General features: G+C 44.2%; 2 protein-coding genes across 2 annotated transcripts; one reads left to right on the top strand and one right to left on the bottom strand.

Moving 5' to 3' along the window:
- The first annotated feature begins 8475 nt into the window (after positions 1–8475).
- PHLDA2 (pleckstrin homology like domain family A member 2) lies at positions 8476–10273 on the top strand. Its single transcript, XM_069738511.1, has 2 exons — positions 8476–9043; positions 10138–10273. The coding sequence occupies exon 1, from the start codon at positions 8620–8622 to the stop codon at positions 9001–9003; it is 384 nt and encodes a 127-aa protein (XP_069594612.1). The 5' UTR covers positions 8476–8619; the 3' UTR covers positions 9004–9043; positions 10138–10273.
- Positions 10274–14710: 4437 nt separating this feature from the next.
- SLC22A18 (solute carrier family 22 member 18) lies at positions 14711–66534 on the bottom strand. The gene is made up of 10 exons (XM_069740205.1): positions 66352–66534; positions 60837–60934; positions 58130–58275; positions 53264–53396; positions 32375–32490; positions 32199–32300; positions 31294–31394; positions 24433–24534; positions 17242–17362; positions 14711–15363 (listed from the first exon to the last, which is right to left on the bottom strand). Exons 1-10 carry the CDS (start codon positions 66460–66462, stop codon positions 15176–15178), a joined length of 1218 nt encoding a protein of 405 aa, XP_069596306.1. The 5' UTR covers positions 66463–66534; the 3' UTR covers positions 14711–15175.
- Positions 66535–72089: the final 5555 nt, after the last annotated feature.

Here is a 72089-nt window from a genome sequence, read left to right as displayed (position 1 = left end):
ACCCCCATAAACTAACCATGGCCAGAAGTAAAGACCTCAAAACCAGACCTCAAAATAAAAAGCAGACCCCCTGAACAAATACAGACTCCAACCCATACCAGGTACTAAAACAGACACCAGCCTGGACCCCAAAATAAAATTAGCCCCCCACACCAGACCCCCATAAACTAGCAATGGCCAGAAATAAAGACCCCAGACCAGACCTCAAAATAAAAAGCAGACCCCCTAAACAGACTCCAGCCCATACCAGGCACTAAAACAGACACTAGACTGGACCCCAAAATAAAAACAGACCCCCACACCAGACCCCCATAAACTAACAATGGCCACAAATGAAGACTCCAGACCAGACCTCAAAATAAAAAGCAGACCCCCTGAACAAATACAGACTCCAACCCATGCCAGGTACTAAAAAGGACACCAGCCTGGACCCCAAAATAAAAATAGACCCCTGAGTCTCCTAAAAAAAAATGACCCCTTAACTCAAGACAATTGCCAAATCAGACCCTATAAATGAATACAGCCCCCAAGTCAGTCCCCCAAACCAATCTAGACCTCAATCAACTAAACAGATACTAACCCTAGACCAGATCATCTAAATAAATAGATACTCCTGACCCCCTAAATACACACGGCACATTGAATTTCCTAAATATAGGTCAATCCCCAAAAATAAATACTGAATTGAGACGCCCTAAACTGATACAGATTCCAGACCCCAAAATAAAACAAAATAAAAAATCAGGTACACTAAACAAATGCAGATCACAGACTAGACCCCCTAAACAATACATACCCCAAACCACCTCCTTAAACTAATACACCCCAGACCAGCCCCACCTAAACAAATTCAGATTACACGGACGATCCCTTAAACAAATGCCCTAAGGGCAAAGACCCCCAAACTCCTAAATGCAGACCAAACCCATAAAATTAATTCAGATCCCAGACCGGACTTTGCAGATTTTCAGAATGAATGAGACACAGGATAAACCTAGGGTGGGGTACATTTGTGCGGGAGACATGCCGAAGTGGATTTCAGAAGTCGGACCCCCTCTAGATCATGTTTTGGCATAAGATTTTCCATATTACAAAATATTAATATCCCTTTAAATATTGGATCACATTCAGGACACTTCTATGTTGTAGATGCAGCATTGCTCCTGATCCTCATCAGTTCCCAGCTCTGAACCATTCCTATAGCTTTGTTCATCCTGAATCTCCTGGTTCATGAATATTTTAATAACTACATGTAAAGGACAGGGGACACGGAGGAGCAATGTGTCTATGTCCCATTCACTGCACCTTGGATCGCGATAATGGCTGCCATCAGTAATGCCATGTAGGATCTACTGTAGTACTTGTAATACTTTCCTGATGCTCTGTTTCTATGGATGGTCCTTATCCATTGCAGCTTTCTTTCAGTCTTCCAGCTTTATGGATGTGATCACCGTCCCCGGCCAGATGCGCACGTCATTCATGCACAGAGATCTGATAGAGGCAGTGACTCATCTGTATAATGGCCTCCAGATAAGGACGACCATTGACCTTGACCGAACAAAGATATGCACTTGGAAACCATAACTTACGAGGGAGTGGACAGGTAACATGATGTCCGTGATGGAAGAGTCAGACCCAATGTCTCCATCTGTGTCGGGAACAGTTTTGGTCAGGTGTTTGCCACCTGTCTAGGTCTTCACCCATGCCATGCACTAGACATGTTCACTGCCGCTCCCCTAACAAGCGCCATAATACATGTCATCCAGCTGGGTAAAAGAAGTCTCCTCCATCTTCCTGCTTCTACCAACAAAGACTCAAAAACTGCATCCTGAAGAACATTATGGTTTCCGGAACTTGGTGAAGGACCCTCAAGCAATGTCCGAGTATCAACCACAGCCATTATGTGTGAGAATGAACCTTATATACCCATGAACCCCTTCTAATACTTCCCTTTTTATATGGCCGTCCATTCATGGGTCTGGTCTTCTTATCGCCAGCCTTATGGCCGCCCACAGGTTTGTACGCTCCAAGTAGACATTACTCACATCTTCCAACCCGATCTAAATCCAAGAAGAAAACAACAAGGTTGGAAAGTAACAGATGTAAGAAATTTCAGACTGAAGATGGAATTCTTCTTTAGGTCTGGGCTCCAGATGTTATAATCGAGGACTTATTTACCATAGAGGCAAATCCTTCCCAACTGAGGCTTGCGGGGAAAAAACACTGGAAGACCTCAATTACTTTTGGAGAAGTGGGCATAGAAACCTTCTGGAAATGATTGCTTCCTAAAGTCTTTTTTTGTGGGCACAACATGGAGATATTCCATCATTAAATGGAGCCCCGGTATTTAACTGCATACTTAGGGGGCTTGAAAGGGGAGTAAGGGAAGTTTGGAGAACATGTGGTCCAGCACAGAGGGGACAAGGCTGGGAAAGGTCTCCAGAAAAGTTTGCACCAGGTGGACAAACTGTGCAGATGCCATGGAGCTCCAAGATAAAGATGGTCTGGACCATTTTGAAGTCATCACTAATGGGTGGTGGGATGGAGACTCCATGGATTGTCACTCTACTCAGCCCTTGTGCTCAAGTGCCCAGAGACCCCTCTGCTACAAAAAAAGGCAAAATGTTTGTCTTCATAAGCTTTAGTTTTTGTGTCTTTGGTGTGGTTGTCTTTTTTTAACCATCCAGAGGGGTCACCATAGATGGAAAGGGCACATACCCCTAGGTGTGGGGGCACCATAGATGAAGAGGGCACATACCCGCCACTTGATGTGGGGACATAATAGATGGAGAGGGCACATATCCCCTTGGAGTGAAGGCACCAAATATGGAGAGGGAACATGCTCCCTTGTTGTGAGGGCACCATAGATGGAGAGGGCACATACCCACTTGGTGTGGGGGCACCATAGATGGAGAGGGCACATACCTCTTGTGAGTGGGTACCATAGATGGAGAGGGCACATACCCCTTGGAGTGAAGGCACCAAATATGGAGGAGGAACATGCTCCCTTGTTGTGAGGGCACCATAGATGGAGAGGGCACATACCCACTTGGTGTGGGGGCACCATAGATGGAGAGGGCACATACCTCTTGTGAGTGGGTACCATAGATGGAGAGGGCACATACCCCTTGGAGTGAAGGCACCAAATATGGAGGAGGAACATGCTCCCTTGTTGTGAGGGCACCATAGATGGAGAGGGCACATACCCACTTGGTGTGGGGGCACCATAGATGGAGAGGGCACATACCCCCTTGGTGTTTGGATATCATAGATGAAGAGGGCACATATATATATATGTATAGTCTCTAACTGGGTCGCTGTGACCAGTGGGGTACCGCAGGGGTCAGTATTGGGACCTGTTCTCTTCAACATATTCATTAATGATCTGGTAGAAGGTTTACACAGTAAAATATCGATATTTGCAGATGATACAAAACTATGTAAAGCAGTTAATACAAGAGAAGATAGTATTCTGCTACAGATGGATCTGGATAAGTTGGAAACTTGGGCTGAAAGGTGGCAGATGAGGTTTAACAATGATAAATGTAAGGTTATACACATGGGAAGAGGGAATCAATATCACCATTACACACTGAACGGGAAACCACTGGGTAAATCTGACAGGGAGAAGGACTTGGGGATCCTAGTTAATGATAAACTTACCTGGAGCAGCCAGTGCCAGGCAGCAGCTGCCAAGGCAAACAGGATCATGGGGTGCATTAAAAGAGGTCTGGATACACATGATGAGAGCATTATACTGCCTCTGTACAAATCCCTAGTTAGACCGCACATGGAGTACTGTGTCCAGTTTTGGGCACCGGTGCTCAGGAAGGATATAATGGAACTAGAGAGAGTACAAAGGAGGGCAACAAAATTAATAAAGGGGATGGGAGAACTACAATACCCATATAGATTAGCGAAATTAGGATTATTTAGTCTAGAAAAAAGACGACTGAGGGGCGATCTAATAACCATGTATAAGTATATAAGGGGACAATACAAATATCTCGCTGAGGATCTGTTTATACCAAGGAAGGTGACGGGCACAAGGGGGCATTCTTTGCGTCTGGAGGAGAGAAGGTTTTTCCACCAACATAGAAGAGGATTCTTTACTGTTAGGGCAGTGAGAATCTGGAATTGCTTGCCTGAGGAGGTGGTGATGGCGAACTCAGTCGAGGGGTTCAAGAGAGGCCTGGATGTCTTCCTGGAGCAGAACAATATTGTATCATACAATTATTAGGTTCTGTAGAAGGACGTAGATCTGGGGATTTATTATGATGGAATATAGGCTGAACTGGATGGACAAATGTCTTTTTTCGGCCTTACTAACTATGTTACTATGTTACTATGTTATGTTACATACCCCCTTGGTTTGAGGGCACCATAGATGAAGAGGGCACATACCCCCTTGGTGTGGGGGCATCATACATAGAGAAGGCACTTAACCCCTTGGTGTGGGGCACCATAGATGGAGAGGGCACATACCCCCTTGGTGTGGGGCACCATAGATGGAGAGGGCACATACCACCTTGGTGTGGGGGCATCATACATAGAGAGGGCACATACCCCCTTGGTGTGGGGCACCATAGATGGAGAGGGCACATACCACCTTGGTGTTTGGGTATCATGGATGGAGAGGCCACATAACCCATTGGTGTTTGGGTATCATAGATGGAGAGGGCACATACCACCTTGGTGTTTGGGTATCATATATGGAGAGGGCACATACCCGATTGATGTGGCAGGGCCATACATGGAGCTTCTACCTACATGCACCCTCCATCTATGTAACTTTTCTGCCCATTCCCAGCTTGTTCCGCTATTACGATCTCTCAGAAAGGGAATTAAAGGGTGTGTGGGAACAATTGGCCCTGAGTCAATTATTTTTTCTGTAAACGCCCAGAATATCGAGAATGAGCTCTCCTGGGCGTCCTTGCAGCTTCGCCAGATATCAGATTTCATCTGGGAGCGAGTGAGGCGTAGGAGGAACATTTATTTACAGAAGAGAAGGCAAATTCCAGCATTGAGACATGTCCTTACATGTTCACAGCCCCGTGTCCCCTATAGAATGCGCGTCACAAGCCCCCATTGTTTAGCTCTGAGGACCAGTTTATAAGAAATTGACGAAACACCATAGACATGACATCGGAAGTGTGACACCAGCCGCGGTCATTGCGCACACATTAATGGGTTATATGTAAACACCAAAGAGCTGTGCGGAGTATTTCTCCTAAACGTGGGCCCCATGTTTATAGTGTATTTATGGGATCCTCGTCAGGACGGCCGCACTTACTGTAAGCTCGCATACTATTCACTGCCACGTAACCGCCAGAAGTGGCCAACACAAGGCGAAACGTCACATCAAGAATTCTCCAGTAAATATAAACTTCATCCTCAGAGTTTATGGGGCTTCTGGATGTCATAGATGGGGGTCCCTTACCCAAATCCCCCCTCTACACCCTAATATGCACACAGTCTGTCTCCATGAAGGGGAAGCCATGCTTCCATAGTGGCCCCTTATTCTGCCCAATTTTTGTCCTGCAGGTCGCCCTATGACCGTACTGGACTCATCAGGTTCTGATCACTCATCTCTTCATCTCTTCTGTTTTGGATACAGACAGAATAAGTGATCTGTTGTATCCAATATCAGAGGGTCCCCATTGATTATTATGGGGTCTGTCTGGCTTTTTAGGGAATTTAGATTGCGAGCCCCATTGGGGACAGCGATCATCACGTATGCAAACTTTAAAGAGCTGTGGAATATGTTCGAGCTATATAAAAATTAAAATTATTATTATTATTTTTCTAGATCGGACATTGTGCATGCATGACTTTTTTTTCCCATGCTAAAAACCGGACCCCATAATAATCAATGGGGGTCCCTGTGCTTCTGTTAGCATCGGATTACTTATTCTGTCTGTTGCTGAATCTTACTGTCCGCACGGATCCTGACTTATCAATCAGCTTCAGACATAAGGGTCTCAAGCCCCAATCTATCCTGAAAATAAATATTCAAATCCCCCAAAAGTGGTCTAAGCCCCCCGCAGTATTAATCCGAATTGCCACTCAGGGCTCTCGGAAAGCAGGCTGACAACAGCTACAGAAGGGGTGACATTGTATCACTTTGTGGAGGTCACGGCATGAATTGTCAGGGACTTATCAGCAATGTATCACAATCTTTTGTATCCACCTCAGTCTGGTTTAGTTCTGCTTGTGTTGGGAGGTGCGACAAGGAGTGTCCCGAGAACAATGGGAGGCGCGTGGGAAACTTCAGTGTCAGTAACGGCTATAGGTGCATGTCACCCAAAAACGAGGCACGCACCGCCGCGCTTCAGAATTCTCTCCAAACACCAAGAAGTCTATAATGTGACAACTACAGAACCATCATACATGTCTGCACAGAGATTGTGTACCCCTTTAAAGGGATTTCCTCATGAAATAGCGCCACTTTGGTCTGCAGGTTGTAGCTGGTATTGCAGCTGAGCGCTAAATCGTTGCACACCAGTCACAACCCAAGGCACTATTAATGGGTTGTATAGCGCCATGCCGGTCCATGAGTTCTATCTGTGACTGGGTTAATGGGGCTCAGCTGCAATACCATGCACAACCTGAGGACATGGGTGATGCCGTTTTTAGACCTCGTCATAGGTCAGAGATTCATGGCAACTTTTTCTTACTCCAAAGTCATGGCTAAATTACACAGTAATAGAGGATGGAGTGGGGTCCCAGGATTATATCATGAAGCTTCTGTCCCGGACCCCAATGCAAACCCCATTTATAATTGCAGAGTGGGTCTTGTGTCAGCGGTGTACAGGCCATTAGTGCGGAGGGTGACGTGGACGCGCACATGTAACCGAGACGGTGGTGGACGGGAGACACAAAGCCTCAGGCCCCTCTGATGTTATCAGCCCAGAAGATGAAAGGACACAACCTGCACTCAGGAGATCACTGGTGCCGACAATGGGAGATGGTAGGAAATTACTAATGGCCGCTACAGGAAATTCCTTATACTCTAGGTGATGTGACAGGTCCGCCACCCGCAGAGAAAAAAGCAAAAGACGCAGAGTAGGTTCTGCATCCCACCCAACCGCAAGCGCAAATGCAGAACCACAGCGAGGGACCACTGTGAACCTCTTAAGAGTAGATATGTGGCTTCATCAGGGGTAATTGTAAATGGTGGCAAATTGGGCAATTTCCAGTGCTCCCATTTCCGAGAGGGGCCGAAGATATTGGAGAATACTGCAAAAACCGCATTCAGCTAGTTCCAATAATGTCATGCGGACACAGTATGGCAGCACTATGTGGCTATTGTTGGCTTGTGTAGATATTGCATAACTTGGCATTTTATGCCGGTATTAATGGACGACACTTTCAAGCCAAAAAAAAAGATTCAGTGTGTTGTTGGAATTCCCCTTTAAGCGCCTGCAGATATCAATCCATCATCTCTGCAACTTAACAAAACAGGGAAAACCTGCTCAGACTGTAAAAAAATGGCATTATCCCAGCAGGGGGTCAAGAAATGACATACCGCCATAGCGAGGACGCGTGTATCTGCCTAAGACCTGAAGAACCATAAGTCAACGGACGCAAAAATGCACAGGACGTTGTATCTACTGCAGAGCGCTCTTCTTGTAGAACCACAAGTATCAGCCTGCTTTGCAACTTTTAGGACTCCACGTCCCTTTGGGCGCCAGATCCATTGAAACCCCTGGATCCATTATAGTTACACCCCTGCTGCCAATGGTGCCACCAAAAAGCTACTCTGCCTTGGATACGGGTCAAGGTCGAGAACACCGATTCTGTTAATGTAGCAGACAAGGCAGCCTATGACCAGACGGGCCCTTCTGGCATTTGCCAGAATTGCCAGATGGCCAGTCCGGACCTGGTCAAAGAAGTGAACTGAATCTTTACCCCCCTGCAAATATTGTGTTGCCATCTATTGAGCACTACAAGTCTCAGCATGCCTTGCTGATCCAGCTCTTATAGAGCTGCAGGGATCAGACTATACAGGGTTTATTTGTACTCCAAAACTTCGGGAGATACATCGTTCTGCATGGGAACCGTATACACAAAACGCCATCAGATTTTGCAATAAAGACTATTTGCAAAATGTTTTTATGTTTTTATTTTTGATACATTGGATCAACGGAATAAAGTTGCAGCAAAAGTGCACATTCCATTTCAGACAAAAAAAAAATAAGCGATGGCGATTTATTTGGTAGAAATAGTTTGGACGTTGGATCGGTGGTTATGTGCGCAGCCATGTGATAGGAGCTGCAGTTATGAATGAAGCCAGGGTTAGCAGCGGTGGGTGTGCCAGTGGCCCGAGTTCAGTCCCAGACACTTCAGCAGACCAGTGACTAAGCTCTGGGCGGAACTGCATTCCAAAGCCCGTCACTGGGAAGGATGGGAGGGAGTGGTGAGCAGTGACATAAATTCTTACATAGCTCACTAGTCTTCTCATTCACAGACCCAGCCACAGCCAAAGGCACAACCTCCAGATCCTGAGCCTAGGACTATCTCCAGTGGCCAAAAAAGACCACTTTGGCCAACGTCAAGTTGAACCCAGTAGGACTTCTGCCCACATTGTCTTCCACCAGCCTTCCTACCCACCAAAGAATGAAAATGCAGGTCAACCCAGAGGTGATCATGGAAGGAGAACTGGAAAAAAGAAGCGACAATCTCCTACAGTTCTGGAGAAAGAAGCAATGTGTCTTGACCAAAGATAGCCTCAACATATTTGCTGATGGCCAGAAGAAGACCAAGTGCAAAGAACTCAAGTTCCAGTCCATCAAGAAGTTGGATTGTGTTGAACGGACTGGAAAATACATCTACTTCACCATTGTCACCACCGACAATAAGGAGATCGATTTCCGATGCCCGGAGGAAAGCTGTTGGAACGCGGCTATCACCATGGCTTTGATTGACTTCCAGAACAAGAAGGCCATCCAACATTTTAGGTCTCGCCAGAACAGCGAGAGAAGGGTGGCCCCGTGTGTGTGATCCAGAGACTGGATTCATGCAACAGAACCCCACCTTACAGGTGAGAACAGAAACTTGATAAGATCTTAGTCAAGAGAACATGCCGGCACTTGACCTTTCACAAAAATGCCACAAGCATGGGCTTTCCGGCTACCAGCTGGCATTGAGACGCAAACAGTTTGGTGCTTATATATCCAATTATATATGGAGTTTTTAAACAATTTGGTGAATCTTTTCGTAAATCTGCCAGCACGGAAGATGTCCACGTCTTTCCAAAATGGCTAAATATAAAAAGGTGATTAATTGAAAATTGAAAAATGCTAAATAACTATAGATTGTAATCATATATATTGTGCCGGGGAACATTTTATAAAGCGAATAGTAAATCTTCGACCTAAGAACATACATTCATAACGTGGGGCGATTCTTAAGAACGAGGTCGGTGAAATATGAGGAGTAACAGGAAGGAACTCCGGCTGCTGCCATGTGGCTGCGACAGGAAGCGACTCTTGTAGACCTTTGTAACATTTATTTTTTTGCCATGATCTACACCATTTTGGGTGTTTTTTTTTCTATTTTTAAGTGCTTTTTAAAAAAATATTATAGAATACATACAATTTTTTTTTCAATTATTTTAAGTTAATATTTTTTATTTCAAATTCAGATTCTAAGCATTGCATATGCTTATTTCTATATTTAAATAATATTTTAATCTCCAAATTCTCAATTTCCAAAAGTTACAATGGCTTTAACAAAATCCCCCAAAATCTCGTTTTCTATTAAAATATATTTTTAAAACTGATGATCCAAAATTTCTTTATTACTCGTTAACCAGTGATGCACCCAAAATTAACATGAAATATTAAAAAAAATAAAATAATGGCAGCGTTTTGATTTATTATATTTCGTACCTCTAGATGGCGATTTTATAATATCCTATTTATAATTTTATTCTAATAATAATAGCGATTTTATAATATTCTCCTATTTACAGTCACCAATTAAAGGGACAAACCCTAGCTATGCTGTGTAATGATAGGAGCGATCTGTATATAGGTGTAAACCAGTATGTGTCCTGTCAATATAGGGGATTGCACTAGTAGGACCCCCATAAGAATTATATTAATTTTGTTTTCCCCTTTTTGTTCCTTGCAGCGCCCATGAATTATGGACCAAATAAGAAAGCAGAGGCCAAAGCGCCGGCTCTGAAGACAAGGAAGTCACTTCCTTTGCGAGGACAAAGCAAGTTAAACAAGATTTGTTTGAGCATTGATCGTTGGAGCCTTAACCCGAGGAGCTGACGATTGAGCAACCATGATGATGATGATGGAAGATCATTAGTGTTATTTATTTATCCATGGGAAAAGCCTCATTTAATGTCAGACCGGGCTGAGACGGATAATTTATTTGATATTCTCATCTTGTATATGTATCTATTTATTTCCGCAGCTTTCCTTCTTAATATAAATATATATATATATTGTTTCATTTCAAGGAATGAATGGAATTTGAGATGTTAACTTATTATATTAAAAAAAAAAAAAGAATGTTTTTATACTTAATGAGTTTGTTTAATATTTTACATTTAAAAAAAGATAAAGGGTTCGATAACAAGAATAAAACGTACCCCTTATTATGGGCTGGGTAGTATGGAACTACAACTCCCAGCTTACAGCTGTAGTTCCATTGGCACAGGTTAGAGTCCATTATGTTTGGAACGTGGGATTAGAAAAATATGTGCCCCCCATAGACAACTACTTTATGTCACCAACCCCCAGATACGTTTCTCTCCATAGATGTGACGAAGACCTTATAACGCTCCGGTGCTATTATAACATGACGACTTTCCTGTATCCGCCCAAAGTTTGACCTTTTGATTTTTTTTTTTCACTCTTCGAAGTAGAATTTCCTACTGAACTTTGAGCCAGAATTTATTATCTGTACAAGTTTCCTTTTGAGATTTCGACCATCTCATCCCCTGACAATTATAGTTATACAGAGCAGGGGGGGCCCTATCAGGAAAACGTAGGGTTAATCCCGTATATAACTTGCTCCTAAGGGTTGAAACTAAATGGGTGGTCCAGGTTTAGAAAATCCCAAAATAAGCACCACCCTGACCTTCTGGTTATGTCTTGTATTGAAGTTAATGGAGCAGAGCTGCAATACCGCACACAACCTTCGGGCAGGGGTGGCGCTGTTTCTGGAAGAAGGAAGCTATGTTTTTCGAATATGTCGCCGACTTCTTTTTTTTTTTTTTAGGACAAAGTTATTATGCACAGTGTATGTGGGGGTAATTATCATATTGGTGGAGATGAGATGGGAATCATGCTTGTGTCACGTGAGGAGGAGGAGCGTATATACGTGACGTCACCGTGCAAAGTTCATCAAGAAGGGAAATTCCTTGATTGCATTCCACAAAGGCCCGAGGCGATAACGAATCACTTAATCATGCGCCATAAAATAGACGGCAAACACTATATTATACCGCTGTCATAAATCCATATGTTTCTGCATTTAAAGGGGAACACACACAGGTGCTGCGCCTCCCAACGTCACCTGCTTAAAGGTCCCCTGATAAGTTGATCACAGGTCGCCCTAATACTGGAGCCCCCAAGTGATCAGCTGTAACCTGCCGCTAAACCTGTTGACATTTCCTGCAGCACCCCCGCAGGAGAAAAAAGGTATTACATAGTCCTCACTGAGTTTCCATATCATGTACTGATTTACTGGGTGCTCTTTGTAGAAACTTTCCACGGGAGGGTCTTAAAAGAGAGACCCCCATCTAGTAACCCAGATTCTCCCCTTAGAGTATTGGAATATAAGCCACCTACTGAAAGACATGCTGGCACTTGTAGTTCTACAAAAGCTACGTTTCTCCCTTTTTGCCTTACTTATCCAGTGCAGATGTAGGAGAATACGGACGATCATCAGCAAACGACCGGCCGATGTAACCTATGACTGGTGTGATCACAAACCGATCAAGATGGTGCGTCACGCGCTGCAATAAGCGCTGCTTCATCTGCCGCCTCACAGATCCGTGTGCAATATGACGAGGAAACAGAATAAAAACCCTAGATAATTATCTGTAATACTTCGCTCACGTCCTAGAAAGTAATTACATGAATATAAGTCTTATGTAATCAGTCATTTCCAAGCAGCCATGGTCGTGGCCTAATGTCTGTGTATATTCACACTCCTAACAGGGCACTTATTACATTGTTCATCCTGAGCTACCTGTTTCATGATTGGAATCCCATCATTAAAAAAAAAAAAAACATAAGGGAGAGAGCTGACCATGCAAGACAGGGAAATTACATGCAGTATGTGCACGCATTTATTTCAAGAAATAGTGCAGTCTCTTAAAGGGAATGTCGACTTTTTTACTAAGACTTTGTTATTAAGTCTAATATTTAGCTCCGATTATTTCTCACCAACCGTTACACCGATGCCTCTACCTTGTGCCAGTCATTACACTGGCTACCCATCCACTCCAGAATCCAGTACAAAACTACTACCCTCATCCACAAAGCACTCCATGGCTCAGCACCACCCTACATCTCCTCCCTGGTATCAGTCTACCACCCTACCCGTGCCCTCCGCTCCGCTAATGACCTCAGGTTAGCATCCTCAATAATCAGAACCTCCCACTCCCGTCTCCAAGACTTTACACGTGCTGCGCCGATTCTTTGGAATGCACTACCTAGGTTAATACGATTAATCCCCAATCCCCACAGTTTTAAGCGTGCCCTAAAAACTCATTTGTTCAGACTGGCCTACCGCCTCAATGCATTAACCTAACGATCCCTGTGTGGCCTATTTATAATAAAAAAAAAAAAAGGTTCCTCGCATCATGTTCTCATACACTTTATGCAGTTAATAGCCCTCTGTGTCTGTACTGCTACATACTTAGGCAGGTAACTGGTTCATGCAGCTTTACATGAACACCTGAGCCTTACACTATAGCTGGTCCGAATAACTAAAGCAATTGTTACCATCCACCTCTCGTGTCTCCCCTTTTCCCCATAGTTTGTAAGCTTGCGAGCAGGGCCCTCACTCCTCCTGGTATCTGTTTTGAACTGTAGTTCTGTTATGCTGTAATGTCTATTGTCTGTACAAGTCCCCTCTATAATTTGTAAAGCGCTGCGGAATATGTTGGCGCTATATAAATAAAATTATTATTATTATTATTATTAATCCATACTTCCAGCGACTGACGTCCTATTTTTGGAATACAAAGAAGAAGGATTTAAAATATAGCATTATATCACCTTAAGCGTCTATTGCATAAATCAATATTAGAGCTGTGAGCAGCTCCCCCTAGTGGTGGCTCCAGGCGGGCTGAATTCTATCAAGTGTCTCTGTTTTTATGCAGAGGTTTAGGGGCTCGGTAATAAAAATGCAGGTTAAAATGGTATAAAAAATATAGTAGGAAATTAATTTGCACAAGTTTCTTCCAATATTTGACATTGAGCAGCTCATGGAAATCGCTGATCACTGAGGACCCTATTGCAAAAGTGTAAAAGTTGATTTTTTTCCAGCAGCACCCCTACAGGATAAATGATGCATTACAAGTGCTGACAGCCAGGGTAATTAAATGAAGGTTCCTCTCCTTTAGTGCATTTGTTTTTTTTTTCAACACTACAAGTGATTATCTATACCAGAGGACTTCTATATTATATGGGGGGATTAAATTTGCTTAATTCTTAAATGAATGTGCACCCCACCCTGTACATGGACAGCCCATACAGGGATCAGGGAGTTACAGGTTGTAGTTTCGGTGATTCACTTGTATTACATTGGTAACATGTTCCATAAATCCAGTTCTCAGCCCTTTATGCAGCGTTTACAGCAGATGAGCAACGGCAGAACCTGCAAACAATAAAACCTGTGCGACATTGTAAATATTCTTCACTCTGCAGAAAGTTGTCAGATATAGGTGAAAGTCTCTTCATTTTTCTCCAAGGTATAAAAAATCCTGGACCTCAATGCAAAATCTGTAAAAAAAAAACAAACAAAAAAAAAAAAAAAAACAACCCCACCTAGCATGTGCGAGTGTTGGAGTAAAAGGGCTTCAGTCGGTCCACTGTACCCCCTAGTGCTATGTCCCTATGTAATAGTTCTATTGTGTCCATTATAAAACTAGGGACTTGTTCACACGTTGCATTTTTTTTTTTTTAATGATTTTTTTTTTAATTTTTGTTCGCTTTAAAATTACAGCATTTTACAGTAACAGCAAATTTAATGAGATTTCTACAATCTGTCATTTTTTTCACGATTTTTGGCATAAAAAAAAACTTGCAGTGTATCAATTCTTTCAACACTTTCACTACAGTTTTTGCACATTGTGTTAAGAGCAAAAAAAACTACAATATGAAAAAAAAAAGCACCAAAAATGCATAAAAAAGTTTGAGCAAACCCTAAGGGTACCCGAATACCTAGCGGTTTGTGCCACATGGCCAAGAAAAAAATTGCAAAGCTGTCCCCGTTCAATAAACTTTTAGGGCCAACTCCAAAGGAAGTCAGTAAATGATTGGTGTAAGCTGTAAAATAAAGTTCTTCCACTTTCCAATACAATTTCGATCTCTGCTTGCTGTCGCTGAATGCGGCGGGACTTGTTTCTATCCAGATTCCCTGCACAAACCTGATACAATTGTAACAGTTGTGAGAAGTATCAAGCTGAGACAATCCGATGTCGCAAACCTCAATCTTCCCACAATCCACAGACGCGTTCTGTTATGTAAATATTTATTATTTACACATAAACACAGAAATATAAAAGATTACATCTAACGATTCTAACAATTGCATAAAAACGACCCCGATGGGCACTGACCGACTTGGTCACAGGTAGAGTTTAAATATAGAGGTAGATAATTAATTGCCCCCTTGCTGACTGTTTCCAATAGAGTCTTCTTCTGCTGCGAGCTGAGATTTTATAGGAACGTGAGTGCCGTAGCTTATGAGACTACTGACCTGTGGATGTCAGAGCATGTTGGGAGTTGTAGTTCTCCTAAAACTGGATAGTTACAGGGTCTTACCCTGATTTGTTTTGTTAGATGCTTTATGAAATATTCTGGATTTTCTGAAAAAATGAAGTTAATACTCTTTTTCACATCTGGGGGCTTCAGAGAATTTTCCTTCTAAAACTGTCTAGATTTGCAAAAATAAAATAAAAAATCCGTGTCTGCTTGTGCTACTTGTCCTTCCCTACATTTCGCCTCGGTTGACCAATTACAAGGTACATTAATAAACACAGACTAATAATAATGTTGAAAAGGCCAAAGGAGGGTACCCCATAGTGTTTATACAGATATCCCCCGATGGTGGGTCCTATGGTCCGTATGAGGGGCTGGATAGAGGCGCAGATCCCCAGCATCGCTCCTGCAACAAGAGAAAAGATATCGTCAGCGTGTTGTATCACCACCGCTATCAGACAGAACACCAGACCCGTAGAAGTCACCCAGCAGGTGAAGAGAAAAAAAAAAGAAAGATAACAGCAGGAGACGAGTGTGCTGACCATGTGGGGAAAGTGACCTGTCCACTTACAGTCATGGGAACAATGACATCATACACCCTCTATGGTTTTATGTTTCCGGACGTAATAAAAACCATTTGGCCCCCCCAGCAGCACAGAGTATTTTAAAAGAGGATTATCCATCTCTATAGCAGGAGACCAATGACTATCTCAGATGTACAGACACCTTTAAGGAGAAGAGTGTCATGGCAGGAGCAAGGGAAGGAGATAAGGTGGAAGGACCAGAGTGGTCCGGCAGGACAGAGTATTTCAGCAGAGGACTGTCTTTATACAGGGCAGTGATATGACGTGAGGAGGAGAATAGAGAGGTTTTCTGAACTTATCCATATGATAAACTTCTAAAAATTTCCATTTACATCTAACTTATTTGTATGTTGTGGGGTAAATAGTAACATAGTAACATAGTTAGTAAGGCCGAAAAAAGACATTTGTCCATCCAGTTCAGCCTATATTCCATCATAATAAATACCCAGATCTACGTCCTTCTACAGAACCTAATAATTGTATGATACAATATTGTTCTGCTCCAGGAAGACATCCAGGCCTCTCTTGAACCCCTCGACTGAGTTCGCCATCACCACCTCCTCAGGCAAGCAATTCCAGATTCTCACTGCCCTAACAGTAAAGAATCCTCTTCTATGTTGGTGGAAAAACCTTCTCTCCTCCAGACGCAAAGAATGCCCCCTTGTGCCCGTCACCTTCCTTGGTATAAACAGATCCTCAGCGAGATATTTGTATTGTCCCCTTATATACTTATACATGGTTATTAGATCGCCCCTCAGTCGTCTTTTTTCTAGACTAAATAATCCTAATTTCGCTAATCTATATGGGTATTGTAGTTCTCCCATCCCCTTTATTAATTTTGTTGCCCTCCTTTGTACTCTCTCTAGTTCCATTATATCCTTCCTGAGCACCGGTGCCCAAAACTGGACACAGTACTCCATGTGCGGTCTAACTAGGGATTTGTACAGAGGCAGTATAATGCTCTCATCATGTGTATCCACATCCACATCCACATAATCATAATTTAAAAAAATATTCAAATCTGAAATTTTCTATATTGTGGAAGGACTAAAGGTGGATTTTTTAATCTATTATAAACTGTAAATCTCATCCAGGTGCCGCGGCTTAGTCTCTGCTTCTTATATTCTGGGCATGGGAAGGTTTGGAATGTAAAACTCCTACAAAAAAAAGTAATAGAAAACCTGAACATAAAAGGCGAAGAATGTGCAGATTCACATCGGACACCCGAGACCCCTGTAATGAGATCTCCCATAGAGAAGAGGTATGTAGCCTGGAAAGATCCGGGTCTGTTCATGGCCATATTCAGACCCGCAACTCAGAAGAACTGTTCCATCCGGAATAAGGAGAGTTGAACATTTCAGTTTTCTAGATAAAGAGTTCAGTATCAAAAGTTCACATTCATTGTCAGCAAGCAGAGATACTGAGAAGTCTGGGCAATGTTGCCAAACGTTACATTATGTAACAATTAAGTCTTTGTTTACAAAATAAAATATTTATGGTCAGAGATACATGTGAAATAATGTGGAAGGGCGATGAAGATGAATAGGGGGGGTCTCAGGCTGATAGTCGCAAAGTGGGGTGGATAATGTCCCAAGCAGCACAGAGTATTTCAGGAAATGAATGATGAGCAGTCAGTGGACAAGCAATGTTGACGCCATCCCCAGTCCTGAGTGGTATCGTGGCCTATTCCCAGTACATACCAGTTTCTGATGGAGGCACGGCTTTCGTTAAGATACTGTCGGTGATGACTCCGGAGACGCACAGACTGAAAACCATCGGGAGGGCGATGATGCAGAAATGGAAGACATTACTCATTACTATCTAAAGGAGGAAAGGCAAAAAGTTGCGTCACATGAAGCCAAATGACTGCGCTTGAACTGAGAAAGTTTTACGTAACTTCTTTCTTCACGTCAGATCGTAGTGGCACTGATTGTAATAGCAGCGTCTGGAGGAAACATTTAAAGGGAAACTGTCAGCAGGATGTCACCCCCCCCCAAACTATCTATATGCACATGTAGCTCTTCCAAAGACAAATCCGGCAATATCTGTACATGGCAGGTCCGTTCCTCCATTACTGAGAAATCAGGGATTGATTGATGAGGGTGATGTGGGCAAATGAGGGTGTAGAGCTATGGTAGATCTGAAGCCTGTGCCACTCCAGCTCTATTTCTTGCCCAGCGCCGCCAGCTCCTGCTTCACTGACGGCTCCTTTCCCTGTAGTCCCACAGTATGGAGACTGTCAATCAATCAGGGGGAGGCGGGGAATAGAGCTGGAGTGACAAAGGCTTCAGATCTACCATAGCTCTTCAGCCTCATTTGCTTAGCAATTCAAACACTGATTTTTCAGGAATTGATGAACGGACCGGCCATGTAAAGGTATTGCTGGACTTGTCTTTGAAAGGGCTACATGAACATGGAAATAGTCTGGGGGGTGAAATCCTGCTGACAGAGTCCCCATAACAGGGTACGCTGTAATGGGGGCACAGCGGATGGATTTGTTATAGGGGAGCCCGGAAGACATTGCTATGGGACAAAGAACACTGGCACCGTTATATTGTGTCATAAGGAGTCTAATAACTGTACCTGGAAAACGGAAACATCTCCTTATAGCACATTACAGAACTACTTTCTTCATGATGACATCGGTCAAGTGTCGGCACAGATATAAAAGGACTAGAGGGAACTGTTAGGTAGTCACTACCGGCACTGCAACTGGCATATAGGGGAACCTGGGAGAAATAATTAAGAGGGAACTGCCACTTACTATGTGTGGTGCAGTTATTATTATTATCATTGTGTCAGGTTGGCTCTGCTATAGAGGCAGTATATCTGGGGCACTTATTAGGGCAGGTTGGCTCTGCTATTGAGGCAGTATATCTGGGGCACTTATTAGGTCAGGTTTGCTCTGCTATAGAGGCAGTATATCTGGGGCAGTTATTAGGGCAGGTTGGCTCTGCTATAGAGGCAGTATATCTGGGGCAGTTATTAGGGCAGGTTGGCTCTGCTATAGAGGTATTATATCTGGGGCAGTTATTAGGGCAGGTTGGCTCTGCTATAGAGGCAGTATATCTGGGGCAGTTATTAGGGCAGGTTGGCTCTGCTATAGAGGTATTATATCTGGGGCAGTTATTAGGGCAGGTTGGCTCTGCTATAGAGGCAGTATATCTGGGGCAGTTATTAGGGCAGGTTGGCTCTGCTATTGAGGCAGTATATCTGGGGCACTTATTAGGTCAGGTTAGCTCTGCTATAGAGGCAGTATATCTGGGGCAGTTATTAGGGCAGGTTGGCTCTGCTATAGAGGTATTATATCTGGGGCAGTTATTAGGGCAGGTTGGCTCTGCTATAGAGGCAGTATATCTGGGGCAGTTATTAGGGCAGGTTGGCTCTGCTATTGAGGCAGTATATCTGGGGCACTTATTAGGTCAGGTTAGCTCTGCTATAGAGGCAGTATATCTGGGGCAGTTATTAGGGCAGGTTGGCTCTGCTATAGAGGCAGTATATCTGGGGCAGTTATTAGGGCAGGTTGGCTCTGCTATAGAGGTATTATATCTGGGGCAGTTATTAGGGCAGGTTGGCTCTGCTATAGAGGCAGTATATCTGGGGCAGTTATTAGGGCAGGTTGGCTCTGCTATAGAGGCAGTATATCTGGGGCAGTTATTAGGGCAGGTTGGCTCTGCTATAGAGGCAGTATATCTGGGGCAGTTATTAGGGCAGGTTGGCTCTGCTATAGAGGTATTATATCTGGGGCAGTTATTAGGGCAGGTTGGCTCTGCTATTGAGGCAGTATATCTGGGGCACTTATTAGGGCAGGTTGGCTCTGCTATTGAGGCAGTATATCTGGGGCACTTATTAGGTCAGGTTTGCTCTGCTATAGAGGCAGTATATCTGGGGCATTTATTAGGGCAGGTTGGCTCTGCTATAGAGGCAGTATATCTGGGGCAGTTATTAGGGCAGGTTGGCTCTGCTATAGAGGTATTATATCTGGGGCAGTTATTAGGGCAGGTTCGCTCTGCTATAGAGGCAGTATATCTGGGGCAGTTATTAGGGCAGGTTGGCTCTGCTATAGAGGTATTATATCTGGGGCAGTTATTAGGTCAGGTTTGCTCTGCTATAGAGGCAGTATATCTGGGGCAGTTATTAGGGCAGGTTGGCTCTGCTATAGAGGTATTATATCTGGGGCAGTTATTAGGTCAGGTTTGCTCTGCTATAGAGGCAGTATATCTGGGGCAGTTATTAGGGCAGGTTGGCTCTGCTATAGAGGCAGTATATCTGGGGCAGTTATTAGGGCAGGTTGGCTCTGCTATAGAGGTATTATATCTGGGGCAGTTATTAGGGCAGGTTGGCTCTGCTATAGAGGCAGTATATCTGGGGCAGTTATTAGGGCAGTTTGGCTCTGCTATAGAGGAAGTATATCTGGGGCAGTTATTAGGGCAGGTTGGCTCTGCTATAGAGGCAGTATATCTGGGGCAGTTATTAGGGCAGGTTGGCTCTGCTATAGAGGTATTATATCTGGGGCAGTTATTAGGGCAGGTTGGCTCTGCTATAGAGGCAGTATATCTGGGGCAGTTATTAGGGCAGGTTGGCTCTGCTATAGAGGCACTATATCTGGGGTAGTTACTAGGGCAGGTTGGCTCTGCAATAAAGGCACTATATCTGGGGCAGTTATTAGGGCAGGTTGGCTCTGCTATTGAGGCACTATATCTGGGGCAGTTATTAGGTCAGGTTTGCTCTGCTATAGAGGCACTATATCTGGGGCAGTTATTAGGGCAGGTTGGCTCTGCTATAGAGGCAGTATATCTGGGGCACTTATTAAGGCAGGTTTGCTCTGCTATAGAGGCAGTATATCTGGGGCAATTATTAGGGCAGGTTGGCTCTGCCATAGAGGCAGTATATCTTTGGCAGTTATTAGGGCAGGTTGGCTCTGCCATAGAGGTATTATATCTGGGGCAGTTATTAGGGCAGGTTGGCTCTGCTATAGAAGCAGTATATCTGGGGCCGTTATTAGGGCAGGTTGGCTCTGCTATAGAGGCACTATATCTGGGACAGTTATTAGGGCAGGTTGGCTCTGCTATAGAGGCACCATATCTGGGGCAGTTATTAGGGCAGGTTGGCTCTGCTATAGAGTCACTATATCTGGGGCAGTTATTAGGGCAGGTTGGCTCTGCTATAGAGGCACTATATCTGGGACAGTTATTAGGGCAGGTTGGCTCTGCTATAGAAGCATTATATCTGGGACAGTTATTAGGGCAGGTTGGCTCTGCTATAGAGGCAGTATATCTTTGGCAGTTATTAGGGCAGGTTGGCTCTACTATAGAGGCAGTATATCTGGGACAGTTATTAGGGCAGGTTGGCTCTGCTATAGAGGCACTATATCTGGGGCAGTTATTAGGGCAGGTTGGCTCTGCTATAGAGGCACTATATCTGGGACAGTTATTAGGGCAGGTTGGCTCTGCTATAGAAGCATTATATCTGGGACAGTTATTAGGGCAGGTTGGCTCTGCTATAGAGGCAGTATATCTTTGGCAGTTATTAGGGCAGGTTGGCTCTACTATAGAGGCAGTATATCTGGGACAGTTATTAGGGCAGGTTGGCTCTGCTATAGAGGCACTATATCTGGGACAGTTATTAGGGCAGGTTGGCTCTGCTATAGAGGCAGTATATCTGGGGCAATTATTAGGGCGGTTTGGCTCTATTTTAATGTTATGTTGGCACTCTGTCTAGTGTTATTATGGGGGGACGGTGAAAAGTTTTGTTCAGGGGCACTGGGACTTGGTTGTTTTCTTGGCAGTATATCGGACACTATTATATTGTCCCCTGGACGGAGTTGTTATGGGGCATTATTAAGTATATACCATAGGTAGAAATGCTATGGGGGGCGCTGTTGCTGCCATTGATGTGAAATGATGGAAATTAGTAAGTTTTCCTATTAATGCTGAACTAACGTTCCCATTTTTTCCTGATTTATTGGCTTCTGACCCGCTAATGTGGGACAAGATTTGGCGAGGCCGATAATATAAATAGATAATAAAGTGAAATAAATAAACTTTTCTTTTGCTATTTTTTGTTTTGCTATGCTTCATTAGTCCGGACTTGTTGAGTCTCATTTTCAATAAAATGGTTTCCTAGACATTCCAGGAGAATAACGAGTGGGCGCATTGCTGATGGGGATGTGCCGGGTACACAGACATAGGAGGACACGGATAAAACACAACACTAAAATATGCCATAAAGACCTTATGTATTCAGCCGCCGGCACAAGAGACAGATCGGTTTGGTCCTGCGCCTTGTTATTACAGTGCAGGTATTCGGGCCCCGCACGGCGCGGCCGTCATAAAGGATGTTATTTCTAGGACTCTTTTCATAAGTGGCAGCAAAGAGCGAGATTCTTGTGTTTGTTAAATTGTTATTGTGGTATAATTAGTAACGTTTAGAGGAAGCGCAAATAAACAAGAAAGAAGAACAAACCAGGGGGAAATGAAAGGGGCTTTCAGACATCAAAAAAGGAGTCTCCGTTACTGGGGTTCTCCATCAGTATGGACAACATGTCACCAGTATGACCAGTGATATGGCCAACAGCTACAGTCACCTTTTGTTTCACCCTACTATCAACATTGAGGAGCAGAAGAAGAAAGTCTCTCCCGTGACGGGTGAACTGTAATGGTGACGCTAGATCTGGAGCTACTATGGGGGCACTGGTGAGATCTCTTCTAAAGGGGACCTGTATATTATAAAGAACACGTAGATAGAACGGTCATGACGACATTATACCTGGTGCTACTATGGGGGCACTGGTTAGATCTCTTCTGAAGGGTACCTGGATATTATAAAGAACACGTAGATAGAACGGTCATGATGACATTATACCTGGCACTACTATGGGGACACTGGTTAGATCTCTTCTAAAGGGTACCTGGATATTATAAAGAACACCTGGATAGAACGGTCATGATGACATTATACCTGGCGCTACTATGGGGGCACTGGTTAGATCTCTTCTGAAGGGTACCTGGATATTATAAAGAACACGTAGATAGAACAACATGACAACATTATACCTGGTGCTACTATGGGGGCACTGGTTAGATCTCTTCTGAAGGGTACCTGGATATTATAAAGAACACGTAGATAGAACGGTCATGATGACATTATACCTGGCACTACTATGGGGACACTGGTTAGATCTCTTCTAAAGGGTACCTGGATATTATAAAGAACACCTGGAAAGAACGGTCATGACGACATTATACCTGGCGCTACTATGGGGGCACTGGTTAGATCTCTTCTAAAGGGTACCTGGATATTATAAAGAACACCTGGAAAGAATGGTCATGACGACATTATACCTGGCGCTACTATGGGGGCACTGGTTAGATCTCTTCTAAAGGGTACCTGAATATTATAAAGAACACCTGGATAAAACGGTCATGACGACTTTATACCTGGTGCTACTATGGGGGCACTGGTGAGAACTCTTCTAAAGGATACCTGGATATTATAAAGAGCACCTGGATAGAACGGTCATGATGACATTATACCTGGCGCTACTATGGGGGCACTGGTTAGATCTCTTCTAAAGGGTACCTGGATATTATAAAGAACACCTGGATAGAACGGTCATGATGACATTATACCTGGCGCTACTATGGGGGCACTGGTTAGATCTCTTCTAAAGGGTACCTGGATATTATAAAGAACACCTGGATAGAACGTCCATGACGACGTTATACCTGGCGCTAGTATGGGGGCACTGGTTAGATCTCTTCTAAAGGGTACCTGGATATTATAAAGAACACCTGGGTAAAACAGTCATGACGACATTATACCTGGAGTCATTATGGGGGAGGGGATAACTGTGACTTCCTCTTTTATAAATGGCACTTGGATAAAATGGTCATGATGACATTATACTTGGCACTACTATGGGGGCACTGTAAGTGACTGATTTATAAAGGAGATAGAACTGCTACAGTGCCACTGTGCCACTATATCTGGAGCTAATATGGCGGCACCATGGCTGATTCTTTTGTGACGGCCACCTGGAGGGAACTGGGGACACAATATCTGGAGTGTTTATGGCAATATCAGAACCAGTCCTGGTTCCTCCATAACAGTGTTAGTTTCAGTGAACTTTTAGTTGCCTCCTCTCCAGGTAAAAATGAGTCAGGTATAGTGACCCCATAATAGTTACAAATGTAATGTCACCATAACAGTTATCTCCGGATGCCCCCATAATAGTCAGCCACAGACACCCGTAATATGGCCGTTCTATCAATGTGCCCTTATAGCACCTAAATGGAACTGTAATGGCGACAATGTATCTGTTGCTATTATGGGGGCACAGTGGTTGACTTTTTTTTTATAGCCTGCCTGGATGGAATCTTAGTATCAGGTATAATTGCATCATATTATTGTGGAACTCTAAATGCCTCTGTTTTCTGGGCAACCGTATGTAACTGCTAGGGGGGCACTGTGTCTATTATTGTTATGTGGGCACTGTGTCTACTATTGTTATGGGGGCACTGTGGTTAACTCTCAGAGGCACCTGGATAGAAAATTCCCCTCTTGATGGTTATTTCTAAGCCATCTTCCCAGTGGTCAGGACTAGATCCACCTGCCAGGGTATTCTGATGTCACCCACCTTTCCAAAAGCGCTGAACGGCAAATCTGCTGACTGCTTAGGATTTTTGTAAAAAATTGTTAAATTCTTACCAGGCCCTGTAGAGCCAAGATGTATAAATAACGCATGAATAATGTTTCTTAAGGTTGGGGGGTGGTGAGCTGTGTTTCTCCAGTGTTTGTCTGGTTGTTGTTGTTTTTCTCTTTGTGTTAATCTTTATCAAATTCAATTAAAAAAAAACAAAAAAAACATTTGATTTAAAAAAAATTCTTACCAGGCCCAGTCCAACGACCATAGAAACCACTATACTTAACAGAAGCATAGTATCATCCGAGAAGCGGCTGGTCAGGCGTCCAACCATGAGTCCCTGGACAACCTTGAAAATAATAATAATAATAATAATAATTTTTATTTATATAGCGCCAACATATTCCGCAACACTTTACAATTAAGCGGGGACATGTACAGACAATAAATTCAGTACAAGTTAAGACAATTTAAACATTAGGGGTGAAGTCCCTGCTCGCAAATGAGAAGGAACGAAAAGAAACAAACTAAAATTAGGAAGAATAAAGAAAGCAAGTAACTAAATGTCATTGAAGAAACTAAATAAATAATACAATTTGTAATATTTGAACCCCCATCATCTTGGACCTTCGACTATAACCCATCAAGGTAGGCATCAAGACTGGCTCATCTTATCGCCCAACATTTTAGATGTCATTTTAGTGTCTTTTTGGGGTTAATTGGGACTTTATAAAACTTTCCTCACTCTTTCACATACACGAGGATAAGTAGCAGCAATTATAAAGCTGAGGATTTACTCCTAGATGGGAGCGTAAGTCGATCTCATCTCTCTCCTCTACCAAGAAAATCAGGTCACACAATCGCTCCTCCATCATTACAGCAGACGCAATCCTAGAGATCAAGTTCCGAATAGGAAATGATAACCTTTTCTAAGAGTCTTCAATGTAAAAGCGTGAGAAAAAAAAAAAAGGGAAACAATAAGCGGCCGGGGAACCCCACCTCAGTGACAAGTCACAGCACATAAAACTTGCACTATGCGCAGGAGACAGCCGACACGCCGAGGAAACAAGACCTGTGCAATGCCACCCTCTGCTATAGAGGACAATAGGCCGCTCCTGTCACACAAAAGTCTGCAGGAAAGCCTGCGGCTGTAGAAATGCAAGGTGGTAACATAAGAGCACGCAACGCAGGACAGCATTCCAGTCCAGATTTCTCCGGTCAAAAATACCATGTCCAGATCATCAGTGAGGCTGAAACAGTCCTGAGAGCTCAGATTCTCATTAGCAAGGAAGACGCATCGTCCCTTTATAAGGGTACGTTCACATTAGCGTTGCGCCGCTGTTGCGTCGGCGACGCAGCGGCGACGCAGCGGCGACGCGCCCCTATGTTTAACATAGGGGACGCGTGCGTTTTTTGGGTGGCGTTTTTCGCCACGTGCGTCGTTTCCGACGCTAGCGTCGGACGCAAGAAAATGCAACAAGTTGCATTTTCTGTGCGTCCGATTTTTGTCAAAAACGACGCACGCGTCGCAAAACGCGCGCGTTTTTGCGCGCGTTTGCGCGCGTTTTAACATGCGTCGCGCGTTGCGTCGCCGACGCAGGGCGGCGCAACGCTAATGTGAACGTAGCCTAAGATGCAGTATTATAGGAGTTATATTCCTGTACATAGGAGCAGTATTATAGGAGTTATATTCTTGTACATAGGGAGCAGTATTATAGGAGTTATATTCTTGTACATAGGAGCAGTATTATAGGAGTTATATTCTTGTACATAGGGGCAGTATTATAGGAGTTATATTCTTGTACATAGGGGCAGTATTATAGGAGTTATATTCTTGTACATAGGGGCAGTATTATAGGAGTTATATTCTTGTACATAGGGGCAGTATTATAGGAGTTATATTCTTGTACATAGGAGCAGTATTATAGGAGTTATATTCTTGTACATAGGGGCAGTATTATAGGAGTTATATTCTTGTACATAGGGGCAGTATTATAGGAGTTATATTCTTGTACATAGGAGCAGTATTATAGGAGTTATATTCTTGTACATAGGGGCAGTATTATAGGAGTTATATTCTTGTACATAGGGGCAGTATTATAGGAGTTATATTCTTGTACATAGGGGCAGTATTATAGGAGTTATATTCTTGTACATAGGAGCAGTATTATAGGAGTTATATTCTTGTACATAGGGGCAGTATTATAGGAGTTATATTCTTGTACATAGGGGCAGTATTATAGTAGTTATATTCTTGTATATAGGGAGCAGTATTATAGGAGTTATATTCTTGTACATAGGAGCAGTATTATAGGAGTTATATTCTTGTACATAGGGGCAGTATTATAGGAGTTATATTCTTGTACATAGGAGCAGTATTATAGGAGTTATATTCTTGTACATAGGGGCAGTATTATAGGAGTTATATTCTTGTACATAGGGGCAGTATTATAGGAGTTATATTCTTGTACATAGGAGCAGTATTATAGGAGTTATATTCTTGTACATAGGGGCAGTATTATAGGAGTTATATTCTTGTACATAGGGGCAGTATTATAGTAGTTATATTCTTGTACATAGGGGCAGTATCATAGTAGTTATGTTCTTGTACATAGGGGCAGTATTATAGTAGTTATATTCTTCTACATAAGAGGCAGTATTATAGTAGTTATATTCTTGTACATAGGGGCAGTATTATAGTAGTTATATTCTTGCACATAGGAGCAGTATTATAGTAGTTATATTCCTGTACATAGGGGCAGTATTATAGTAGTTATATTCTTGTACATATGGGCAGTATTATAGTAGTTATATTCTTGTACATAGGGGCAGTATTATAGTAGTTATATTCTTGTACATAGGGGGCAGTATTATCGTAGTTATATTCTTGTACAGAGGGGCAGTATTATAGTAGTTATATTCTTGTACATATGGGCAGTATTATAGTAGTTATATTCTTGTACATAGGGAGCAGTATTATAGTAGTCATAATCTTGTACATAGGAGGCAGTATTATAGTAGTTACATTCTTGTACATAGGAGCAGTATTATAGTAGTTATATTCTTGTACATAGGGAGCAGTATTATAGGAGTTATATTCTGGTACATAGGAGCAGTATTATAGTAGTTATATTCTTGTACATAGGAGCAGTATTATAGTAGTTATATTCTTGTACATAGGAGCAGTATTATAGTAGTTATATTCTGGTACATAGGAGCAGTATTATAGTAGTTATATTCTTGTACATAGGAGCAGTATTATAGTAGTTATATTCTGGTACATAGGAGCAGTATTATAGTAGTTATATTCTGGTACATAGGAGCAGTATTATAGTAGTTATATTCTTGTACATAGGAGCAGTATTATAGTAGTTATATTCTGGTACATAGGGGCAGTATTATAGTAGTTATATTCTTGTACATAGGGGGCAGTATTATAGTAGTTATATTTCAAAAATTAAATAGCAAAGTTTTTAGGATTTATTTTAGGTGGAGTTGTTTTATGCTAAATGATGTGTTTCATTAGAAAACAATATATACTTCTATGATATCTAACTTGCTGTTTATGATTGACAACTCTATTATTACAATATTTATATTATAGGCAAGTCAGGGAAGAGCAATGACATCTTGTGTAGGAGGAGGAACGTGCTGGCCCCGTCCCTGGCCTACACAACTGCATGTAGGGCCGGTGCCGATAATGTCTGTAAAGTGCTTTATAATTAATGGTGCTATAGAAGTTATTAAAATAAATACAGTGCCTTGCAAAAGTATTTGGTCCCCTGGAACTTTTCAACCTTTTCCCACATATCAGGCTTCAAACATAAAGATACCAAATGTAAATTTTTGGTGAAGAATCAGCAACAAGTGGAACACAATTGTGAAGTTGAACAAAATTTATTGGTTATTTAAAATTTTTGTGTAAATTGAAAAACTGAAAAGTGGGGCGTGCGATATTATTCGGCCCCTGTAACTTAATACTTTGTTGCGCCACCTTTTGCTGCGATTACAAGTCTCTTGGGGTTTGTCTCTATCAGATTTGTACATGGAGAGACTGAAATTCTCGCCCATTCTTCCTTGGCAAACAGCTCGAGCTCAGTGAGGTTGATGGAGATCGTTTGTGAACAGCAGTTTTCAGCTCTTTCCACAGATTCTCGGTTGGATTGAGGTCTGGACTCTGACTTGGCCATTCTAACACCTGGATACGTTTATTTGTGAACCATTCCACTGTAGATTTTGCTTTATGTTTGGGATCATTGTCTTGTTGGAAGACAAATCTCCGTCCCAGTCTCAGGTCTTTTGCAGGTCCTGTATTTGGCTCCATCCATCTTCCCATCAATTGTAACCATTTTCCCTGTCCCTGCGGAAGACAAGCAGGCCCAAACCATGATGCTGCCACCACCATGTTTGACAGTGGGGATGGTGTGTTCAGGGTGATGAGCTGTGTTGCCAAAAAGTTCGATTTTGGTTTATTCTGACCAGAGCACCTTCTTCCACATGTTTGGTGTCTCCCAGGTGGCTTGTTACAAACTTTAAGCGACACTTTTTATGGATATCTTTGAGAAATGGCTTTCTTCTTGCTACTCTTCCATAAAGGCCAGATTTGTGCAGTGTACGACTGATTGTTGTCCTATGGACAGACTGTCCCACCTCAGCTGTAGATCTCTGCAGTTCATCCAGAGTGATCATGGGCCTCTTGGCTGCATCTCTGATCAGTCTTCTCCTTGTTTGAGATGAAAGTTTAGAGGGACGGCCGGGTCTTGGTAGATTTGCAGTGGTATAATACTCCTTGCATTTCAATATGATCGCTTGCACAGTGCTCCTTGGGATGTTTAAAGTTTTAGAAATCATTTTGTATCCAAATCCGGCTTTAAACTTCTCCACAACAGTATCCCGGACCTGCCTGTTGTGTTCCTTGGTCTTCATGATGCTCTCTGTGCTTCACACAGAACCCTGAGACTATCACAGAGCAGGTGCTTTTATACGGAGACTTGATCACACACAGGTGGATTATATTTATCATCATTAGGCATTTAGGACGACATTGGATCATTCAGAGATCCACAATGAACTTCTGGAGGGAGTTTGCTGCACTGAAAGTAAAGGGGCCGAATAATATTGCACGTCCCACTTATCAGTTTTTGAATTTCCACAAAAATGTAAAATAACCAATAAATTTCGTTCAACTTCACAATTGTGTTCCACTTGTTGTTGATTCTTCACCAAAAATTTACATTTTGTACCTTTATGTTTGAAGCCTGATATGTGGGAAAAGGTTGGAAAGTTCCAGGGAGCAGAATACTTTCGCAAGGCACTGTGTATATATATATATATATATATATATATATATATATATATATATATATATATATATATATATATATATAGTCAATGTACACTTCATAGCTTCAGAACAATCAGCTACACACAATGGTAAACTGAGCTTGTCTTGAAGTTTATCAAAGTGTTAATATTCCATAGAACACAGGCAACAAATCGCTCTCTCCAGAGCTGATGGTTTGTTACAAGGGATCAGTTCAGATGAGATGTATCCTGTCTGTTCAGTTCTCTAGGTTTGATACAACTGTAACAAACGGTTCATCATTAGGATTGTAAATAAGAATGATCCAATTCTTGACAGCAAGAAAAGATCTTGAAAAATATAAGGAACTGACCGAAAAAGTTTATTACCTAGTCCATGCCGTTAGCTATATTAGTTCAGTCCCGCATCCATTTATTTTTTCCCACCCCAAGCCCATATACACAGATACATTAGTGAGCGGTCTCTCGTCACGGTATAATGAGGTCACACAGCCTCCATCAGTGAGGTCTTTATATGTTGGGTCTAAACTCTGTAGTCTCATCGTCTTTGAAGATCAATACAAAGAAAACAGCAGCTGGAAGGAATCATTCATACACAACAGAGGAAGGAAATGGTTGTCAGGTGAAATAACAGCCACCCATGTGTGTGTTTATATGCCGGGGGGGGGGGGGGGGGGGGGGCACCATGGATCCACTCATAAATGATCTATTCAGGCGTAGAAAGGACACCCACAAGACATGAACAGCTCCTGGTGGCCCACCTACAGAGCCCACCATCCAAGACACATGGTGCAACAGAAGCATGGGCGGACATACCATTGGTGCAACCTGTGCGGCCGCACAGGGGCCCAAGAGGTAAGGGGGCCCATTTCTTGCTCCAAAGCAAGTGCAATTTTGCATTTTTAGGAGCTCTCGGGCTGCAAAGGGCCCATATATTGTTCTTGCACAGGGGCCCTTTTCTGACTGTGTCCGCCAGTGAACAGAAGAACTGGATAAACTTGCGGAAAATTAAAAAGGAATATTCCCGCTTTACCAAAAAAAGCTATATTTTGTAGAATAAAAAATTATACAATTTTCCGATATACATTCCGTTTTAAATTTTTTTAAATTTTTTGCTTTTTTATATTTTAACCTTTTTTTATTTTTTTTATTTTTTTTTTGTAATCTCAACATATTCCTCATATCCTAAGGATAAGCTATTGGTTTATATTCCTGAAATAAAGCCCCCTTGAATTTTTCAGTACACCACTAGCATAGGCCATCAATGTATATTCCTGGCAAATTCAAGCCCCTTATAAAAAAAGCAAAAAAAAACAAACAAATTTATCCACTGATGAATAATGTTTTTCCAGAAGAGCATTGCGCCCTCGGTCACTTCCGCTCTTCACAGACTTCAGTGTTTTATGTCCAAACACGGGCGAGTTTAAGGTAAACATAGATTATTTTTCTTCCATTTCCTACTCATTATTTCTAAAGGTAATAACATAAACAAAGAAGAGAAAGATCAAAAGTCCAAATATAGGTCCGTCTGCTTTGGGGAAAAAAAAGTTCAAAGCAAATAGTAGATGTCCCAGAGCAACAAACCCCAACATTCCAAAACTTTCCACAAGGCAAAAGCCCAAGGACCCGACATAAAAGAAGCTTGTGTTTGCATAGAGCAGCCAAGCAGAGCTGCAGTGTAAAGCATGGAAGAGCACAACAAAACTTTCATTTAACAATCTAGATTTATAGACTAGTGATACTATTCTAGTTTAGATTGTAGGACTTTTCATCAGGAGGGACTTACCAACTGGAGAATCCCAAAATACGACATTAAATATCCCGCCGTAGCCGCATTAAGGCCAAAAAAGTCGACAGAAACGATGGAAAACATGAGCATGAAAACACCTGAAGAGACACAAATGTGCATTGAAGAGAGTTATTTATCCTGAATGGAAGTTTCAAATACATTATTTATTAAATAGTGTAGAAATACATAATATTAATTTCATATCATAAATATAAAAATTCCAGGGAAGTAAGTAGTAGGTCCCCCTGAGGAAGCAACTGTGCGAAACGCGTGGTAGGGCACGGATATTCGGTGATTGTTTTGAGTAACTATTGGCTACAATAATAAAACTATTTAACTAATTTAAGAAAACTCTGTATTGAATATATTCCTTATTACATCCTAACACTTGCTATATTACTTCGGCAAGAGAAAATTGGTATAAATTATTAATTTCTCTTATCTGTTTAAAAATGATATTTATTATCTTATTATGGTCAGGGTATACCGGATGGTAAGTGTTAGGATTATCACCCTACATATCCCTTTTCCTTCCCCCTATACCCATTTATTGTGCTCACTACTGGCGCAGTAAATATTATGTAGTGCACGTTATACCCGGGGTTTATTTTCAGCAGGAGCAATATCTGATGCCTTTTTTATACCGATTCCCCTTATATCACACTTTAATAGTAAATCAATAAAATTGCATTATGGTTCTAAAGAAAAAAAAAAAAAATTCTGACTAACAAAAGACCCCATCAGACAATGCAGTGGAGCCAGAGCCATTGGATATAGCAGAGCCAAAGGGAACATCATGTTCTAATTTTTCATCTCTTCTTATATTTTGGATGAATGATGGACATATATGTGATCGTTGCCCCTTATCTGACACTTCCCGCATAAAACAAGAGGACTATTACCTATTGGAAACCCGGAGAGCACTTTAATAATAAAAATAGCCATGACGCCTGGGAACTGCAAGAGTCGGACTAATTCTCCAAAGTTGAAGACGCTGGGTTTACCTGGAAGATAATGGGAGTCAAGTTGAGACAATGATACATTGAAGCCTGCGGCAATTACCGGGATCCGCTCTTACTTCGTTCTTGGGCTCGGCTTTCTTGCTTTGCTTTGGTTTGTGCCGGGATGTAGATCATAACGATGACAGAGCTAACGAGGCTGGCGGCCAACGCCATGAAGGTGGGGGTGTAGAGTCTGCCAACACAAGAAGCCGGCATGAGCGCCAAGGCTAAATATTATTAGTAATAATATGAATAGGACCTAAACAGAACTCATTCTAAAGAATGTAGACAGTGCCAGCGTCGGACTGGAGCACCTGGGCCCACCAGAGAAAATCATTCTTGGGGCCCACTATGTAGCTACATAGAAATAGATACAAGACCACCAATTGTGCGGTAAAACACGCTAATATCAGGGCATAATATAAGGTATTACATGTCTTAATTATGTAGCAGGGGTTGGGGTAGCCCCCTCATAGAATATAAAGTAGCCTCCCACAGAATATAATGCAGCCCCCCATAGAATATAATGCAGATCCCTCATAGAATATAATGTAGCCTCCCTCATGGAATATAATGCAGCCCCCCTCATAGGGTATAATACAGCACCCCACAAAATATAATGCAACCCCCTCATAAGGTATAATGCAGCTCCCTCTTACGGCATAATGCAGCCCCTCCACAGAATATAATGTAGCCCCCTCATAGGGCATAATACAGCTCCCCTCATATAGTATGATGTAGCCACCTGAGAGAATAATGCAGCCCCCCATATAATATAATGCAACCCCTCCACAGAATATAATGTAGCCCCCTCAGAGTATAATGCCAACCCCTCATAAGGCAGCCCCCCGTAGAATATACTGTAGCCCCTCATAGGGCATAATGCAGCTCCCCTCATATAGTATGATGTAGCCCCCTCAGAGAATAATGCAGCCCCCACAGAATTATAATGTAGCCCCCTCATAGGGTATAATGCAGCCCCCCTGAAAGGGTATAATGCAGCCCCCTCCACCATCATCATTTTTCTCCCCCTCCCCATTGTACTCATTACCACCTCCATCATTGCCTCCTTCCCCACCACCATTGTCCTTTCCACCACTACCATCTTTGTCCTTTACACCACAACCATCATTGCTTTCTTCCCCACCATCATCATTGCCCCACCACCATCATCATCATTGCCTCCAGCACCATCATCATTGCCCCCACCACCATCATCATCATCATTGCCTCCAGCACCATCATCATTGCCTCCAGCACCATCATCATCATTGCCTCCAGCACCATCATCATTGCCTCCAGCACCATCATCATTGCCCCCACCACCATCATCAATGCCTCTAGCACCATCATCATTGCCTCCAGCACCATCATCATTGCCTCCAGCACCATCATCATTGCCTCCAGCACCATCATCATCATCATTGCCTCCAGCACCATCACCATCATCATTGCCTCCAGCACCATCATCATCATCATTGCCTCTAGCACCATCATCATCATCATTGCCTCCAGCACCATCATCATCATCATTGCCTCCAGCACCATCATCATCATCATTGCCTCCAGCACCATCATCATTGCCTCCAGCACCATCATCATCATCATTTCTTCCAGCACCATCATCATTGCCTCCAGCACCATCATCATCATCATTTCTTCCAGCACCATCATCATTGCCTCCAGCACCATCATCATCATCATTGCCTCCAGCACCATCATCATCATCATTGCCTCCAGCACCATCACCATCATCATTGCCTCTAGCACCATCATCATCATCATTGCCTCCAGCACCATCACCATCATCATTGCCTCCAGCACCATCATCATCATCATTGCCTCTAGCACCATCATCATCATCATTGCCTCCAGCACCATCATCATCGCCTCCAGCACCATCATCATCATCATTGCCTCCAGCACCATCATCATTGCCTCCAGCACCATCATCATCATCATTTCTTCCAGCACCATCATCATTGCCTCCAGCACCATCATCATTTCCTCCAGCACCACCATCATTGCCTCCGGTTCTCCGGTGGGCCAGTCCAACCCTGGACAGTGCTGACACGCAGAACTGAATGTAAGCCAGCGGCGCTGCAGTGTAAAGCATGGGGGAGAGAGAACAGGAAACTGAAGGTCTGATGGACAGTCAGGAAGTAGTTTTCAGACTGTTTAGGACTCCAATAGACAATGCAGCTAAGCTGGAGTCATGAACAGAGTAAGGATCTGATAACCGGGTATGAAAATCTCCAATACTGCAGGTCTTGTGGGGTCTTCCCAGTACACACAATGCCACCCTACCTAATAAACAGACCCCCATTCATGCCAGCGAGACCCCCTAATGGCACAGCCCTCTCTCTGCAGGATAACAGTTCTTCAGGAATGGTTCAGGGGACATGTCAAAGAATTCAGGTAACGACTAGTCTCCAAAATCACCAGATGTCAATTTGATAGCTCCTCAATGGGAGGTTCTGGAAAAGGTCCGGTCCATGGGGGCCGCACTTCACAACAACAAGAAGGGGTTGTTGTTTTTTTTGTTTGTTTGTTTGTTTTTTACTTAAATGCATGCTATTGGTGCTAAAAATCATTTTTGCAATTGGGTTTCATTAAAAATGTTGTACTGTTTGCCTTCTATAGTCACTGTGTTGTCTATTGGTGGCTGCAGAATGAGTTAACTGAGTATCCAGCAGTGAGCTCAGTATGACTTCTGCTGGGGAGTTTGTCACTTTTCTGTCTTTTTCTGATCTCCTCTCAGCTGATTTATGACCACATCAAAGCTGAATGTGCAGAAAAATCCTGTGAAAGCCAAACGGGGCATCATTTTTAATATAACCAAAATGCAAAAAATTGTTATTTACCCCCCAAAAATAAAAAATGTCCACAAAATGGTGGATTAATGGATCTGTAAGTAATACCACGGGACGATTTCAGAGGATGCATGGAGTCTATACCTTACTCTTAGGACCTGTTCTGCCGGTGCAAGGGGGAGTTCTTAAGGACAATTTTATTTTGGAGACATTTTCGGACTTCACTGGACTGGGCAAGGTTCATACAGATGAAAACCAAGGGGTCGGGATTGCGGACACAGGGTCACCGGAATACAAGAGGTCTAACTCTACGTTGCCGGCCTCCTGCAGGGCTCAGAACCAAGACCCCATTATGTGGTGGCCAGAACCTCGGCCCTGAGGCCAAACCGGCTGCTGGGACGGAAGTTATCTATTCCAGTTCTGCAATTATTGCCGCGCCCTGAAGAGCATTAATCCCATAGAGGTTCCCCCGCTGAGCGCTACTGATATCTTGGCATAGAACGTAGGTTTACCCCGCAAACCATTCCGCCGGGGACAAAGGGAGGATTGTGGACGATATTTGTGACGGACAAGAAGAAGCTTTGATTCTCAGAGACAGAAAGAGAACTTTGTGTCTCCTCCTGAACGATAATAAGACACTTACTGTAAAGGAAAGAAAAGGCCAAATTATAACTGCGGGGTCTGCGAAATCTCAGAGACTGACGAGACATGGCCGAAATATTTATACTGAATGTCACATAAAAAAGGGGAATAGCACGAATGGCCGTCTACCTGGGGGCAGTATTATAGTAGTTATATTCTTGTACATAGAGGGCAGTATTATAGTAGTTATATTCTTGTACATAGGGGCAGTATTATAGTAGTTATATTCTCACACATAGGGGCAGTATTATAGTAGTTATAGTCTTGTACATAGGAGCAGTATTATAGTAGTTATATTCTTGTACATAGGGGCAGTATTATAGTAGTTATTTTCTTGTACATAGGGGCAGTATTATAGTAGTTATATTCTTGTACATAGGGGCAGTATTATATTAGTTATATTCTTGTACATAGAGGCAGTATTATAGTAGTTATATTCTTGTATATAGTGAGCAGTATTATAGTAGTTATATTCTTGTATATAGGGCAGTATTATAGTAGTTATATTCTTGTACATAGGGGCAGTATTATAGTAGTTATATTCTTGTACATAGGGGCAGTATTATAGTAGTTATATTCTTGTATATAGTGAGCAGTATTATAGTAGTTATATTCTTGTATATAGGGCAGTATTATAGTAGTTATATTCTTGTACATAGGGGCAGTATTATAGTAGTTATTTTCTTGTACATAGGGGCAGTATTATAGTAGTTATATTCTTGTACATAGGGGCAGTATTATAGTAGTTATATTCTTGTACATAGGGGCAGTATTATAGTAGTTATATTCTTGTATATAGTGAGCAGTATTATAGTAGTTATATTCTTGTACATAGGGGCAGTATTATAGTAGTTATTTTCTTGTACATAGGAGCAGTATCATAGTAGTTATATTCTTGTACATAGAAGCAGTATTATAGCAGTTATATTCTTGTACATAGGAGCTGTATTATAGTAGTTATATTGTTGTACATAGGGGCAGTATTATTGTAGTTATATTCTTGTACATAGGGGCAGTATTATAGTAGTTATATTCTTGTACATAAGAGCAGTATTATAGTAGTTATATTCCTGTACATAGGAGCAGTATTATAGTAGTTATATTCTTGTACATAGGAGCAGTATTATAGTAGTTATATTCTTGTGCATAGGGGCAGTATTATATTAGTTATATTCTTGTACATAGGAGCAGTATTATATTAGTTATATTCTTGTACATAGGAGCAGTATTATATTAGTTATATTCTTATACATAGGGGCAGTATTATAATAGTTATATTCTTGTGCTTAGGGGCAGTATTATAGTAGTTATATTCTTGTACATAGGGGCAGTATTATATTAGTTATATTCTTGTACATAGGGGCAGTATTATAGTAGGATATTTTTTGTCTACTCTATGAAATGTCTATGATGTAATCTTCTCTACTGCATTAATAATGGTAAAAAATGCAGATATCCAAGGCCCCTAATTGTATTCAGCATAGGTCGGGGTTGGTCCATGAACCCGAGGTCTCGCCTTGTCCAATCACACAGTTACATTTATAAGTAAAGTCCGTTGCAGGGTAAAACTCTCCTAACTGTTACGTAGATCAAAACAGACGATTTGTGGAAGTGGGAACAATATGAGCCTCATGAATTAGTTATAGGGTCAGATTAGCACTGACGGGGGCGTCAGAGGTCTCTTCCTTTCAAGGATTCTCCCTCTGATCATTTTCAGGAAGTATTTCTTAATAATTTGGCAGATGTTGTCGCTGATTGTCTCCTCTGCTGATTATCCGGCATATGGTCGACCGCAGCCTCATAAGCTCATGTTATTGTGGTTAATTGTGGTAATTATTTTGTAGGGTGGTGTCGTGAAGCGGTGACCCCCACCGATCTCCTAAACAAGGGGACTCTCATCAAACAATGGATCCACTTGCAGACAAGAATTTTGGGGCCTTCTGCACCTTTGGGTCTACTGGACCTCTCACTCCTTGGAGGGTACAGCTCGTAGTCCCGCTATACAGCTGCCATGAGATTCCGGCTATCACGGTTATGGCGGACCTCTGGCTACCAGTATTACCAGCTTCTGGGCCAACTATGGGAGCAGACTGCAATTCCAGTTTCTTTAGCTGCTGTCACCCAACTTTCCCAAGAGCCTGAATGTCGAAGGGAGTTTTGTTCTTGGCAAGAAGACATAAGTGACTCTCAGGAGACTGGAAAGCTGAGTGACAAGTCTCCTAGGATCTGACATTACCTAGAAATAAGACATCTTAATCTATAGATGATGAGTAAACACGATGTCCCCGCAGTTTTATCAGTCCACAACCCAGTTAACAATAATGCGGCGTGGGTCGACCAGTGGAGTTACATTTTTCATGCATGACATCAGGAAATAAGCTCCTTATTCTTTGTGGAAATGGGAAGAAAATGCGATCGTGTTGGCCGCCGAATAATACGCCCTCTCATGTGCAGGGGGGTACAAGACGCCATTAACAATAGTGGACTGTACTGCTAAAAAAAGCTTCAGAATAAGGCTGCAGTCACACTATCAGTATTTGGTCAGTATTTTACATCAGTATTTCTAAGCCAAAACCAGGAGTGGGTGATAAATACAGAAGTGGTGCATATGTTTCTATTATACTTTTCCTCTAATTGTTCCACTCCTGGTTTTGGCTACAAATACTGATGTAAAATACTGACCAAATACTGAGCGTGTGATGGCAGCCTAAGCCGGGACCAGGGGCCAACAGCGCTCATCAGGACAGACAGACAGGGAGCGCGACAGACAGACAGGGAGCGCGACAGACGGACAGGGAGCGCGACAGACGGACAGGGAGCGCGACAGACGGACAGGGAGCGCGACAGACGGACAGGGAGCGCGACAGACGGACAGGGAGCACGACAGACAAGCAGGGAACGCGACAGACGGACAGGGAGCGCGCGACAGACGGACAGGGAGCACGACAGACGGACAGTGAGCACGACAGACAGAAAGGGAGCATGACAGGCAGACAGGGAGAGCAACAGACAGACAGGGAGCACGACAGACGGACAGGGAGCAAAACAGACGGACAGGGAGCACGACAGACGGACAGGGAACGCAACAGACGGACAGGGAGCGCGTGACAGACGGACAGGGAACGCGACAGACGGACAGGGAGCGCGACAGACAGACAGGGAGCGGACAGACGGACAGGGAGCGGACAGACGGACAGGGAACGCAACAGACGGACAGGGAGCGCGCGACAGACGGACAGGGAACGCGACAGACGGACAGGGAGCGCGACAGACGGACAGGGAGCGCGACAGACAGACAGGGAGCACGACAGAAGGACAGGGAGCGGACAGACGGACAGGGAGCACGACAGACTAACAGAGAGCGCGACAGACGGACAGGGAGCGTGACAGACGGACAGGGAGCGCGACAGACAGGGAGCACGACAGACAGACAAGGAGCACGACAGAAGGACAGGGAGCGCGACAGACGGACAGGGAGCGTGACAGACGGACAGGGAGCGTGACAGACGGACAGGGAGCGCGACAGACAGGGAGCACGACAGACAGACAAGGAGCACGACAGAAGGACAGGGAGCACGACAGACAGACAAGGAGCACGACAGACGGACAGGGAGCGCGACAGATGGACAGTGAGCGTGACAGACAGACAGTGAGCGTGACAGACGGACAGGAAGCGTGACAGACAGACAGGGAGCACGACAGACAGACAGGGAGCGCGACAGACGGACAGAGAGCGCGACAGACAGACAGAGAGCGTGACAGAGACAGAGAGCGTGACAGACGGACAGGGAGAGCGACAGACAGCACGACAGACAGACAGGGAGCACGACAGACGGACAGGGAGCGCGAGAGACGGACAGGGAGCGCGAGAGACGGACAGGGAGCGCGACAGACAGACAGGGAGCATGACAGACAGACAGGAAGCACGACAGACAGGAAGCACGACAGACGGACAGGGAGCACGACAGATGGACAGGGAGCGCGACAGGCAGACAGGGAGCACGACAGACAGACAGGGAGCACGACACACAGACAGGGAGCGTGACAGACAGACAGGGAGCACAACAGACAGACAGGGAGCACGACAGACAGACAGACAAGGACGTACGCGACAGACAGGGAGCGCTACAGACAGACAGGGAGCGCGACAGACGGACAAAGAGTGCCAGACGGAGAGGGAGCGCTACAGACAGACAGACAGGGAACACAACAGACAGATGAACAAGGAGCGCGACAGACGGACAGGGAGTGCCAGACAGACAGTGGGCGCGACAGATGGACAAGGAGCAACAGAGAGAGAAGGAGCGCGACAGATGGACAAGGAGTGCCAGACAGACAGGAAGCGCGACAGATGGACAAGGAGTGACAGATGGACAGGGAGTGCGACAGGGAGAGCAACAGACAGACAAGGAGCGCGACAGACGGACGGGGAGCGCGACAGCCGGACAAGGAGTGAGACAGACAGGGAGCACGACAGACGGACAGGGAGCACGACAGACGGACAAGGAGTGCCAGACAAGCAGGGAGCGCAACAGATGGATAGGGAGCACGACAGACAGACAGGGAGCACGACAGATGGACAAGGAGTGCCAGACAAGCAGGGAGCGCAACAGATGGATAGGGAGCACGACAGACAGACAGGGAGCACGACAGATGGACAAGGAGTGCCAGACAAGCAGGGAGCGCGACAGACAGACAGGGAGCGCGACAGACAGACAGGGAGCGCAACAGACGGACAAGGAGTGAGACAGACAGACAGGGAGCGCGACAGACAGACAGGGAGCGCAACAGACGGACAAGGAGTGAGACAGACAGACAGGGAGCGCGACAGACAGACAGGGAGCGCAACAGACGGACAAGGAGTGAGACAGACAGACAGGGAGCACGACAGACGGTCAAGGATATGCGCGACAGACAGGGAGCGAGACAGACAGACTGGGAGCCCAACAGACGGATAGGGAGCGTGACAGACAGACAGGGAGCGCGACAGACGGACAGGGAGCGCGACAGATGGACAAGGAGTGACAGATGGACAGGGAGTGCGACAGGGAGAGCAACAGACAGACAAGGAGCGCGACAGACAGACGGGGAGCGCGACAGCCGGACAAGGAGTGACAGACAGGGAGCGCGACAGACCGACAGGGAGCTGTTGTGAATTCTGTGGCTGAATTCACTCCTGTGGTCACAAGTGGTACTGCAGCTTCTGAGCTTCCTCCCTCAGGTGTTTTGGTGAGCTCGTTGGCTGCTTTGTTATTTAACTCCACCTGATTCTGTCTTCCTTGCTCCTTGTCAATGTTCCAGTGTTGGATCTGAGCTTCTGGATCTTTCCTGTGACCTGCTGCTCTGCTTAGATAAGTGCTTCTTTGTTTTTGTTGCTACTTTTTCTGTCCAGCTTGTCTATTCGTTTTGCTGGAAGCTCTGAGACGCAAAGGGTGTACCGCCGTGCCGTTAGTTCGGCACGGTGGGTCTTTTTGCCCCCTTTGCGTGGTTTTTTGCTTTAGGGTTTTTTGTAGACTGCAAAGTTCTCTTTGCTATCCTCGCTCTATCTAGAATATCGGGCCTCACTTTGCTGAATCTATTTCATCCCTACGTTTTGTCTTTTCATCTTGCTAACAGTCATTGTATGTGGGGGGCTGCCTTTTCCTTTGGGGTATTTCTCTGAGGCAAGTCAGGCTTGTTTTTCTATCTTCAGGCTAGTCAGCTCCTCAGGCTGTGCCGAGTTGCATAGGTAGTGTCAGGCGCAATCCACAGCTGCCTTTAGTTGTGTTTAGGATAGGTTCAGGTATTGCGGTCTACAGAGATTCCACGTCTCAGAGCTCGTTCTATTATTTTTGGGTTATTGTCAGATCACTGTATGTGCTCTGATTGCTGGCACACTGTGTCACTGGATTGCCTACATAACAGTACAAGGAGCCACCCTAATGATTCTCAATAGAGGGAAAAAAGAAGTTCTGACATCATTTTTTTTTTCTCAGCTCTGTGTTCAGTCTTTTTTTTTCCCTAGACATTTGGGTGTTTCAGGACACAGGTGTGGACATGGATATTCAGGGTCTGTGCTCTTCAATGGATAATCTCGTTACAAATGTACAAAGGATTCAAGATACTATTGATCAGAAATCTATGTTAGAACCAAGAATTCCTATTCCTGATCTGTTTTTTGGTGATAGAACTAAGTTTCTTAATTTCAAAAATAATTGTAAGCTATTTCTGGCCTTGAAACCTCATTCTTCTGGTAATCCTATTCAACAGGTTTTGATTATTATTTCTTTTTTGCGCGGCGACCCTCAGGACTGGGCATTTTCTCTTGCGCCAGGAGACCCTGCATTGAGTAATGTCAATGCGTTTTTCCTGGCGCTCGGATTACTTTACGATGAGCCTAATTCAGTGGATCAGGCTGAGAAAAATTTGCTGGCTTTGTGCCAGGGTCAGGATGATATAGAGGTATATTGTCAGAAATTTAGGAAGTGGTCAGTACTCACTCTGTGGAATGAATCTGCGCTGGCAGCTTTGTTCAGAAAGGGTCTCTCTGAGGCTCTTAAGGATGTCATGGTGGGTTTTCCTATGCCTGCTGGTTTGAATGAGTCTATGTCTTTGGCCATTCAGATCGGTCGACGCTTGCGCGAGCGTAAATCTGTGCACCATTTGGCGGTATTGTCTAAGATTAAACCTGAGCCTATGCAGTGCGATAGGACTATGACCAGAATTGAACGGCAAGAACACAGACGTCTGAATGGTCTGTGTTTCTACTGTGGTGATTCCACTCATGCGATTTCTGATTGTCCTAAGCGCACTAAGCGGTTCGATAGGTCTGCCGTTATTGGTACTGTACAGTCCAAATTCCTTTTGTCCATTACCTTAATGTGCTCTTTGTCATCGTATTCTGTCATGGCATTTGTGGATTCAGGCGCTGCCCTGAATCTGATGGATTTGGATTATGCTAAATGTTGTGGGTTTTTCTTGGAGTCTTTGCGGTGTCCTATTCCGTTGAGAGGAATTGATGCTACACCTTTGGCCAAGAATAAACCTCAGTACTGGGCCCAGCTGACCATGTGCATGGCTCCTGCACATCAGGAAGTTATTCGCTTTCTGGTGCTACATAATCTGCATGATGTGGTCGTGTTGGGGTTGCCATGGCTGCAAACCCATAATCCAGTATTGGATTGGAACTCTATGTCGGTATCCAGCTGGGGTTGTCAGGGGGTACATGGTGATGTTCCATTTTTGTCTATTTCGTCATCCATTCCTTCTGAGGTCCCAGAGTTCTTGTCTGATTATCAGGATGTATTTGAGGAGCCCAGGTCCGATGCTCTACCTCCGCATAGGGATTGTGATTGTGCTATCAATTTGATTCCTGGTAGTAAATTCCCTAAAGGTCGATTATTTAATTTATCCGTGCCTGAACACGCCGCTATGCGCAGTTATGTGAAGGAATCCCTGGAGAAGGGACATATTCGCCCATCGTCATCACCACTGGGAGCAGGGTTCTTTTTTGTAGCCAAGAAGGATGGTTCGCTGAGACCGTGTATTGATTACCGCCTTCTTAATAAGATCACTGTTAAATTTCAGTATCCCTTGCCATTGTTATCTGACTTGTTTGCTCGGATTAAGGGGGCTAGTTGGTTCACTAAGATAGATCTTCGTGGTGCGTATAATCTGGTGAGAATCAGGCAAGGAGATGAATGGAAAACTGCATTTAATACGCCCGAGGGTCATTTTGAATATCTAGTGATGCCGTTCGGACTTGCCAATGCTCCATCTGTGTTTCAGTCTTTTATGCATGACATCTTCCGTGAGTATCTGGATAAATTCCTGATTGTTTACTTGGATGACATTTTGATCTTCTCAGATGATTGGGACTCTCATGTGAAGCAGGTCAGAATGGTTTTCCAGGTCCTGCGTGCTAATTCTTTGTTTGTGAAGGGATCAAAGTGTCTCTTCGGTGTGTGCAGAAAGTTTCATTTTTGGGGTTCATCTTTACCCCTTCTACTATCGAGATGGATCCGGTTAAGGTCCAAGCCATCCAGGATTGGACTCAGCCGACATCTCTGAAAAGTCTGCAAAAATTCCTGGGCTTTGCTAATTTTTATCGTCGCTTCATCTGTAATTTTTCTAGCATTGCCAGACCATTGACCGATTTGACCAAGAAGGGTGCTGATTTGGTTAATTGGTCTTCTGCTGCTGTGGAAGCTTTTCAGGAGTTGAAGCATCGTTTTTGTTCTGCCCCTGTGTTGTGTCAACCAGATGTTTCTCTTCCGTTCCAGGTCGAGGTTGATGCTTCTGAGATTGGAGCAGGGGCGGTTTTGTCACAGAGAGGTTCTGGTTGCTCAGTGTTGAAACCATGTGCTTTCTTTTCCAGGAAGTTTTCGGCTGCTGAGCGTAATTATGATGTGGGCAACCGAGAGTTGCTGGCCATGAAGTGGGCATTCGAGGAATGGCGTCATTGGCTTGAAGGAGCTAAGCATCGCGTGGTGGTATTGACTGATCATAAGAACCTCACTTATCTCGAGTCTGCCAAGCGCTTGAATCCTAGACAGGCCCGTTGGTCGTTATTTTTTGCCCGCTTCGATTTTGTGATTTCGTACCTTCTGGGCTCAAAAAATGTGAAGGCGGATGCTCTGTCTAGGAGTTTTGTGCCCGACTCTCCGGGTTCATCTGAGCCGGCGAGTATCCTCAAGGAAGGAGTCATTGTGTCTGCCATCTCCCCTGATTTGCGGCGAGTGTTACAAAAATTTCAGGCGAATAAACCTGATCGTTGTCCGGCAGAGAAACTGTTCGTCCCTGATAGGTGGACTAGTAAAGTTATCTCTGAACTTCATTGTTCGGTGTTGGCTGGTCATCCTGGAATCTTTGGTACCAGAGAGTTAGTGGCTAGATCTTTCTGGTGGCCATCTCTGTCACGGGATGTACGTACTTTTGTGCAGTCCTGTGGGATTTGTGCTAGGGCTAAGCCCTGCTGTTCACGTGCCAGTGGGTTGCTTTTGCCCTTGCCGGTCCCAAAGAGGCCTTGGACACATATTTCGATGGATTTCATTTCTGACCTTCCCGTTTCTCAAAAGATGTCAGTCATTTGGGTGGTCTGTGATCGCTTTTCTAAAATGGTCCATCTGGTGCCTTTGTTCTTCCAGCATGTGGTTCGTTTGCATGGCATTCCTGAGAATATTGTTTCTGACAGAGGTTCCCAGTTTGTTTCAAGGTTTTGGCGAGCCTTTTGTGGTAGGATGGGCATTGACCTATCTTTTTCCTCGGCTTTCCATCCTCAGACTAATGGCCAGACCGAACGAACCAATCAGACCTTGGAAACATATCTGAGATGTTTTGTTTCTGCAGACCAGGATGATTGGGTGTCCTTTTTGCCGTTGGCTGAGTTCGCCCTTAATAATCGGGCCAGCTCGGCTACCTTGGTCTCTCCATTTTTCTGCAATTCTGGGTTCCATCCTCGTTTCTCTTCAGGACAGGTTGAGTCTTCGGACTGTCCTGGTGTGGATTCTGTGGTGGACAGGTTGCAGCAGATCTGGACTCAGGTAGTGGACAATTTGACCTTGTCCCAGGAGAAGGCTCAACTTTTCGCTAATCGCAGACGCCGTGTGGGTCCCCGACTTCGTGTTGGGGATCTGGTTTGGTTATCTTCTCGTCATATTCCTATGAAGGTTTCCTCTCCTAAATTTAAACCTCGTTTTATTGGTCCGTATAGGATTTCTGAGATTCTCAATCCTGTGTCTTTTCGTCTGACCCTCCCAGACTCCTTTTTCATACATAATGTATTCCATAGGTCGTTGTTGCAGGGATACGTGGCACCTATGGTTCCATCTGTTGAGCCTCCTGCCCCGGTTTTGGTGGAGGGGGAATTGGAGTATATTGTGGAGAAAATTTTGGATTCTCGTGTTTCTAGACGGAAACTCCAGTATCTGGTTAAATGGAAGGGTTATGCTCAGGAAGATAATTCCTGGGTTTTTGCCTCTGATGTCCATGCTCCAGATCTTGTTTGTGCCTTTCATGTGGCTCATCCTGGTCGGCCTGGGGGCTCTGGTGAGGGTTCGGTGACCCCTCCTCAAGGGGGGGTACTGTTGTGAATTCTGTGGCTGAATTCACTCCTGTGGTCACAAGTGGTACTGCAGCTTCTGAGCTTCCTCCATCAGGTGTTCTGGTGAGCTCGTTGGCTGCTTTGTTATTTAACTCCGCCTGATTCTGTCTTCCTTGCTCCTTGTCAATGTTCCAGTGTTGGATCTGAGCTTTGGATCTTTCCTGTGGCCTGCTGCTCTGCTTAGATAAGTGCTTCTTTGTTTTTGTTGCTACTTTTTCTGTCCAGCTTGTCTATTCGTTTTGCTGGAAGCTCTGAGACGCAAAGGGTGTACCGCCGTGCCGTTAGTTCGGCACGGTGGGTCTTTTTGCCCCCTTTGCGTGGTTTTTTGCTTTAGGGTTTTTTGTAGACTGCAAAGTTCTCTTTGCTATCCTCGCTCTATCTAGAATATCGGGCCTCACTTTGCTGAATCTATTTCATCCCTACGTTTTGTCTTTTCATCTTGCTAACAGTCATTATATGTGGGGGGCTGCCTTTTCCTTTGGGGTATTTCTCTGAGGCAAGTCAGGCTTGTATTTCTATCTTCAGGCTAGTCAGTTCCTCAGGCTGTGCCGAGTTGCATAGGTATTGTCAGGCGCAATCCACAGCTGCCTTTAGTTGTGTTTAGGATAGGTTCAGGTATTGCGGTCTACAGAGATTCCACGTCTCAGAGCTCGTTCTATTATTTTTGGGTTATTGTCAGATCACTGTATGTGCTCTGATTGCTGGCACATTGTGTCACTGGATTGCCTACATAACAGGGAGCGCAACAGATGGAAAAGGAGCGCGACAGTCTGACGAACAGGGAGCGCGACAGCCGGACAAGGAGTGACAGACAGGGAGCGCAACAGACGGAAAAGGAGCGCAACAGACGGACAGGGAGCGCAACATACAGGGAGCACGACAGACAGACAAGGAGCACGACAGAAGGACAGGGAGCGCGACAGACGGACAGGGAGCGTGACAGACGGACAGGGAGCGTGACAGACGGACAGGGAGCGTGACAGATGGACAGGGAGCGCGCGACAGACTGACACATAAAATCATTGCTGTCAGTAATTCACCGCTCTGTGTAATGTGCTGCTGATAAAACTCTGCTTATTAGCATTTGTTCTGTGCACACAGAATTCCTGTTTTTCAAGTAGAAGACACTCTTCTAGATTCTGGCATTTTCTTGGCTTTTTTTTGGTCCCAAACCATTTTATTTGTTAACATTTTTTTCCCATAAACATTCTTCCATTTTTGCATTTTTAAGTGTCATGTTAGTTTTTTTTTATCCGTGTGGCACACGTGCGGCCGACTGGGTACCACACGCACTGTGCGGGAGACAGCGCTAGAGATAAGCGCTGTCTCCTGCATCTGGTGCTGAAGCCGCCATTCATATCTTCTCTCCAGCAGCGTTTGCTGGAAAGAAGATATGAAAAATCATTTTTTTTTTTTGTGTTTTAAATAAAGATCCCTATGGGAGGTGGAGCCGCATATTCATGACTGTAATCGGCGGCACCACGTGGCCGCTCATACAGGAGAAGGTGCGGTGAGGACGGGACGCTGGGAGGGAGCCGGGTGAGTATTTAAATAACAGCGGGCGGGCGCACAGGGGGTGGGAGGGGGGTGGGGACAGGGATCTTTATTTAAAACACGAAAAAAACAAACAAAAAAGGATTTTTCATATCTTCTCTACAGCGAACGCTGCTGGAGAGAAGATATGAATGGCGGCTTCAGCACCACTTGGGGGGGACAGCGCTTACTGTAGCTCTGTCTCCTGCATGGCACACGGACTGCACACGGACAGCGTCCGTGTGCGGTACGTGTTTTACACGGACCCATTGACTTTAATGGGCCCATGTAATCCGTGCGCTCCCACGAACACTGACGTGTCTCCGTGTTTTGCACACGGACACATGGTCCGTGAAAACACGCTGACATGTGCAGAGACACATGGATTTCAATGTGTCTACATGAGTCAGTGTCTCCGGTACGTGAGGAAACTGTCACCTCACGCACCGGAACCACTGATGTGTGAAACCGGCTTAATACTAAGTACTAATCTGATACTTCTCAGAGCTGAGGATTTGTTACAGTTGCATCCAGTCTAAACAACCAGAACGTCAGATGAATACATTGTACCTGCACTGACACACTGTAGACACTAGCAAGAAGTGTCTTACTACAGGGGCAGCCAAAAAAAATCTACCTTTTTTTTTTTTAATAAAACGATCTTTGGTTTCCATGTGTTATGTAAAAAGATGACAAATATTGTGAAATCGAAATGTCGAGATTTTTCAGATATAGAAGAAAAACGATCCGGATGTTATAAGAATGTGAGAAATGTTTGCAAGGTGAGGACAATAAACAGACCCTGATGTGTCCCCAGGAGGAAGCGACAGGTAAGATGCAAAATGGCGTGATGGCCCTTTAAGAGAAGCGCTAGATCTGAAGTGGTCGTGACAGTGTGCAAGACACAAAAGGCAGCAGTGCAGGGATCGGTTATATATGAGGCACAAATCCACAAATATATGTAGAGGCTGTATTCTGTTTATTGCAGTCTGTATTCCGTCTATAAAGTAACAGGTCATAAAACCTGTATGGTAGGGAACCCTCTCCGGAAATACAGAGCCTTGGCCTCGCACAGCTGAGGGATTGTCACAATTGCATCCAGTGCTAGACAGACACACACCAATAGCACAAACTTCTCCACTTTACATGTGCAGTGATACAATGTATTCTGCCTGGAGTCTCTATGGCTCAGAGTTCTGAAGATTGTCCAGGCTGGATACAATTGTAACAAAGTCACAGCTGTAAGTAGTACAGGGTCCGCACAAGATTTTTCACACCCTAAATGTAATAAAGGTTTCCCCGACTGCAAGCAGAGATCTTGAAAACTGGAAATAACTTTTTACTATACCAAGATCATGGAACCAGAATATTATCTGAAACCGGAATTAAAAGTTTGCAAAGTTTATGGAGTGATTGGAGGATGAAGAATCACGGCTAGTTGGGCAACAACTCTGTCTCCCTCTTTCTATAATAAATATGTGCGTTCCAGATTACATATAATCTCCCAAAACAATAACAATCATACAAAATAAATTAACCCATTCCCTGTAGCCACCACTAGAGGGAGCCCCCTGCATACAGATTCTTACATCTCCCATTGAATCCTATATTGGCGGTTTACATCCATATACTCCTTTAAATTATATATAAGTTAACAATATGAACTATTGGGAGCGGGGAGGTAGCATGCTGCCTCAGTGTAACTGGGAGTTTTTATAAACGCCTCCATGCTTCCTGCAAGAATCTGTGACGCTGGGGTCTGTGTCATCTTTATAGACAATTAAGAGTTAATGCTTCGATCCATTTCTTTAAAAAAGATCCTGTCACCAGATTTTTAGTGAGTAAAACTGTAAAAAAAAAAAAAAAATCTGACAGGTTCTATTTCACAAAGTCAAGGTGTAGATGAGAAGGGCAACAGCGCCTCTAGTGGTCACATCAGTAACTGTCTCAGTGCAGTAATTGATGTGACCACCGGAGGTCAGTATGGGGTAGCGTACTCAGGAATGCATAATGGTTGGATTTATTGTAATTGGGGCCATTTTTGTTTCCTCCGAAAGTATCAGAGACATTAAAGGGAAACTATACTTCCAAACAGGGCCGGACTGGCAATTCTGGCAAATGCCAGGAGGGCCTGTCTGGCCATGGGCTGCCTTGTCTGCTACGTTGTTAACAGTATCGGAGTTCTCAAGACCCCCATACTGTTAAGAGTTGTGATGGAGCACAAAGTCGCTGACTCCGTCACTTACCCCAGCGGGCCACGAGTATCATTGGAAACATTGGTCTTGTAGAAAATGGGGAAGAGGAGGTGAATTGTTTATTATTATTTTACCTTGGTGGGAGAAGAGCCACAAAACAGGGACATTATTACTGGAAGGGGCCCAAAATGGAGAACAATATACCAGGATGAGAGACAAACATTACTGGAAGGGGCCCATGATGGGGGACATTTAACCAGGGGAAAGGGAAACATTATACCAGGAATGGGCCCATGATGGGGGACATTATACCAGGAAGGGGCCCATGATGGACACATTATACTGGGAAAGGGGCCTACATGGACGACATTATATCTGGAAGAGATCCTGAATAGGGAACATTATATCAGGAAAAGGACCAGAATGGAGGTCATTATACCTGTCAGAGGCTCAGGATGGAGACATTATACCAGGAAGGGGACCAGGGTGGTGAACAATATACCAGAATGGGAGACAAACATTACTGGAAGGGGCTCATGATGGGGGACATTATACTAAGAAGGGGCCCATGATGGAAGACATTTAACCAGGGGAAAGGGAAACATTATACCAGGAAGGGGCCCAGGATGGGGGACATTACACCAAGAAAGGACACTGGGATGGAGGACATTTAACCAAGGGATAGAGCAGGGGTCGGGAACCTATGGCTCGCGAGCCAGATATGGCTCTTTTGATGGCCGTATCTGGCTCGCAGACAGGGGGCCGGCAAGTAGGAAGCGGGGAGAAAAAAAAAAAAAAGACGCCCCTTTAAATCTTCGGGCGGCGCCGTCCGCCGCCATGACCAGCTCCCCCCACCCCCGGGCCCCGCCCCCGCTCTAATACTCACCTCTCCTGGTTCCTGCGGCGCCGGCAGCTGCAGCGTCCTCTGACTCTGCGACGTCTCAGAGCAGAGGGCGCGATGACGTGACTCCTGTGCGCACCGCTCAGCCTCTCTGTCCTGAGCGTCGCAGAGCCGGAGAGACGCTGACTGCACCGGACCTACGCTAGGAACGGGAGAGGTGAGGATTTTACTTTTTTTTTTTTTTTCTTTATGTCTGACTGTCTGTGGGCAATGCTGGACACACTGGGGCAATACAGGAGACTATGGGGCAGATTGCTGGACACACTGGGGCAATACTGGAGACCATGGGGCAGAATGCTGGACACACTGGGGCAATACAGGAGACCATGGGGCAGAATACTGGACACACTGGGGCAATACAGGAGACCATGGGGCAGAATGCTGGACACACTGGGGCAATACAGGAGACCGTGGGGCAGAATGCTGGACACACTGGGGCAATACAGGAGACCGTGGGGCAGAATGCTGGACACACTGGGGCAATACAGGAGACCATGGGGCAGAATGCTGGACACACTGGGGCAATACAGGAGACCATGGGGCAGAATGCTAGACACACTGGGGCAATACAGGAGACCATGGGGCAGATTGCTGGACACACTGGGGCAATACAGGAGACTATGGGGCAGATTGCTGGACACACTGGGGCAATACAGGAGACCATGGGGCAGATTGCTGGACACACTGGGGCAATGCTGGACACTGGGGGTAATATGCTGGACACACTGGGGCAGACTGCTGGACACACTGGGGAAAGGCTGGACACTGGGGCAGATTGCTGGACACACTGGGGGCAGTGCTGGACATACTGGGGCAGATTGCTGGACACACTGGGGGTAATATGCTGGACAACATGGGGGTAATATGCTGGACACACTGGGGCAGATTGCTGGACAACATGGGGGTAATATGCTGGACACACTGGGGCAGATTGCTGGACAACATGGGGGTAATATGCTGGACACACTGGGGGCAGGACTTGAGGCATGGGCAGAATGTAGATACGGTTACTGTGCAGAGTGACACTATATCGCCTTTTTTTCTTCATGTGATGTAATGTAGAAGTTGTGAAAAATTAAGTAATGTGTTCTGCAAGCGGAGCTCGAGATAACTGTGTTATTTCCTGCAGAAACGAGTCCTGGCTGGAAGGAATGATGGCGGTCTGTGCTGGATGAAAGATGAAGGACTTCACCTAGAGACGTCACTGGTGAGTCAGTGTTGCCTATACACTGACACTATATATACACTGTATACTATATACTCAAATCTGGCATTCTCTCAACATCAGGTGGGAAGAATGCCAGCTTCCAGTCATGCGCAGGAAAAAGAAGAAGCCAGACTGCTGGACTGATGTCATGCATCGCAAGCTCACAATGTAAGTTATTTATTTAATTTTTTACTGCTAATTACCATTGTTTCAGTCCAGTTGTGGCTTTATACAGCAGGGAGGAGCATTCCTTGCTGTACTAAGTGAACATTGGAGCGATTGATCTGTCAATGGCCCTTTAAACATATTGTACGGCTCTCGCGGAATTATATTTCAAAATATGTGGCGTTTACGGCTCTCTTAGCCAAAAAGGTTCCTGACCCCTGGGATAGAGAAACATTATACCAAGAAAGGACTCAGAATGGGGACATTATACCAGGAAAAGGATCAGGATGGAGGACATTATAAAAGGAATGGGTCCAGGATGGGGGACATTACACCAAGAAAGGACACTGGGATGGAGGACATTTAACCAGGGGATAGAGAAACATTATACCAAGAAAGGACTCAGAATGGGGACATTATACCAGGAAAAGGATCAGGATGGAGGACATTATACCAGGAATGGGTCCAGGATGGGGAACATTACACCAAGAAGGGGCACTGGGATGGAGGACATTTAACCAGGGGATAGAGAAACATTATACCAAGAAAGGACCCAGAATGGGGACATTATACCAGGAAAAGGATCAGGATGGAGGACATTATACCAGGAATGGGTCCAGGATGGGGGACATTTCACCAAGAAGGGTTACTGGGATGGAGGACATTTAACCAGGGGATAGAGAAACATTATACCAAGAAAGGACCCAGAATGGGGACATTATACCAGGAAAAGGATCAGGATGGAGGACATTATAAAAGGAATGGGTCCAGGATGGGGGACATTATTACAGGAAGGAATAAGGCAGCACACTGTAGCGCCAAAACCTGCAAACATGAAACATGAAAATTGAATTGCATTACTGCACTAGAAATATAAAAAAATTGAGAAAGTTTAGGGCATAAATTAGCCAATTCATGTGTACCTGGTAGCCACGATAAGGCGGTTCTCGTATACCAGGACCTAACAATGCCTTTCCTCTCTGAGAATAAAGTCTTCATCTGAATGGGAACCTAATGTGAGTCCTCTAAGTCCTAGTATTTGGCCCTTCATGAGAAGGCGATCAGTTCTGACGAAGGTCCTAACACTAGGACCAAAACGTTAACTAATTGGATTGCTGTTAAAAAAGTTGTTTAATTCACTGGAATCTGAGCGCTGAGTTCCTTACTGGCTTGTAGACGGAGGACATTGTTACATGAGAAGACGAACACACGATCTGGAACGCTACAAGGGCCCATACATCTGACGAACATACAGGTGGGGGCCCAGGTCTAAATTTCTAGTGATGCCATTGCATATCATTGGGTCAGCCGCACAGTGGCCCAGTAGGTAAGGGGCCCCACACTCAGCACCAAAGCCGCTTCTTTTATAGACAGGACTCTTTGTCTGCCTGCTTTGTCTGTGTCCGCCGCTGTATTAGAGAGTTCTCACCCAAATCTTGTAGCCAGGTAGCCTCCCAGTGAGGATCCAACGATGATCCCTAATCCGAAGCAAAGGCCGAGCTTCCCCAGAGCACCGGCGCGTTCCTGGGCCGTGGTCAGGTCGGTTACAATCATCTGAGCTCCTATCAAACATGAAAGAATCATTGAGCAGCGGCCATTATCACCCCATCTAGATCAATACGGAAAAGAAAATTCCACTCGGCCTTTTAGAGTTTTCTTTCTTAAAGGGATATTCAAACTTTGAGCAAATAAAACTTTGCATTTTTACTGTAAAACTTAAAATTGTCCAAGATAATTTCTTTCTCAATGTTTCTCAGACTTTTCAAGATCCCTGCTTTCTGTTCAATAGAAACTTTCAATATTTACTCTTTTGTGATACAATCTCTCCTGGTCATTCAAGTGCCGGCAAAATGCACTGCAATTAGCTGTATGTCCATCACATGAACCTCCTCCAGGCTCCTGAATGAAGGCAAAAGCGGAGATCTTGAAAACTGATTGATACAGAAGTTGGGGATTCCTGCTCTTCAACAGGATGAACATAGGAGAAAGGAAAATTATGGTACAATGTCTCCATCTAGTGGATAAAAAATAGTATTGCGCATACATCTCTGGGAGCATTTTTTCTTTTTTTTTACTTAATGCATATATTTGGGAGTAAAACTAATTTTTGCAACAGGGATGTAGTGGGACCAGCTCTTAATGCAATGGCTTAAAAATGCATTCCCCTCCCCCATGTAATTTATGGACAGCATCCGTGTGCGGTACGTGTTTACACAGACCCGTTGACTTTAATGGGTCCGTGTGATCCGTGCGCTCCCATGAACACTGACATGTCTCCGTGCTTTGCAAATGGACACACGGTCCGTGAAAACACGCTGACATGTGCAGAGACACATTTACTTTAATGTGTCTACGTGAGTCAGTGTCTCCGGTACGTGAGGAAACTGTCACCTCACGTACCGGAGCCACTGACGTGTGAAACCGGCCTGATGCATATGAATAAGCTCATCTGAGCATAGGAGACACATCAGCTCCATAACAATGGCTTTTACAAGATATTAAAAAGTCCTCTTACCCATTGGTATAATGCGTATACGTTACACCTGGGCCCCCGACGCGCGTTTCTCATTTGTAAAAATTTACGCTAATGTGTCTGGTTTGTGTGACTATAAATGAAGGATTTTTGTACCTTTCTATAAACAAGGTAAAGGATTTATTTAAAACAATATCCACAATTTTTCCTACTTTAAGCTCCCAAATGTTCTTTATTGCTATCTATGTTTATATGGAGAGTTTCTCTAATCAAGGAATGTGGTTTCTTTATTAATCCACAATTCTAGCTATGTATTCACACTCCAGGCATTTGTAGCATTCTGCATAGAGCACTTGCCTATACGCTCCACATTCAGTGCACTCGATGTTCTGGTTTGCAGGATGGGGCTAGAAAATGTGGAAGAACAGTCACCAGCTATAGTGGAATGGTGAGGTTTTTTTGGGTGGGGGAGGTTATATAGCATCATACTACTGTAGTGCAGCTCAGTGTGGACACTTATTCCTCACCCGTCGCTGCACCTTCACCTGCACTAATGGATAGCATCTATTTGGCTGTAGGAGACGTCTGTCCAAGTGAAAAGAAAAATGTTTGCCTCCTTGTTTGCCAATTCAAATTAGATTGAATACACTCAATAAGGCCAAGTTCACACGAGCATACAAGGAAATCATCCAAGTTTCTTTCAGAAAACTCATTTGTCATCCATCTGTTTTTATACATCAGCAGTTACTAAATATTTACAAGACTAAATGCAGTTTACTATAATATAATGTATCTGTAAAAATGAGATGCCGTACGGTGGCTCAATATTTATTCCTATTTTTTTCTTACACCCATAGCCTTAAAGGGGCGGTCAGAAACACAAATAAATTTTCATCCTGAACCCCTATCTATGTAGTGCCATAATCTAATCTATCTATCTATCTATCTATCTATCTATCTATCTATCTATCTATCTATCTATCTATATATACAGTATATATATACACTGGTCAAAAAAATAAAGGGAACACTTAAACAGCAGAATCTAACTCCAAGTAAATCAAACTTCTGTGAAATCAAACTGTTGTGCAAATGGAATAGACAACAGATGGAAATTATTGGCAATTATCAAGACCCCCTCAATAAAGGAGCAGTTCTGCAGGTGGGGACCACAGACCACATCTCAGTACCAATGCTTTCTGGCTGATGTTTTGGTCACTTTTGAATGTTGGTTGTGCTTTCACACTCCTGGTAGCTTGAGACGGATTCTAAAACCCACACAAGTGGCTCAGGTAGTGCAGCTCATCCAGGATGGCACATCAATGCGAGCTGCGGCAAGAAGGTTTGCTGTGTCCATCAGTGTCCAGAGGCTGGAGACGCTACCAGGAGACAGGCCAGAACACCAGGAAACGTGGAGGGGGCCGTAGGAGGGCAACAACCCAGCAGCAGGACCGCTACTTCAGCCCATGTGCAAGGAGGAACAGGAGGAGCACTGCCAGAGCCCTACAAAATGACCTCCAGCAGGCCACAAATGTACATGTGTCTGCACAAACGGTTAGAAACTGACTCCATGAGGATGGTCTGAGGGCCCGACGTCCACAGATGGGGGTTGTGCTCACAGCCCAACACCGTGCAGGACGCTTTGCATTTGCCACAGAACACCAGGATTGGCAAATTCGCCACTGGCGCCCTGTGCTCTTCACAGATGAAAGCAGGTTCACACTGAGCACATGTGACAGACGTGACAGAGTCTGAAGATGCCGTGGAGAGCGATCTGCTGCCTGCAACATTCTTCACATGACCGATTTGGCAGTGGGTCAGTAATGGTGTGGGGTGGCATTTCTTTGGAGGGCCGCACAGCCATCCATGTGCCATTAGGTACCGAGATGAGATCCTCAGACCCCTTGTGAGACCATATGCTGGTGCGGTTGTCCCTGGGTTCCTCCTAATGCAGGACAATGCCAGACCTCATGTGGCTGGAGTGTGTCAGCAGTTCCTGCAAGATGAAGGCAATGAAGCTATGGACTGACCCGCCCGTTCCCCAGACTTGAATCCGATTGAACACATCTGGGACATCATGTCTTGCACCATCCACCAACATCACGTTGCACCACAGACTGTCCAGGAGTTGGCGGATGCTTTAGTCGAGGTCTCGGAGGAGATCCCTCAGGAGACCATCCACTGCCGCAGGCACATGGAGGCCACACACACTACTGAGCATCATTTCCTTGTCTTGAGGCATTTCCACTGATGTTGGATCAGCCTGCAATTTGATTTTCCACTTTGATTTTGAGCATCATTGCAACTCCAGACCTTCGTAGAATATTAGTTGTGATTTACATTGATCATTTTTAGGTTTTACTGTTCTCAACACATTCCACTATGTAATGAAAAAAGATTTACAACTGGAATATTTCATTCAGCGATATCTAGGATGTCGGATTTTAGTGTTCCCTTTATTTTTTTGAGCAGTGTATATTATTTTTACTACTTTCTTTCTGATGATGCTTCGTTTGAGAATCCCAGAGCATTACCAGGAGGGTAGACATTGTAGTCACTGCAGCAGTCTCTTGCCCCTCCCTGAAAAGAAGTATCATCAGTGACCTCCTTTTCAGGGGTTGGGCTAGTCCCTACTCTGCTGAGCATGCATCTGTTGTCAATTCTGATGACATATGCTCAGTAGATTCTTGTCACTTCCTCTCTCTCACCGGCTCTGATCACAAGTAACGAGGTGGCAGAGAGCGCACTGTCAGTACGCATTGTAAGAAGAATACCTGGCAGCAGACACCAGTGCTGCCCCAGCAAGCGACGTCACTTGGGGAGGAGCGGCCACTGGTCTTTGCACGCTTGGTATTCTTCTTACAATGCATACTGACAGTGCACTCTCCTGCTGATTCGTTACTTCTGATGAGAGCCGCAGCGAGAGCGAACTGTCACTGTGCGCTGATAAGAACAGTGCACAATGACAAGGATCTATTGAAAACCAACGCATGCTCAGTACAGCAGGGACTAGCCCAGCCTCTGAAATTAAGGTCACTGATGTACTTCATTGCAGGGAAGGGGCAGACATTGTGGCACTGATCTCAGCCTTTGCTCCCTGATGACGCTTCATTTGAGTATCCCACCATCTCCTATCAGTCCCTGAAAAATGGACAGCACACAGATGGCATCCAAGTGCAGTCCTGCCTTTTCATAAATAAGTACTGTAGATTTGCATTTTCAGGTTTGATCCGACATTCAGATCAATATTGGACATATCTTTTGCGCTGAACAATCACGGACATGTGACTGATCCCATTCACTATTATAGGTAGGAGTGCGTGAAAACACTCAAATGCAAAATACGGCTCTGAGAATGAGGACAATCTTGTTAGATGGTGTGATAGGCTCGGCCATTTAGCCAGTGAGAAGGTAAAGCGCTCACCACGCCCTCAGCTTGTTTATTTAGGAACTTACTTTTTTTTTTTTTTTTTAGTAAAACAATAATTAAATATATTTTCCAAAAATATTTGACTCACACTGGAAGGGGGATGGGGTGGAATCTCCCTTTTTTTATTTACATTATGACATCTTTATTTTCCACATTTTACGCTTTGAGATTGTATTGGAATCTCCCCGAATCTTCCACCAGTAGATCATTTCCCATAAAAGCTTCCAGCAGTCGCCACTAGGGGGGGGGAAGTGCTGTACATGCACCTTGTCCCACAAATTAGAGACATAGATAGAGAGCGCCACCTAGTGGCTGCTGCAGGTAGCTAGTTTTATGGTTTCATTCTGTGACCACATGAAGGAGAAGTATCTCATCCCACGCAAGCTCAGTACCTGGAAGACCGTGCATGAAAACCGACGGGAGCCGGGACAGGAACAGGAAGGGGATGTTGGTGGTAAATGCAAGGATCAAGTAATAGATGGACGCAGACAGGAAGGAAAGTGTGAGCGCCGCGCGAGGCCCATACTGATCCGAAAACCTGGAAGAAAGTAGCACACAATAAATATTTGACTATTAGCAAAGAACATTAATTTTATGGAACGTGCACTCACCCAAATCCGGACTGGCTGCTACATAGGGTGTATACGGCAGGGTACATACTCCTTGATATCAGGTATACACTAACGGTATAGTCATACAATTTACAACAAAGTGACTAATTAGTATCAGAAGAAGCATACAGTTGACTATTGGGCCGGAGAGTTTTTTTTTTTAAATTTGCATAAGACTCCCCCCTGAAGAAGCTGTGCGAAACGTGAGCATGGGGGAAGAAGGCAGGAGCTCCCTACACTCTTTTCGTGCAGCGGTTGACCAAACAGGTATACTAAAAATCATTTATCACTTCATTTTTTTGAGCTAGCATTCAGAAGTGACTTATCCATTATAGGTAGTCAGCTAACGACATCTGATAGGCACAATTATATCTTTAACCATTGCTTTAATCAGGTGTCATTAGCTGACTACCGATCATGGATAAGTCCCTTGTGAATGCTAGCTGAAAAAATGAAGTGATAAACGATTTTTTAGTTCACCTATTTGGTAAACCGCTGCAAAAAAAGAGTGTAGGGAGCTCCTACCTTCTTCCTGATGCTCACGTTTCGCTCAGCTTCTTCAGGGGGGAGTCTTATACAAATAAAAAAAAACCTCAAATCTAACAGTCAACTACTCTATGCTTCTTCTGCTAGCAATTAGTCACTTTGTTGTGAATTGTATGACTATACTGTTATCTTATACCTGTGCTACTACCAACATAGAGGAGCTTTAGGCTTCCATTATTTCCTCTACCTCTTCCTGAATTTTATACTTTAAAAAAAAATATTTAAAATTGATTTTTCTAAATAAAAATTATGTTTTTATAATTAATTATTTGTCACTTCTATTTTCGCGCCGGGTGTAAATACTAGATATCTGGTGTAAGTTTTTTTATGTGAAATTTCCTAATAAGAAGTGCAGCCCAGGAATTAAGGGCAATGTTGATAAAGTGGATAACTAGTGTTGTAAATCACGCGGTTGCAGAATGCAGCATATGTTTGGCGTTTTCTTGCAGAATTTCTCTCGGGGACCCAATAGGAAGAAGCTGATGTAACGCTATAAGCTGAGAAGAAGATCGGGAGACCATACGAGGTGTCAAGTATCATAAACCCGTCTTTGCCATACATGTACAGTATATATATATATATATATATATATATATATATACATACATACATCACAGTCTTTGGCTTCACTTACAGTCCTGCTCACTATTATTGGCACCCTTCATTTTTCATAGTCCGTACAATATCTTCAGAAATACATGTTTTTAATTAGTCGTCTGAAGAAATACAACAATAAACCATTGTTTCTCAACATCCATGTTACAATTTCAAAGAAGAAACAGAATAAACAGCAGCTGACTGCCTCCAAACATTTCTTGTAGCCATCTATAAGCTTCTTGCACTTCTCCGCTGGTATTTTCTCCCACTCTTCCTTTGCAGTTTGTTCAGGCTCTTGAATATTTGCAGGTTCCCAATGGCAGATTTCAGCTCACCCCAAAGATTGAGGTCAGGACTCATTGCTGGCCATTTTAAACAGTCCATTTTTTTCTTTTTCAACCATTCCTGTGTACTCCACCATGCTTAACTGTTGGTAGGGTGTTCATATCCTTTTAAGCTTCATTGCCCCGTCTGTAAACAAGCTGTTGCTTTGCATTGCCAAAAAGCTTTATTTTTGTCTCATCTGTCCACGAAACATTTTCTCAGAAGGATTGTGGTTTGACAACATACTCTTTGGCAAAGATCAGTCGTTCCTTTTTATGTCTTTTCTTCAGCAATGGCTTCTTCCTTGGCCTTTGCCCATAAAGCACTGCTTGGTTTAGTGTTCGGCGTATGCTACTTGTTGAAACCATGACCCCAGACTGTTCCAGGTTGACCTTCTGGCCTTTGGATGTTCGACGTGGTGTTTATTCCACCATTCGCACCAACCTTTGAAGATATCTCTTGCCAGTTTTCCTCTTTCTCCCATGTACAAGGAGTTTGTTGACTTTACATGTAAAGACGGTTTCACATGACATTATGAATGATTTACGTGTGTCCCAGGATTAGAGGAGGTCACTGACAATTTAACTTTAAGGCTCTAGGAGAGAAGTGACTGACCTTATTATGGCTCCTCAATCAGAGCAAAGATCTACAAACTGTTAACGATTTCTGGAAGGTTATTGCATCCTCATGAACAGAGATAAGGCCGGTGACATGGGGCTCAATATTACTAGGGAAAACCCCTTTAAATTCTCCTTTATTGTAATTTAGTACCTCTAAAGTTCTAGAGTGGGGGTGCTAATGAGCTGATAAGTCACACTGTACCAATACCAAAAGCTGACACTGACAGCTGCCTCCTACAAGAAGAGAGCACTCATCTCCTGAAAGACGGTGAACTGAAATACTCTGTGCTGCAAGTTGGCGGTTGCATGACTGAGGGCTTAAAATGAGCTTTTATTTATCTGAATAATTCTGTTTCACCCCAAATATAAAAAAAGGAAAAATAGTATTACAAAGCTTGTACCTGCCAAAAACAGGGCCTCCTACAAGCTGAAGGATCCCAAAGACGGTTTGCAGGTATCCAAATCCGACTGTATCCAAGCCGAGACTCCTAGCGAGATACTGCGGGAATAAGAGAACGGATGTATCATATGAAGAAAGCAAAAAGAATATTTAGATGGCGGCAAATAGTAGAAACGTTTGGGGCGTCATCTGCAGAAGGAGAAAGGACGGAGTTCTCCTATCTTGCTTCAAAATATCATTACCGTGCAGAGGAGCGGCTATAACCTTATATGATGGCCAGAAGGCTGGGGCTACACCGCGACTGGGTCACATCTCCGTACGCTACAATGTAGCAAAATATAAATTAATGAGGTCTAATTGCAACTCTGATAAGAAAGTCACAAAAGTCTGCTGCGATACCATCGGGGTTACACTGCGACACATTCACTTGTATTCTGCTGCGACTTAGTGAACTCTCGCCACGTGATTTATGCAGTGACAGAAGTCGCCATGTAGTCGCTGCCTTACGTCGGCTGCAGATGAGCACATGAAAAATCGTCCAAGCTTCAGACAGAAAACCCAGTAAATAAAGATATCTGAGAGCCTGGGAACAGCGCAAACTGTACCGCGTCTTCCCAGGCGCCGGTACGTGTCACACTGACACACGGATGTTACATCCATACATACGGATGGCACACAGACACGGAACATGGATCTCACCAGTACTGGCGGATATGACACATGGACATCACACAGATGGCACACGGACATGGAACACGGATCTCACCAGAACTGGCGGATGTGACACACAGACATCACACAGATGGCACACGGACCACTGATCTCATCAGTACTGGCAGATATGATACATGGACAATACACACATGGCACACAGAAACAGAACATGGATCTCACCAGTACTGGCGGATATGACACACGGATAACACACAGGTTGCACACGGACCACGGATCTCATCAGTACTGGCGGATATGATACATGGACAATACACACATGGCACACAGACACAGAACATGGATCTCACCAGTACTGGCGGATGTGACACACAGAGATCACACAGATGGCACACGGACCACGGATCTCATCAGTACTGGTGGATATGATACATGGACAACACACAGATGGCACACAGACACAGAACATGGATCTCACCAGTACTGGCGGATGTGACACACAGACATCACACAGATGGCACACGGACACGGACCATGGATCTCATCAGTACTGGCGGATATGACACATGGACAATACACACATGGCACACAAACACAGAACACGGATCTCACCAGTACTGGCGGATGTAACACACGGATGGCCCACGGACACAGACCACAGATCTCACCAGTTAGATTTAGCTGTTATTAGATTATTAGAGACTTTAGTGAGGGCAGTTTCAGTAGAGTGTAAGGAGCAGAAGCCAGATTGTAGAGGGTCAAAAAGAGAGTGATCTGAGAGATAGCAGATAAGTCGGGAGTGGACCAGGCCTTCCAGGAGTTTAGAGATGAAGGGAAGATTAGAGAACGGTCTATAGTTAGCAGCGGAGTTCTGGTCAAGGGATTTTTTTTAAGTAAAGGGGTTATGATGGCGTTTTTAAATGTAGGGAGGAAGATACCGGAGACCAGAGGATAGAGAGAGGTTAAATATTTTAGATAGGTGGGTAGTGACAGCCGGGGAGAAGGACTGAAGGAGATGTGAGGGAATAGGGTCACTGGTGCAGGTTAAGGGGTTGAACTGCTACCTAGTTTTGATGCTGACTGTTGCAGAGGGAGCAGGACTGTGTATTACAACCCCTCCTGTTGTTGATCTCAGAGGTCCACGGACAAGACCTGGATAAAAATGTACATCATGCTGCAAAAGCCGACACCCCACCCCAAAAAGGGGATAAGGCTGGAGTGGAGCAAAGCGATTCATAAGACTCAGTTCCAGTAGCCACTGTCACAACACAGCTGTCGGGTGACCCAGGACCAGGGGCTCCTTCCCTGACCCTACCACTAGGGGCCGCCCTAGCTTGCCCTATTCCCCGGGGTACTTCTGAAGGTGAAGATGCCGTGGGCTCCATCCTTGCCTTATCTCCTGAGATAACCATCCATTTGTTCTTTTTCCCCACCCAGGGAAGAGGGACGCTACTGTGCACTGTAGTACACCAACCCGACAAACAAGGCAACACAAACAAAGGTTAACAGAAAACTACAGGGATACAAAATATTCACTCACATATCCACTCACATATAACAGAGGAATGCACCGGGGAGTGGAGGTAGGGGAATAAACTAGAGAGAGATAGGAATTTCCACACTTACAAACCAAGCAACAGTCACAGATAACTCCTCCAGCACTCCTTTTCATATGAACACCTCTCCCTCTGGAAGCCATGTAGCCAATGCTAGCTCTGACAAGGATTTGGATCAGAGCCCAGATTATAAAGGGGAAGAGAGTGGCTAACTGAGCTAAGCTGCCAGCTCAGAGTTTTCCAGCATGGCCGAATAACCCCCTGTTCTGCCAAAAGGAATAAACATCATTAAAATGAAAGAGAAGTGCTTCTTCTCAGCGCTGGAGTACTGCGGTCTTCTGGCTCCACACTGTCGCAGTAACCCTATGACAGCCACATTGGTAATCCACGGCCACTGGACCTCAAACCTGTGAAGCTGCTACTAATTTCTGGCATCTCTTCTGGTTCATAGGCCCAGCGAAGTGTCATGATTGCAGCGTGATTCAGGTATTACTGTAGGAGGGTGGTGCTGTTATGGACAGTAAGGAACATGCTGTTACTTTAAGAGACTGCACCCCCTTGTCTGGCAGGATGGAATGTTCTGCTTCTGCCCTGCAATGGACTGTGTGAATGAACTGGACTGCAGGTCTGGGCTGATGTTATAAATCTTCAGGGTGCTTTGCAGCAGGGACACCCAGTCGGAAAGTGGCATATTATTGCTGTCAAACTTTGGTAGCACACTAAATATGGTGCACATAGGGAATGTCCATGCAAGGGTTCCATCAATGCCCACAGCATCTCCATTAACATTAGCATTCCCACTGTTGCAGTCTGCTGCCTCCATCTTGGTCACAGTACCCTACTCGCAGCACCACTTGAAGCGATGGCCGGGGAACCACCACGGTGCAGGAAGACTACCGTACACAAGATAAGGTGCAAACAACAAAGAGTAGATTTATTAGAAGGCAAGGAATGAAGTAAATGAGGAAGATGCAAACAGGGGTATGCAATGGCAAAAGATAATTTACAAGAGTTATATTCTTTAGCTTGTCCGTAAAATAGCACGGTGCTCCAACTGTTACAGACTCAATATATGTCACACAAGTAAATGCAAACCATAAACAAAGAATGATGCTACTTTACGTATAACCTCCCTGGCCTTTATTAAGTAGGCCTCACGGCTGCCGTGTTCTGACTATTGAAGCTTACACTAGGCCCTGACATGTGCACAAAACAGGAACAAACTCACGGTGATGTTGGGGACTCAGATCCAGTCCCTGGGGGCCCCCAACAGTCTAGTACGGTGGTGCGCACGGCTTTCTGTCAGCTCCGTGAAACGTGGTCTTCTCCTTGCTTCTGGGTCCTGGAGGTGCTCCTGGAAACTGTAAATCCCTTTCTCGGTATCTTTGTGGCTCCTCGAACTAATACAAGACAGCCACCCTCGCTGCACCCGGAAAAGTCTGTCAAATCTCACAAGTCCACTCTGTTACAGGCTGTGGGTCCTCTCTTGCAGCTATATCAGGACGCAGTTCTCCTCTCTTGCAGCAAACAGCACAAAGTTCTCTCTGCAGAAGCCTCAGCTCACACACGCTGTTCAGGCTCTACCCCTGCCATCTGCACAGTCCAGCTCATTCACACACTCTATTGCAGGGAAGAAGCAGAACATTCAATCCTGCCAGACAAGGGGGTGCAGTCTCTTAAAGTAACAGCGTGTTCCTTACTGTCCATAACAGCACCACCCTCCTATATTACATCACGTAAGTGCCAGAGATGCCATAAAATAGGAGGTTCACAGGGTTCTTATCCGTTAGCTATGGACTACTGACTTAACTGCTGAATCATGGTCTTGCAAACCTTTTTGCTAAATGTTAGCATTTTTGATGGACTGACTGTTCCAAATGTTTCTTCTCTGATCCCATTCATGATTATGTTGTAACATATTCTACAGTATGATCACATCCCTCATCTCAGCTCCCCAAAAGATGACATTAAATTTTCTCTCTCTCACTACGCTAATTATGCAAATTGTCTCTTTAGAGAGGAAGAGAGCTAGAACTCTAGTGCCACCTATTGGAAGGTAGCAATCCTACAAGTCAATGTTGACCCTTTAACGAGCCTTGTCACATGACTTAGGATAATAGCCAAACCAGAATCTCAATTTGCAGACACTGTGTTTCGGGGTACTGCCGGTCTGACGCCTCGAACACAGCCAAACTAGATCTCCACTTTGCACTGACGAGGAAGAAGTACCCCGAAACACAGTGTCTGCAAATTGAGATTCTGGTTTGGCTATTATCCTAAGTCATGTGACAAGGCTCGTTAAAGTGTCAACATTGACTTTTAGGATTGCTACTTCCAATAGGTGGCACTAGCGTTCTAGCTCTCTTCCTCTCTGAAGAGACAATTTGCATAATTAGCATATTTCCCAGAGGAGCATTGCGGCTTTACGTCTCCTCATCTCGGCATGCTTGGCATGTCGATCTCCGCAAGGAGAAACGATACTTCTTGGATAATAAATCTCACTACGTAATTGTAGTTATACCTGTCTGTGCCACCACTAGAGGGAGCTCTCTGCACTCAAATGTATACTTACTGTATAGTGAGTGCCCCCTGGTGGTGACTCTTTTGCATAATTAGCATATTTCCCAGAGGAGCATTGCGGCTTTACGTCTCCTCATCTCGGCATGCTTGGCATGTCGATCTCCGCAAGGAGAAACGATACTTCTTGGATAATAAATCTCACTACGTAATTGTAGTTATACCTGTCTGTGCCACCACTAGAGGGAGCTCTCTGCACTCAAATGTATACTTACTGTATAGTGAGTGCCCCCTGGTGGTGACTTTAGGCAGAAATATAAATTACTAACCATATATAAATATAGTACTACATCTACGTGCTTTAAATGTTGGACCTAAAATCAGAATTCTGGTCATTAATTTAATAACCACGGAACACTTGTGCCAGATATCTCAGACGGGGTTGGAGCTCATTTTGAGTTTTCGTTTTGGGCATTTTTGTACAGTCCTATACAGCAGGGGTGTCAAACTGCATTCCTTGAGGGCTGCAAACAGGTCATGTTTTCAGGATTTCCTTGTACTGCACAGGTGATAATTTAATCACCTACACACATAATGAGTTGGTAATTAAATTATCACCTGTGCAGTACAAGGAAATCCTGAAAACATGACCTGCTTGCAGCCCTCAAGGAATGCAGTTTGACACCCCTGTTATACAGGGATCTTGGAAATGGTGAGAAACTGAAATAGAAACTGTATTATACAGTCTGCAATGATTATATGTAGACTTACCGGTGTCACCGCAAACTGCATGAACAGACAGGAGACATCGAGGGCAGTCAGTAGGTAGGTGACCCTGATGACCTGGTCCCGTGGCCTGGAGGTCCCTGGATCAGCCACCATTGCCCGTGTTACAGTGCAGCTTGTGTGCTCGGCACTGGCTATGGGGAAAACGTCAGATTCTCACAGTTTCTTCCTTCACTATATTATGTACAGAGTTCATGGCTGACTCCTCCTTCCCTGCATGGATTACAGAGTGCAGCGATTTAACCCTTCCTGCTGTAACTATTTCACTGCATAACGTAAAAGCTTGTCACTGTGGGACTGCAAATGTAAAAGGCGTGCATACTTTTCCAATCTTATTTCTGCTAGTTCATTGGAAAAAAAAAAGTCAACCCTGCAAACAGTCTTGTTCCAAAACTTCTTCCCGTTTTGTGTATACAGCTCCTATGCAGACTTTTGATCGGACCGCACAGGCTTTGTCTGTACCGTTATGGGGTATACCCGACATCCAAGATGCGGATTTATTAGCCACCAAGCTATTTAATCCAATCCTGACGTAACAAATACATGCCAGTCCTTTGAGGAGTGCGGGTGTACGGTGCGGGCTCAGGAGCTGAGCTTCATACATGGCAGGTGCCGGCTGTGTTATACAGCCAGCTCCTGCCTCTAAAGCTGCGATCGGAGCTGTTTATCTCTGACAGCGGCATTTATGTCGCTGCCATCTTTGTGCCACCATGATGTCCAGCCTGAGATTTCCTAGGATATCCTGATTTTAGCATGTACACAGCACAGGAGTTTTTACTATAAACCAGCCCCATCAGTGACCTCCCCATTAAAGGGGTGGTCTCAGGATGAATATTCAGGAGCACAGCGCTCCCCAACCCCTGGCTTCCTGCTTTGCTTGAAGGGGTGCGCTCCTCCTGATGATTGACAGTTCTGGTGGTGGCAGCTTTGGTTGGAACTCTCGACTAAGAACAGAGATAATACATTGCAGACTTGCTTGATTTTATCAGTAATTTGCAATTTTATCCATTTATGAATTTGAGTCAGTCCCTTTAAAATTCGCTCTTTCCCCAGTTTGATTGTATCCTAGACACGTTTGTATCTTTTCTATGATATACCTAAAATAAAGAATTACAAAGAAATTGTGTTTTTACACATGGGCAACAATGTGACACATATTATATCGCTCATTATCGACGTGACCGACGAGTGATCTACAAAGTATACAATCACATCTGACTGCGCAGAACACACAGCATTGTGCCCCATGGGTAAGTGCACAGGACATGTGATACCCGGAGGACTGAGCTTTCTTATCATAGTCACAATTTTGTTTAAATAGAATGAATAATGTATTATGAACATGAAAGAATATGTAAATGTTTGTGTGGGTTTCCTCCCGGACTCCAAAGACCTACTGATAGGGAATGTAGAGTGTGAACCCCAATGGAGACCGTGATGATGATGTCTGTACAGCCAAAAAAAAAAAACAGTTATTCAACACCCTTGGTGTAGCTTCCAGGCACTGCTTTCCTGCTGGCTGATACCTGCATCTACCACTAGGGGGAGCTTGCTGCTCTGAGATTTTTCTACTGCTCCTGAGCTCCCCCTAGTGGTGGTTGCAGGTAGTCAATGTTTTATTATTTATGGCAGTGTCTGCCAGTGCCCAAGAAAACTACCGTAATTGTTCTGTTCTGGAAAGGGCTCGTTCACATCTGAGACGCACAGTATATGGCTCAATATAGATTAAATGTTGGTGGTGAACAAAAAGCGTAGCTAGAAGCTCAGCTAGTGGGGGCATGGAAGCCCATCCAGTGCCTCAGATTCCCTCCACTGTCATTTGTATCAGCTTCCACAGGTAGGATTGAGGCAGTATGTAGTGTCTAGCGACATGTCCTGCTCAGCTTTGCTACCAGGTGCGTGATTGTCTACTCAGCTCTGCTGTTTCTGAGCGCGATCCACAATTCCAAATCTGCTACTACAAGGTGCCTCACTGAGTACTTAGCTCTGATCTCCAGACAAATCTCTGGCTATCATGGCGTCCAAAACTAAAGCGGACTCACCCCCCGAAGAGGACAGAACTCCATTACAGCCTCACGTCTCCTCTACAATTGCAGTTTAGAGGCCGACCGTGTATTTCATCCTTCCCCCATACTAAACCCCGGGCTACATTTCTCAGTACAATAATCCAGTAGAACCATCAGAAAAGCGACGCAATATCATTATTGAACTTTTTTTTTATGCATATGGACCTATCAGATAAATGGTAAGGCTTCATACTAATTCCTAAAAAACACACCAGCTGCACTCATGTGTCCAATAGTTATTTCCTCTTTCTGATACATTTTGGGATCATAATTAAAGGAATAAAACTTTCCAGTAAAGGACCCATTCATTTGATATTTTTCAGAACGAATGGCAACTGGATCCGTATTTTTTTTTAACATTGATGTCTTTGCCTGACATTGCCATCTCCGTGTGCGGTTCCACCATTACTCCCAAGCAACATGCCCGCTGCCTTGGGGTCATACTTGATTCCGAGCTTTCATTCACCCCCCACATCCGATCACTGGCTCGCTCTTCTTATCTGCATCTCAAAATCATTTCTAGAATTCGCCCTTTTCTTACTTTCGACTCTGCAAAAACTCTTACTGTTTCACTTATTCATTCTCGTCTGGACTATTGTAACTCTCTACTAATCGGTATCCCTCTTACCAAACTCTCCCCGCTCCAATCTGTCCTGAATGCTGCAGCCAGGATCATATTCCTCACCAACCGTTACACCGATGCCTCTACCCTGTGCCAGTCATTACACTGGCTACCCATCCACTCCAGAATCCAGTACAAAACTACTACCCTCATCCACAAAGCACTCCATGGCTCTGCACCACCCTACATCTCCTCTCTGGTCTCAGTCTACCACCCTACCCGTGCCCTCCGCTCCGCTAATGACCTCAGGTTAGCATCCTCAATAATCAGAAACTCCCATTCCCGTCTCCAAGACTTTACACGTGCTGCGCCGATTCTTTGGAATGCACTACCCAGGTTAATACGATTAATCCCCAATCCCCACAGTTTTAAGCGTACCCTAAAAACACATTTGTTCAGACTGGCCTACCGCCTCAATGCATTAATCTAACTATCCCTGTGTGGCCCATTCAAAAAGCTTCAACCATAATCAGGTTCCTCGCATTATGTTCTCAAACACATTATGCAGTTAATAGCCCTCTGGGTCTGTGCTGTTACATACTAAGGCTGATAACTGGTTCATGCAGCTTTACATGAACACCTGAGCCTTACACTATGGCCGGTCCGAATAACTAAAGCAATTGTTACCATCCACCTCTCGTGTCTCCCCTTTTCCTCATAGTTTGTAGCTTGCGAGCAGGGCCCTCATTCCTCCTGGTATCTGTTTTGAACTGTGATTTTGTTATGCTGTAATGTCTATTGTCTGTACAAATCCCCTCTAAAATTGTAAAGCGCTGCGGAATATGTTGGCGCTATATAAATAAAATTATTATTATTATAGAAAAAGCATGGTCATCCATTTTTTAGTGCTGCACATGTTTTACAAAGCGGAAACTAAAGTATCAATTTGCAAAGTGTAAACTTTGGTTTTGATTTATCTTTGTCCCATTTGCGTGTTAAATACTGGATCTGTTACAGATGGACGACAGCTAGACATGTGAACTGAGCCTTAGAAAACAGCAGATTACCTTCTCTGCTTATCAGAAAGGAAGAGAAGAAGCAGAGTGTCAATCTCACCTTCTTTGAAAGGTGGAGAAGAAGCTGCAGATGACTAGTCATCAGCAGAGAAGCCTCCATCACTGCAAGAAGTGCAATCATCTTAGCAGCATGCGCAAGAGTCAATGAAAGGACATGAGCAGCCACACCAGGGGGCGCTATAAGAACATTGTAAAATGCAGATCCTGGCACTTTATTTACAGAGTAATGCGGGATAATCCCTTTAAGAGTTTTCAAAATCATATTTTTTTACAACTTCTAGGCACCGCAATGGGCTCAAATGTTGTGCCAACATTCCTCAACATTTGGTTGCACAATCTCCATCATGTATTTCTTTGCTGAAAATAGTTAGACCTATTTTTACATTTTGTTGAGGTCAAAGCAGAATTGTTTAATTTTCAGCAATATTTCAATGACATTGATGTTGACCTGGTGCTTGCAGATTATCGATGTGCAGTTGATATGTGGGATATTTCCAACTGAGTCTTGAAAGCAGTTACCCCACAAACTGAACTTAAACCAAAAATCATGAAATGTTGTTAATAGGGGTTTCAAAGGCATCTACAGTATTTCTGGCAAAAAATAATATATACCTTTTTAACAGGGCGTGATGAGATATCATGGGGGCCAATAGCAAAAGTCTTAACTGGCCCCATCCCCACCCCTGAAAATATATACAGTATATGGCACAGTCACAGAAGGGTGTAACTCTTGGCATTTCAAGACATGGATAGGGATATGTATTGTGGAACAGACACAGTAATTGTGCCCATACTAAAGCCTTTTCGTGTTCCCTCTTGCTTCTATATGCCTCCATAGTGTATGATGTTACCCAAAAATGACTCCACACACTATGATCACTTAATTGTGACTTTCACACAAATTGTCCCTCAACACAGTATTATTACCGCCCCAGTATCAAGGCCGCCACAGCACCCCACAAAGTACCAAGTCCCCCACAGTCCCGTAAACAAAGTGTCCTGGTCTCCTCAGCTTCCCACACACAGTATTATGTCCCCCATAGCCCCACACACTCACACAGTTTCATGTCTCCCACAGTCTCCTACACAGTATCATGGCCCCCACGATCACCCTCAAACAGTATGATGCCCCCCACAGTTTCTCACACAGTGTCATGGCCCCTGACAGTCACCCACATTTCCCCACACACAGTGTCATGGCCCCAAAGTCATTCACACACATAAATATGCCCTCATAGTCCCCCACACTCAGTATCATTGCCCCTATAGTCCCCCACACATAGTATCATGGCCCCTTCAAACAGTATGATGCCGCAACATGTTCTGATAAAATAAAAAAAAATAAAACTACTCACATCACCCTGTCCCCTATACCCTGACTGAGACTCCACACAGCAGGCGCAATCTAGTGACGTCATCAGACACAAAGGCTGAATGGTGGAACAGAAAGCCGACAGTTCCCTGTTCCATCAGTCTGTTTAACAATAATTGGCGAGCATTGTTGACTTTTTATTCTTTTCTACAGAATGACGATACCGTTATTTGTTTACCTAATGACATTTTCCATCACATGTTCTGTGTACTGTATGGATTGATACTGCGCATTATTCAGTGTGTGTTCTGCACAAACAGAGATGATATGTAGTTATTACAGAAGACTTATAATATTTATACCTTCCCATATAACTGTAGGCTATTAGCCCATGAGAGGAGTCCCAATGAGATAGGTCCCAGCAAGGAGAATCGCCTTATTACGGCTGCCGGGCACACATGAATCGGCCGATTTATGCGCTAAGTATTCTCAATTTTCCCTATTTTCTAGAGCAGTTATATGTATATATATATATAGAGAGAGAGAGAGAGTAAAAAAAGAAAAAGCAGCACAAAGTTATTTTAAAAAAGTGGACTTTATTGCCTGAACGGCGTGGCGACGTTTCGGATATAGTATCCTTTCTCAAGCAGTGAACATATGAGTGAACCAGCTTTGTATATGAAACACATAAGCATCTCATTACAAAA

This window comes from Ranitomeya imitator, chromosome 9, assembly GCF_032444005.1.
Source record: "Ranitomeya imitator isolate aRanImi1 chromosome 9, aRanImi1.pri, whole genome shotgun sequence".
NCBI lineage: Eukaryota > Metazoa > Chordata > Amphibia > Anura > Dendrobatidae > Ranitomeya > Ranitomeya imitator.
The sequence above is the reverse complement of the archived record's forward strand: the minus strand, read 5'-3'. Positions and strand labels throughout refer to the sequence as shown.

What these genes read in the sequence shown, in the direction of transcription:
- PHLDA2 (XM_069738511.1), top strand. Translation starts at nt 8,620, where the DNA reads ATGAAAATGCAGGTCAACCCAGAGGTGATCATGGAAGGAGAACTGGAA.
- SLC22A18 (XM_069740205.1), bottom strand. Translation starts at nt 66,462, where the DNA reads ATGGTGGCTGATCCAGGGACCTCCAGGCCACGGGACCAGGTCATCAGG. An exon ending in TGCAGTTTGCGGTGACACCG is followed by an intron (nt 60,935 to 66,351) that starts GTAAGTCTACAT and finishes TTATTCCCGCAG; the next exon opens with TATCTCGCTAGGAGTCTCGG. An exon ending in TACCTGGCTACAAGATTTGG is followed by an intron (nt 32,491 to 53,263) that starts GTGAGAACTCTC and finishes TTGTGTTGGCAG; the next exon opens with ACTCTACACCCCCACCTTCA.